General features: G+C 38.4%; 5 protein-coding genes across 5 annotated transcripts; 1 reads left to right on the top strand and 4 right to left on the bottom strand.

The window, feature by feature from the left end:
- The first annotated feature begins 14219 nt into the window (after positions 1–14219).
- Positions 14220–15008, top strand: LOC109169445. The gene has a single exon (XM_019318328.1). The coding sequence runs from the start codon at positions 14220–14222 to the stop codon at positions 15006–15008; it is 789 nt and encodes a 262-aa protein (XP_019173873.1).
- A 1889-nt stretch (positions 15009–16897) lies between these two features.
- LOC109169444 lies at positions 16898–18321 on the bottom strand. The gene is made up of 3 exons (XM_019318327.1): positions 17439–18321; positions 17178–17316; positions 16898–17066 (listed from the first exon to the last, which is right to left on the bottom strand). Exons 1-3 carry the CDS (start codon positions 18319–18321, stop codon positions 16898–16900), a joined length of 1191 nt encoding a protein of 396 aa, XP_019173872.1.
- A 29933-nt stretch (positions 18322–48254) lies between these two features.
- LOC109169443 lies at positions 48255–51519 on the bottom strand. The gene is made up of 4 exons (XM_019318326.1): positions 51102–51519; positions 50406–50653; positions 49744–49826; positions 48255–49377 (listed from the first exon to the last, which is right to left on the bottom strand). Exons 1-4 carry the CDS (start codon positions 51517–51519, stop codon positions 48255–48257), a joined length of 1872 nt encoding a protein of 623 aa, XP_019173871.1.
- Positions 51520–57267: 5748 nt separating this feature from the next.
- On the bottom strand, positions 57268–59163 carry LOC109169442. The gene has a single exon (XM_019318325.1). The coding sequence runs from the start codon at positions 59161–59163 to the stop codon at positions 57268–57270; it is 1896 nt and encodes a 631-aa protein (XP_019173870.1).
- Positions 59164–66883: 7720 nt separating this feature from the next.
- Positions 66884–68063, bottom strand: LOC109169441. The gene is made up of 4 exons (XM_019318324.1): positions 67852–68063; positions 67459–67752; positions 67104–67221; positions 66884–66991 (listed from the first exon to the last, which is right to left on the bottom strand). Exons 1-4 carry the CDS (start codon positions 68061–68063, stop codon positions 66884–66886), a joined length of 732 nt encoding a protein of 243 aa, XP_019173869.1.
- Between the last annotated feature and the right edge of the window lie 4026 nt (positions 68064–72089).

Here is a 72089-nt window from a genome sequence, read left to right as displayed (position 1 = left end):
TGGTAACCCATTCCAACGCGTTGAAACCCATTCCAGCTGTAGCCCAACACACCGCCTGATTGCTCATTCGGTGGACTACAGCCTTCCTCGGGCTTATTGGCCCTACACACCGCCTGGCGCGTCCAGGTCGGTGGGTCATAGCACACGAGGCCCATGTGGACCGCACCCAAGAAGTGAATCACTGACCGGAGCCAGGAGAATGAACCGCAGCTCATAAGTAGCCAAACAGTGGACCGCAGCCCTATATAATATTAATATACCTGACCGATCGCAACCGGTCTGGTTAACAGTTGGTATGGTCCTCAACCCATCCAACTGCCCGTATAGCCAATTTGATCGCAACCAAATTGGGGAATCATGTAACACATAACACATTATAACACATAACAGCACATTGGGAAGGGGGAGACATATAAATAAACTTACGTGTGATCATTCACATACTAAGAGTAGTCCAAAGGCGTTCATGCATTTTTCTCCTAGGCCAACGGGTTACAGATTCACTAGCATGCAATTCCTAAGACTCTTCTACGAATGGCACCCGAAACATCAAACTAGACTCAAGCACGACAAACGGGGTCCGTTGGGACACCACGGGGAATGGGGAACATCAAACCGGGAAGCCAAAGACCCGGGGTGGGTGATAAACCAGCGGGTAGCCAGTGGGTGGAGGGCCACCCGCCGACGACGAGTTTCCGGGCAGCGAGTGCCCAGCGGGCAGACGACTGCCCGCCGGCTGGCGGTCTCTCTTTGGGCAGCGGGTAGGTGGCGGGTAACCCTACCCCCACCTACCCCCCACTGACTCTTTTATCAAATACGCGTCCCGGGATTCTTTGAGGAACCCGAGACCATGCTTAGACACTTTTAAACGCAATTAACGACACCACGTAGGCATTTAATGGATCAAAAGCAAGAATCATATTGAACACACCCTAACATGACTTCTAAACATAAACAACACCCGAACATGCGAATCCCCACCCAAATATAAATCGAGAACATCTCAATACAAATTCCCAAACCAACCTAGGGCTCTAATCCCACCCAAATCATCAAAATCATATTTTAACTTCATTATCAAGATTTATCAAGAATTATCACATAAATATCAAGAACCTCTTTTTAACATCAAGATCATCAAGATCACTCATAAAATTATCACATCAATCAATCAAGATTATATCACAAATATCATAAAGAAATTCATCAAGACACAAGTATATAGAGGGAGCCAAAGAAGGAGATCATAGCAAAGAAAATAGGTTTTGTTCAGACATGGGTTACCTCTTAGCCTTAATTAATTCTCCCATGGCTATTAAGGTTCTTCCCTAAGATTTCCATCTGTTTGATCTCCCTAGGCTTGGTGGTGAGGAGTCCCTTGGGAATTCTTGTGTGGTGATATCTATTGTGGTGTGACTTCTAGGTTTCTCCTATGTCCTTATATATATATATATATATATATATATATATATATATATATATATATATATATATATATATATATATATATATATAGGATTCCTAATTAGGGTCTGAATGGTATGGGTTTACTAATTCTATTCCTTATAGGACTAAGGGCTTGGTTTCGGGATAAGGGTCCATGGTCCATGGTGGACCATATTAATTAATTAAAGGGAATCCTAACCAAATTAAATTCTTTTTAATTATTATTAACGGGATTAATTAAATAATTAATTCGAGATTCAAGGCCGTAACACGGGGTGTTACACTCCCCTCCCCCCCCCCCCCCCCCATTACAAGAAGCTTCGTCCCCGAAGCTTAGAAATCATTTTGGGGTAAAGAGTCTGAATTAGTATAGTAGTTCATAAGGAAAGTATTATATGGAATATATATACACGTACACATATAAATGCACTGGGTTTGAGCCTAACTATTGTGCTAGCAAAATGCACCAAATAACAAGGTCACGAATATGCAACACACAATATGTAAGTTTTACGGGTGAGTAATACATAACATAGAAGTCTTACACGTGGCATGTTCTTTATTTAATTATTTTATAATGATTTATCATATATGATCACAAGTTGTACCGATCATATAATTATTTATGTACCTACATGAGAGGCAAATACCACACGGGTGCAGATTCGGATAACCACATAATTATTATAAAGTATATATGCACATATATCAACACAGGCGAACCTCATTTACGAATGGATGCAGATGTTTAATTATGTAGTGTAGCATGTCGTGAGCCTAGATGCCATATATGTAGGATCTATGTCTAATCTTTGTGCTTAGCAGATTATACCAAATATTCATAGTTACAAAATAACAAGCCTAACATGTATGATAATTAACTATTATGTTATATGCGGAACCTGCAAGTCGTCATGCATATATGTATACAGTCGTAATCATGCTAAATATGCAATTTCTTAAGTTCATAGACATAGAGTATGAAGGCATGTGAACCTATTTTAAGTCTTAAATAATAACTAGTCTTATGGAATCGTATGTATTATTCAACATGTTAACTAGTGCATGATTAACAATTAAATTCACGTACTTAATATCGTGGTATAACCAAACTTTTGTCATATAAATTCAGGAAGGTCATAAATCATATAACAATTATTCAAATAGCGAAAATCAGATTTTGAGGAAAAGATTGTAAGTAATTAGGGGGAAGGTTCTTACTTCTTATGGGGTAAATAAATTCTGGGGAGACAATAGAATTAGGGTCTTTATTTTGCATACCATGGATAACGGTGGGTGATCACATAACAAGTATTGGCACTCATATGCAGGCTACTTGTAGTTAATAATATTGTATATATGCATAGTGGGATGCCTTATAACATACCGTTTTTGTCTAGCATGCTTTGTATATGTACATGAATGTGTGTAAGTGTGTGTTTTGACATGCAATACATATGAAGAATATAAATTTCCACCTATAAATGGGACCATGCAATTTGCATACAAATATTCTTTAATAATTATGAGAAAGATAACCTAGGTTCACAAGTACTAAAGGTTTTATCTTGAGAAATCTTGACAGAATTTAATCACACAAGCACTTAGGAAAATTAGCTTTATCTCGGCGGTAATTAGATTTTAGGTAGGCATAATTTTTACCTCTAGAAGCCCAGAATACCTAAACAACTTAGAGTTGAAGACCCTTGATTGCTAATTCCTAAATTAATTGATGACCTGATGATGAGGTTAAAGTTTTTAATTATTTAGGGAAGGTAGGAGTGGTAACAGGGAGGTCATGCGAGGGGGAGAAGTAGAATTAGGGCTATCTCAGGATGTATGTATACATATAAGAGTGATGTAATTTGTACAGAATGATATTTCAGGGTTAGGATATGCTAAGGGCAACAGATTAGAGAAACAAATGTTATTCAGTTGAAACAGAACTGAGATACAGGAGAGTATATCAGACTATGCCACTATTATCTCCTAACTAATAGCCTAGTCATATTAGACTTATTCTAATACATGATATGACTAGACTTAGGATTACAAATAATAATAACAAATAATAACATTACTAACACACCCCCTCAAGCACAAGGTAGGTGAGAAACCACATTGAGCTTGGACCGTAGAGCTGAAAAACGCGGTCCCGGAAGCGATTTGGTGAAGACATCGGCGAGTTGATCCTTGGTTGAAACATAGTTGACAACGAATTCCCCGGTTGCAACCTTGTCACGAACAAAATGGTAGTCGATTTCGACATGCTTCGTCCGTGCATGAAAAACTGGATTAGCACAAAGATACGTGGCACCCAAGTTATCACACCAAATGCTGGAAGGTCGGTTGTCATGCAGGCCTAGCTCACGGAGCAAAGAGACAACCTAGGTCACCTCAGCCGCAACATCGGCTAAGGCCTTGTACTCAGCTTCAGTAGACGAGCGGGCGACGGTGCGTTGCTTCCTGGACTGCCAAGAAACGAGATTATCCCCAAGAAACACTGCGTAACCACTTGTGCTCTTTCTGTCTGTAGGACAACCGGCCCAGTCAGAATCTGAGTAGGCATGGATAGTAGTAGTCGGTGAGGACGTGATCCGTAACCCATATGCAAGAGTCCCCTTGATATAGCGCAACACACGCTTAGCCAAGGCCCAGTGGTCCACAGTTGGTGCATGCATGAACTGACAAGTCGGTTGACGGAGAAGGAGAGATCCGGACGTGTAATGGTGAGATACTGAAGCGCCCCTACAATCCTACGATACTGTGTGGGATTGTCAAACGGTTCATCGGACGGGGTTACCAGTTTAGTAACGGCAGCTGGAGTAGTGAGTGGCTTGCAGTTAGTCATCCCAGCGCGACCTAGAAGATCTGTCATGTATCGCCGCTGAGATAGTATCAAACCCTGTTCAGCATCAATTGTCTCGATGCCCAAGAAGAAACTCGGCTTGCCTAGGTCCCGGATTTTAAACGTAGTTGCAAGGCGAGTAAGCAGAGTATCCACAGTGCTTGCATCACGCCCCATTACAATGATATCATCTACATAGACTAGTAGATAAACTTTTGAGTCGCCAGAAGTGGTGTAGAAGAGAGACACGTCTGTTTTGGACGATGAAAAACCTGCAGATATTAAGAAGTCGTGAAGCCGCTTGAACCACGCCCTGGGGGCCTGTTTAAGGCCATATAGGGAGCGTTGCAAGTGGCAAACATGGCCCGGGTGAGTCGGATCTTCATACCCAGGTGGCTGCTTCATGTATACAGTCTCAGCCAGGTGACCATTAAGAAAGGCGTTGTGGACATCTAATTGACGTAGAGTCCACTGACGGGAGACTGCAAGAGAAAAAAGGATTCGGACCGTAGTGGGTTTCACTACGGGACTAAAAGTGTCGAAGAAATCTTCCCCGGCCACTTGGTTAAAGCCTTTTGCTACAAGTCGGGCTTTGTAGCGCTCAACAGAGCCGTCAGCGGTGCGTTTGGTACGGAACACCCATTTGCACCCGATTATATTCATATTTGGCTCCGGTGGAACAAGTTTCCACGTATTATTATGGAGTAAGGCGTTGAATTCCTGGTCCATAGCATCCCGCCATTGCGGATGCCCAACTGCTTGGGAATAGCACGTCGGATCCGGCGATGCTGTAAGGGCCTGAAAGACCTCAGGAGTGCGCCGAGTCATGTGCCGGAGTCGCATGGTATGCCCTCGGTCCGGAGGTTGCACCCGAGTACGTTTCCGAGCCCGAGGCGGTGCTGTGTGAGTGATGGCCAAGCAAGGTGGTTCCTGAGCAAGTGGGACTGCCTCAGGTGCCAGAGGTGGCCCAGTTTCAAAAATAGGAGTTTGTAGCAGCGGAACAACAGGACTAGAAGCCCATGGTAATGGATTGGGCAACGAGTCCTGGTGCACCATACCTGTAAAAGGAAACACACATTCGTCAAACCGCACATGGCGGCAGATATAGGTTTTCCCACTAGATAGATCCATACATCTGTATCCCCTATAGGACGATGGGTAACCTAGGAAGACGCAAGGGGTGGAGCGGTACTCTATCTTGTGCCGATTATAAGGCCGAAGATGAGGGTAACACTGACACCCGAAGACACGAAGAAATTGATATGGAGGAGGCTTTTTGTAGAGACGTGAGTATGGACTTTCAAAATTCAGAACCTTGGTAGGTAGGTAATTAATTAGGCAAGTGGCAGTTTCAAAAGCAAAATCCCAATATTGTTGCGGGACGTTGCCTTGTGCAAGGAGAGCCAACCCGGTTTCCACAATATGGCGGTTACGGCGTTCGACTCTCCCGTTCTGCTCGTGCGTATACGCACACGACTGCCTGTGATTAATACCTAAAGACTGAAACGTGACACTTAATTTTCGGTATTCACCCCCTAAGTCGGACTGAATAGATTTGATAGAGCGCGAAAATTGTCGCTCTACCAACACACGGAAAACGTCAAAAACTTTATAAATGTCTGATTTTACCCGTAATGGATAAAACCAGCAGAAACGAGTGAAATCGTCTACGAATAGTACAAAGTACCTAAAACCACTAGACGATACTACAGGTGCAGGACCCCATATATCTGTATAAAGCAAGTCTAATACATTTTGGCTTGAACTCGGAATATTTTCTAGTTTAAAACGGGATGACTTGCCGAGATGGCAAGCCTTACATGCCTCAGTATTTTTGACATTATTTGACTCAATCGGGCAGCTTTGTAGAATTTTATTTTGAACCACGGCATGAGGATGTCCGAGCCTGCGATGCCAGACTGCGGGCGTTGCACGAGAGGAGACAAAAGCAAACTGACTTCTTGAAACTGGAAGCTTGTACAGACCGCCAGCTGTAGACCCCTTAAGAAGTATGGCCTTGGTTTTGGAATCCTTCACAAAGAAGCAATTGTTATGAAACTCAAAATAAACCGCATTATCACTAGAGAATTTTTGTACAGATAATAACGGGACAGTTAATGTAGGAACATGTAACACGTTTGACAGGAATAAGTGTTTAGATTTTGATGGAATAGATGTATGGCCTATTTGTGAGATCGCCAAACCTGCCCCGTTTCCAACTCTGAGAGTGTCTGCACCATCATAGTCCTCCGAGTTTGTCAACATCCCGGCATCCGGTGTGGCATGCGCGGTGGCACCCGTGTCGGGATACCATGCATCGGCCGGTGGTATAGGAATCGAAGACACATCTCCCGAGACCGCTACGTTTGCCTGCGCCGGGGGTTGGGTGGTATACCGCTTATAACAATAGATTGCGGTATGCCCCAGTGCCTGACAAATCTGACAACGTGGAGGTCCCCGGCCACCACGTCCGCGGCCTCCGTTGCTGTTCCGGAATCGGAGGTTCCGGCCGGTGTTGCGTCGATGGTGGGAGGCGGGCACGGTGAAGTGCCATCTACAAAACCAAGCAGGTCCTGTCCGCGAAGAAACGGGACTAACTGGGTACGCCAGAATAAAAAGTTTCGGGACGTCAACTTCATAGAGATGAAGTGATGAGCGCCCGTAAGAGGATTGTTACCGGATGGGGATGAGCCACTGCTGGCGGAGATTGTTCTCTCGGAGGAGTTAGACGACATTGCGATGGTGGGTGGAGGTTTACGGTGGCAGTGTGTCGAAACAAAGGAGAGAGAGAAAGGACCGTTGTTTGGCTGATACCAGATTAGAGAAACAAATGTTATTCTGTTGAAACAGAACTGAGATACAGGAGAGTATATCAGACTATGCCACTATTATCTCCTAACTAATAGCCTAGTCATATTAGACTTATTCTAATACATGATATGACTAGACTTAGGATTACAAATAATAATAACAAATAATAACATTACTAACAGCTAAGGGCAACCTCATGGATGTATATAAGATTATCGTAACTAGGGTACATGTGCATGGTTCGGGGCTGTGGATTTTATTGTATATGATATGACTGTAACAATTTATATGAATACGCATGAATAAGGGAGGATGTTCTATAGGCTCACAGGTTTATACATACATACATACATACATATATATATATATATATATATATATATATATATATATATATATATATATATATATATATATATATATAAAGCACAAAGGGACGTACCGTATATGACGCAACCATTTTTAGGATCAGGCGATTAGGGTTAGAGTGTAACAATAATGAAAATAATAATAATAATAATAATAATAATAATAATAATAATAATAATAATAATAATAATAATAATAATAATACTAATAATAATAATAATTTGGTGTAAGGGTAGCATATGAATGTAGTTGGGGTTTACTACATACTTTAGATATATATAGGATTTTTAGGGGGATATATTTAGAATAGTAGCGATATACTTATTTATGTATAAATGTTTGTTTTAGGGGGGGGGGGGGGGGTCCTTATCTTAGTGGTAAAGGGTTCTATACAAGGTATGGGAAGCTTGTGGTCTATCATGCAACATGGACCAAAGTCTAGAGGGATAGTTTTAAGATATTTTTAGGGACGCAATATATTTTTCCAAGGATAATTTCTAGATGAACACTTGGTTTAGGTTCCTCGGCTTTCTACCGGACTCACTCAGATTGACTTTCGGGTCAAAACTTAATATGCAATGTATTCGAGGTTTTAGATTTTCTAGAAATAGAATTAGTCCCTATAATTTCTACGTAACTTATAAACAAATCAATTAGGAAGATAATTCGACTTTCATGTTCAAGCATTAGATTGTTATTTACATGTTAAACACATGAGAGGTATCAAGGGATCACATTATTATGACACTAACAAGGAACACGGGAGACTTCAATTAGATATCATAAGGATCACACACCACATTCTTCCCCTTCCTAATTAAAGCTATGTTCCCATAAATTTCATGCAAACTCATGTAAGTACTTATCGGGCTATTAGTGAGTTAACTATATTGGTTAATTGTGATTAGGACAAGTGAGCTCTTATAAGCCGAATAACATTACTAATTGCAAGTTCCAAAATACTTTATCAAGCAACAGACATCCAAATAACGCATGTTTGATCAAATAGTTAAGCAATAATATGCAGTTCCTAACTTGCTCTAAAATCAATTAGGAACATATGCTTAAGCAAATAAACAAGTATGATAATCAAAGAGTGATAAGCAACAAAGCAGGTAAAAGCATGCAAGGACATCACAAATTTCTAGGGCAAGTATGTGGAATGAAGATTTAGTGTGTTGTACCCTTACCTTAATGTGATAAGCGAATGGGGAAATTCTTTAAATTAATGAGGGATAAAGTGAGGGGAGGTTATTTGATGATAGGTAGGCTCACAATCTCACCGCGCGTTCTAAGATTCCTGAATCCTATGTTCCTAAATACCTAGAGTTCAATCCTAATGTCCTAAAGTCTGGTCTTAAGAGTCTTATCTTAGGGTCAAACTTAGGCTCTGATACCAACTGTAACACCCCAAAATTTTAAAACTTTTAAAACTTATATAATAAAGGTGAATTCTCATTAAATCCCAAAGTCAAACATAAGAGGGCGGGGTGCTATGCCACATCTGAGCTGGAGAACTCAGATGCACAGGCTAAACTAACTAAATAACCTCAAAGCAATGTCAATGCATAATCATGGCACGCAAGCCGAAAGAGAAACTAACTACTCTACGCTCCAGATCTCTAGCGCGCCCGGTGCCTACTCATCTGTGCCTGAAAGCCAAATATATCTGTTCAGCGAGTGATGCTGGTAATCCACTCCAACGCGTTGAAATACATACATACATACACACACACACACATATATATATATATATATATATAATAATATATATAATATATATATATATATATATATATATATATATATATATATATATATATATATATATATATATATATATATATATATATATATATATATATATATATATATATATATATATATATATATATATATATATATATATGAAAACCATTTAAAGCTGGAAGATATATACTTAGGAGACTCTAGCTTTAAAACCAGGAATAGACTCGACAGGTAGGGGCAAGCACGATAATCAATGATAACAGTTAAGTGGAGACAATCATCATAAGGAATACGCATCTAAGGTCACAGATCACTTTCAAATCAATCATATCATCATCCAATCATCATTCATACAAGTACACTTTGGTGGCGCCACGGGACCAATCGCATGCCCCGAACATGAGGGTTAGTTCATATAGCACTAACACGGCCCCACAGCACTCTACCTCATACCGCAGCATGAAGGGAGTTGATCGCAACCAACCCTATAGACCGCTGACAAACTTAGCGGCGGACCACAGTCCTACACACCGCTAACGCGCTCAGTCGGTGGACTGTGATCCTCTTTACAAGGGGGGACTACGATCCTACACAACGTTGACGGGCATAGTCGGTGGATCGTAGCGAATCAAGCCCTGCACACCGCTGAGGGACTCAGTCGGTGGGCGATGATCCTCGGAGACTACGACCCTATACACCGCTGGCCCATCACTCGGTGGATCGCAGCCAGCCGTAGCCCTACACACCGCCTGATCGCTCATTCGGTGGACTACAGCCTTCCTCGGGCTTATTGGCCCTACACACTGCCTGGCGCGTCCAGGTCTGTGGGTCATAGCACACGAGGCCAATGTGGACCGCAGCCCAAGAAGTGAATCACTGACCGCAGCTAGGAGAATGAACTGCAGCTCATAAGTAGCCAAACAGTGGACCGCAGCCCTATATAATATTTGTATACCTGACCGATCGCAACTGGCCTAGTTAACAGTTGGTATGGTTTTCAACCCATCCAACTGCCCGTATAGCCAATTTGATCGCAACCAAATTGGGGAATCATGCAACACATAACACATTATAGCACATAACAACACATTGGGAAGGGGAGACGTATAAATAAACTTACGTGTGATCATTCACATACTAAGAGTAGTCCTAAGGGGTTCATGCATTTTCCTCCTAGGCCAACTGGTTACCGATTCACTAGCATGCAATTCCTAAGAATCTTCTATCCTATGAATGGCACCCAAAACATCAAACTAGACTCAAGCACGACAAACGGGGTCCATTGGGACACCACGGGGAAGGGGGAACATCAAACGGGGAGGCTAAAGACCCGGGGTGGGTGACAAACCAGCGGGTAGCCGGTGGGTGGAGGGCCACCCGCCGGCTGCCCGCCAGCGACGAGTGTCCGGGCAGCGGGTGCCCGGCGAGCAGACGACTGCCCGCCGGCTGCCCGCTGCCTGGCCGTCTCTCTTTGGGCAGCGGGTAGCCCTACCCCCACCTACCCCCCACTGACTCTTTTATCAAATACGCATCTCGGGATTCTTTGTGGAACCTCAAACCATGCTTAGACACTTTTAAACGCAATTAACGACACCACATAGGCATTTAATGGATCAAAAGCAAGAATCATATTGAACACACCCTAACATGACTTCTAAACATAAACAACACCCGAACATGAGAATTCCCACCCAAATATAAATCGAGAACATCTCAATACAAATTCCCAAACCAACCTAGGGCTCTAATCACACCCAAATCATCAAAATCATATTTGATCGTCATTATCAAGATTTATCAAGATTTATCAATAATTATCACATAAATATCAAGAACCTCTTTTTAACATCAAGATCACTCATAAAATTATCACATCAATCAATCAAGATTATATCACAAATATCATAAAGAAATTCAACAAGACACAAGTATATAGAGGGAGCCAAAGAAGGAGATCATAGCAAATAAAATAGGTTTTGTTGAGACATGGGTTACCTCTTAGCCTTAATTAATTCTCCCTTGGCTATTAAGGTTTTTCCCTAAGATTTCCATCCGTTTGATCTCCCTAGGCTTGGTGGTGGGGAGTTCCTTGGGAATTCTTGTGTGGTGATATCTATTGTGGTGTGACTTCTAGGTGCCTCCTATGTCCTTTTATATATATATATATATATATATATATATATATATATATATATATATATATATATATATATATATATATATCTAGGAGTCCTAATTAGGGTCTGAATGGTATGGGTTTACTAATTCTATTCCTTATAGGACTAAGGGCTTGGTTTAGGGATAAGGGTCCATGGTCCATGGTGGACCATATTAATTAATTAAAGGGAATCCTAACCAAATTAAATCCTTTTTATTATTATTAACGGGATTAATTAAATAATTAATTCGGGATTAAAGGCTGTACCACGGGGTGTTACACTCTTACATCCTAGGAATGGTACCTAATACATCAAACTAGACTCACATATAACATACGGGGGACAATGGGACACCACGGGACACGGGGAAACATCAAACGGGGAAAAACATCACGACTCGTACCGAATTTCCAGCGGGTGGAGGTCCACCCGCCGACTACCCGCCGGCGGCGAACCATAAGCCAGCAGGTGCTTGGGGAGCACTCGCCTGCCCGCTGGGAAGAGGGCACGGGCAGCGGGCAGGTGGCGGGTACCCCTGCCCCCACCTATCCCCCAATGACTCCTATGTAATATTCTGGTCCCGGGATCCCTTGTGGAACCCGAAACCATGTCCAGACGCATTCAAACACAAACGACGATACCACGTATTCAAGTAAAGGATTTAACCCAAGAATCACACCAAATACATCCTAACACGACTCCTAAACATGCCAAGACTCAACACCCAAACATGCAAAATCCCACCCAAACATACCAAAGTCACATAATACGAAATCCACGTTTTATTACCCTAGGGCTCTAGCCATAATTAAAACACTAGATCGTTCATATAATTTATCATAGAATCAAGAATCATCAAGATTATCACATAAGTATCAAGATCAACACATAAACCTCAAGATCATCTCATAAACACAATAGAAATCTGAAGCAAAGCTTTATCAAGACTCGAGCACAGAATCAGATATCAAGGAAGCCAATGAAGAAGATATAGCAAGGAAAATAGGTTTTGTTGAGACATGGGTTACCTCTTAGCCTTAATTAGAATCCTTGGCTACTAAGGTTCTTTCTCTAAGATCTCCTCCTCGTGATTTCTCCTACGTTTGGTGACAGGGAAATTCCTGGGAATTCTTGTGTGGGTGGAATCTATTGTGGTGGGATTTCTAGGTGCCTCCTAAGTCCTTATATATGTTTAGGAGTCCTAACTAAGATTTGAATGGTAAGGATTCACTTATTCTATTCCTTATAGGACTAAGGGTTTGGTTTAAGGATAAGGTTCCATGATCCATGGTGGACCCTTCTTAATTAATTAAGGGAATTTAAACCTCTTTTAATGGTAAGCAATTAAATAATTAGTCTGGGTTAGAGGCCGTAACACGGGGTGTTACAACAACGATTTGTACAAGATCACACCATAAGAATCAATCAAGAGATCTCAACAAAGACATGAGCAATACTCAACAACAAAGGACTACCATCTAACATCAAATGATTGACAACACGATTTGTCAACCCCAACAAGAAGGAACAAACCACACATACTAGCACAGCAACATCAAACTAGCATGCTCATCAAACGGGTAAACGAAAAATGGTTACAACGAACCTTCAAGACTCATATTAGTCCAACGAATCACAAAGTTGGACCCTTAGCACAACTCAAGACACCAAATCCTAACATGGATTCCTAACTCATCGTTCTAGACATACGAAACAACAAGAAGACTCATAAATAGCTTGATAATTCAACAACGTGAGGTCAAAACATCAATACCAAGATGAAAAGAATCACGGGGAACAAATCCCCGCATCAACAACAATTGTTCCCCGCGGGTGGGGCCACGGGTAGGCCCCCACCCGTGGGCCTTCCTGCGGGGTACATGCCCACAAACCACCTGTTCCCCGCGAGTGGGGCGGCGGGTAGGCCGCTGCCCGCCGTTCCGCCCGCGGGGTACACTACCTGTACACCAAATTCCCTTCGGGGATTTTCATCATCAAGGTCAAGTTCAAGTCCAAAACACCCAAAACCTCACACACAACAAAGATATGACTTGAACCCAAGAAATAGCCAGGCAATGGTATTCAAGAAACCTAAATACAAGCTCTAAACATGCATCATCACAAGATCATGCATCAAATATCACAAATCACATCAAGAACATCAAATAGAAGCCAATAATCATCATTTAGGTAAGAAAATAGGTTTGTATAGCATGGGTTACCTTTGTAGGTTAACAACTTCACCTTTTCACCCTCCTAAGCCACTTCTTAGAGTTTCTCTTCTCGACCAACTTCTTACACAAGCCAAAACGCAAGAAAGATTCTATCTTCGATAAAGACACCCAAAAGATGACTAAAAACACTAAAAAGCTAAGAACCTTACCCTTTCCTATGCTTGGAAAGAAGAAAGTAGGAATCTTGGAGTGGGATCTTGCAAAGCTAGAAGGTTCTCCTTTTTGCTTGAAGAATAAGCTAGGTTCTTTTTAAAGAGATGATGGAGTGTTTGGGATTTAGGCTAGTATGAGAGAATGAAAGGAATGACTTGCTAGGGATAGCTTGATCAACAATTCGGGGTGCAAGGTCACTTTTACCCTTACTAAGGTTGGAAAGACAAGAGGGTAAAGGTACAAACCATAGAGCATAAGGTACACTTGTTTGACTTAAGTGACTAGTCAAATTCTAGTTCCTCGACTATTAAATTTCAGGATTTTTAGGATGGAATTACCAAGGAAGGCTAGCGTTAATTTCTTAACTAATCCCAATTAGCATTTAGATATACGGGGTGTCACAGACCTCCCTGGCTACAAGATGAAGAGGACCCTATGATTCAGACAGAGATGCCACCTCAGTTGGCCAAAGCTAAAGAGATAAATTTAATTGATCAGGTAACGGGTAGATGGGACCATCATTTGCTCACTGATATTTTCCTACCAAATGATGTGTCTAGGATCATGAAGATACCAATTTCCCCAGATTATGATGACATGTGGTACTTGCATGGGGACCCCAAAGGGTGTTATTCTGTTAAGAATGGCTACAGGCTCATTGTTGGGAATTATGAGAATAATGTAAATAATGGTTTCACAAAATGGCTCACTCTATGGAAACTAAAAATTCCACCCAAATGGAAAACCTTTCTATGGAGAGGTATAAGTGATATCCTACCCACTACCTACAATTTTCTTATAAAGAGGGTAGAGGTTGATCCATTATGTGTCATGTGTGGGATCACCAATGAGGACACTATGCATTCATTGGTTTTGTGTGGATATGCTAAATCCATATGGACGCTATCCAACCTTCCACTCCCAAATATTGTGACAAATATTTTTCATGAATGGTTTAGTGCAATTTTAAATGTTCTAGACTCTGATGGGATTATCTACGCAGCTGCAATATTATATCATCTATGGAGAGCGCGAAATGGAGCAGTATGGGATGCATGTCTACCACTCCCAAAGAAGGTGTTAGCTATGGCCAAAGCCACCATGCGGACATGGCAACAAATCCATGCCAATGCACCAAGCCGAACACTAACCGGTCGAACCACCACCGATAATGTCCAGCAGCGCACGCCCGAGCCACAACCACCAATTGGAGATGCCGTCACTGTCCAGTCTACTTGAGCCGCTCCACCGCTGCCGGTAGCAGCACGCTACACTACCCAGCCGATTTCGGTGTCACCACCGTTGCCTTACGACCCTTTTCTCTTTTTCAATTCTTTTCATTCTCTTTTACCTTTTCGTTTTCTTTTCATTTTTATCATTCTTCTCTTTTCATTTTTTTTTGTTTTTTTTTTCATTGGCCGATTTACTTCATTTTCAAGTTTTATATTTTTACAATTTTTATTTCTTTAGTTCTTCATTTCCCAAAAAACAAATTTCTAACTTTCCATTACTCCAATCTTCCATACTCATTTTTGATAATTTTTGGATTATTTATAAATACATGAAAGTTCTAACAATAGATAGTAGAAGATGATGTGGTTACAGACGATGACTATAGAAACAGTGGGGTGTTGATAAAAGAAAAAGTTGGAGACGCTAGACAGACATAATGTTGGAAATTTTAGTAAAAATTGACATTGTGAGTAGTTGTTTTATGGTACAAATTAAATATGTTCATTTCTAATTTGGATCGGGTCAAATTATATTCATGTTATTCTAAGCGAGATGAAAAAAAAAATTTATATATTATACGCATAAAAATTCTCTTTCGTGCGCAAGGACAATTGCTATACGGTGGACCATGGTTAAAAAACGGCGTCGTTTCTTTTAGTAAAGAAACGACGACCGTTATTTTTAACAAATCCCGTATTTGTGTTGTGCTCAGAATAAAATGAAATTACAGCGTATCTAAAATAATGAAATCGAATAATATGTCTTACGTATTGAGTATATATTATCAAATGAAACTGTAGTTGAATTAAAATAATACTTTAGTTGTGATGAAATGAAACTACAATATGGTATAAATGAAACTAAATAATATGTCTCATATGTTGAGTGTATATTTTCAAATGAAACTGTAGTTAAATTGAAGTGATACTTTAGTTGTGCTGAAATGAAACTACAGTATATATAAAGTCAAACTAAATAACATGTGTTACATATTGAGTGCATATTGTGAAATGGAACTGTAGTTATATTAAAATGATATTTTAGTTGTTTTGTATTGAAACTACAATGTATATAAAATGAAATTGAATAACAGTTTCACATATTTGAGTGTATATTATCCAATGAAACTATAGTTGAATAAGAATTACACTTTAGTTTTGTTGTAATAAGACTACAGTGTATAAAATGAAATTTAATAACATGTCTAGCATATTGAGTTCGAGCTTGAATACAACCCAAGATAACTATTTCGAGTTTGAATATAGGTAGCCTCGAGTTCAAGGTCAAAATAATATAGTGGCTCCTGCTCGAGCTCGAACTTAAAATATTTAAGGTTAAGCTCTAGTTTTCATCAATTATACTTTATCTCGAGTTTTATTTGAATAAAAATCAACTTCCATCCTTAGAGTTTTTGAAATTCCCTCGTGCATTTGAATAGAAATTATAAAAAGAATTAATTCCACCAATGATCCTCCGACTATTATGATATTTTAAAATTAATTCTCGACTTTTAATTTGGACATCTTAGGTCCCTTGACTTTCAATCTCTTTCCAATAGTGGTCCTTTCATCAATATAAGGTTAATTGGAAGGGGTAAATTCGTCACTCCACTTGCATATGTATTATTGACCGTATTTTTTTTTTTTGAAATAATATTGGCCGTATTTATTTGCCTCTGTCTATACGCATAATCCCTAAAATTCAGTCTCCTAAATACTCTCCCAGTCGATCAAAGAACAATGATTTCATGATTGTGGAATGTGAAACATAGCTGCTCTTAACTCTTCAATTTTCTTGAAAATGCTATGTATATATGCATGATTGTAGGCCACTAGGAGAAGCAGATTCATTCACAATTTTAGGTTTTCAGACCATATAACATTCTTGTTTATTTGTTACAGACTATGAGAGAGAAATGCTTTGACAAGTGCATCACCAAGCCTGGGAGTAGCTTGAGCGGGGGCGAGAGCAGTTGCATCTCCAGGTGCGTTGATCGATATATTGAAGCCACCGGTATCATCAGCAAAGCTCTCTTCAGCCAGCCACGATGAAACTGTTGCCTGACTAGATTCCAACGATACGGATGATAACTTGGTTTAGATAACTTGCCGGAGGACACGTACATGAGGGTGGCCTAGACGCTGGTGCCAAATTTTAGATGATGCTCTAGCTGACATAAAAGCTTGCTGACACCGTGGTATTGTGAGTGTATATAAGCCACCCGAGGCTGGACTTTTAAGGAGCACCGCCTTGGTGATGCAATCCTTCACAACAAAAACTTTTGGGTGAAACTCAAAAAACACGTTATTATCAACTGCAAATCTATTAACAGATAATAACGGAACAAACAACTCAGGGACATGTAATATTTTAGAAAGATGAAAGTGTTTAGAAACTGAGGGTATTGAAGCGTAACAATTCGCGAGATACCCAAACCTGTCCCATTTCCAACGCGTAAGACGTCAGAGCCCGAGTAGTCATCGGATTGCGCCAACATGCCGGCGTCTGGCGTAGCGTGGGATGACACCCCGGTATCCGGGTACCACGCCGAGACCTCAGTCGCGGCAGCATCTCCATTCACGGCGACATGAGCCTGTGGTGGTGGCGGCTGATCGGAGTAGCGGCGGAAACAGTACACCGCCGTATGGCCGTGCGAACCGCAAATCTGGCAACGGGGTGTTCCACCGCCACGGCCTCTACCCGGAGCGCCTCTGCCACGTTGCCCGCCACGGTTTCCACCCCGATTGTGTCTACCACCATGATCAGTGTTGTTCCGGCGACCATGATTTGCCACCATCGCAGTCGCACCACCAGGAGCTAGCGATCCGCCGGTAAGATAGTCATTCGCATGGATGAACTCTTGCGTTTGGAGGTAATCCGAGAGCTGGGGAAGAGATACTGGCGTGCCGGTGATGGCAAGAGATCCAGCCATGGCACGGAACTCAGGCCGGAGTCCTCGGAACACGTATAGATTCTGTTCGTCTAAAGAGATGGGGCGGCCTGCCTGAGCCAAATCTTCGACAAGGAGCTGGGTCTTGCCAATGTATTCGGCCGGAGTGGAGTCGCCTTGCCGGAGTGCCTGGAGGCGGCCGAGCAGGTTCAAACAGCGAGCACGGGTGGAGGAAGCCAACGCCGTCTCGATTAACGTCCAGAAGTCGCGGGAGGTGGTCTTGCCGACGGCAAGGTACATGACCTCCTCCGACAAAGATGATATGAGGAGAGAGAGGATGCTTTGATCCTGCTGGATCCACTGCCCATGCGCCGGATTAGCGGTGGTGGAGGTAGCCTCGTCGGACGGCGTCCCGGTCGTGGAAGCCATGCGCACCGGCGGTGGGCACAGATGCGTACTGTCGATGTAGCCAAGCAGTCCCTGGCCACGAAGGAAAAGGATGAGCTGCGTCCGCCAAAATAAATAGTTTTGTGTCGTCAGTTTCATCAACACGAAATGGTGAGCGGAAGTGAGATGGTTGGGACCGGCGGCCGGAGGTTAGCCGGCGGGGGTGGCGGACACGGTGTGTTCCAAGGAGTGGTTTGTGTTTGTTGCCATCGGAGAGAGAAAAAAGAAGGACCTATCACTATGATACCAGATGAGAGAATGATTCAATTGATTGAACTAACTGAACAATCAAGTTACAATACAGATAATAAGAGATGACCTATAATCTAGGCTAAGGAACAGATAACTAACTTAGACTAATACAAAGTCTAATCATAATAATAATAACAATAATAATATATCTAACATTCACCACTTTGAATATTGTTCAATTTGAGGATAATATGCAGTTCTCTGAACTCTACCTTTGTCAGATAATTCGACAATATTATCACTACTGGAAATTATGGAATTTCCGACCACTTGAAAGAGATGTTAACTCAAGTCGAAAGTCTTGATCCGACCACTTTGATATCCGGAAAAATCTTTGTTGCTATTTCCGACCACTTTTTACTTTCAACTTGATTTAAGATCACTTTCAGGTGGTCGGAAATTCCATAATTTCCAGTAGTGTATTATTATTCAAATAATCAATTAAAATACAATTGAAAAATTACAGGTGTTTACTTTAATCCAAACTAAACTCTAAAACAACTAATATCTCTGTCAATTTTGTTCTCTCTAATGTACTTCAAAAGCAAAAATGCATTAATCCTGGGTGCTCACAGGAGATGACCCTCCACCCTTCCCTAAATCATATCCTTGTCTCTGTGACTCTCTTTCAACTTCAGCCATCATATTTACTGCTTCAAGGTCTGTAGTATGTACTCGGCATAAAGATCTCTGTAAAGACAACAAAACACAACAGTATATATATACATATGATGTGCAAGAATCTAAGGCATATGAGAAACAAGGAATCTTATCTGTGTCTTACATTGAGTACTGGATAGCATCCACAGCTTTACCAAAGGGAGAAAATCATAGACAAGGGCAAAGAAATACGGCCAATATTATTTCAAAAAAAAAATAAAATACGATCAATAATACATATGCAAGTGGAGTGACGAATTTACCCCTTCTAATTAACCTTATATTGATGAAATGACCACTATTGGAAAGAAATTGAAAGTCAAGGGACCTAAGATGTCCAAATTAAAAGTCGAGGATTAATTTTGGAAAATCATAATAGTCGGAGGGCCATTGATGGAATTAACTCTTATAAAATGTACAACATATAGAAATTCTGAAAGTATCATATATCCTCTCTAATATCTCTCCAATAATAATAATAATAATAATAATAATAATAATAATAATAATAATAATAATAATAATAATAACAAACATACAAAAAAGTGAAAGAAAAAAAACTTTAAAAGTGCACATAAGAGATTATAATTTTAAACAATACAAGATTAAATTGATTGATTGTGTAGTATATGAATTAAATTATTTGAACATCTTTACAATAAATATATAGACTAATGAGATATTTAAACATAATGTTGTTGAAAGCTTATTATATTCCAAAAAAGATTACAGATTACAAAAAATCTGAAGAGTCGTAGGAGGACTTGATTCTGTATGGTCAACTTTGTCAAAAACACATGTTATTTCCTCTGCCATTTTCCTTGAACAAGTATGCAGTGTTTATTGGAAAAAAAGTTGGCTTTAGACAATAGCATTTACAGATGTAGGATAAAGCTTATCAATACCCGTGTGGACAAGATTGCAAGAGATTAGTTCTCAAGGTTCATTGGTTACATGCCATTTCAACTGGGCATATATAGGACCCAAAGTCACTCACAGTTGTTAAAAGGTTGGAATTTTATACTCTCTTTGTCTCATTTCGACTCATTGCTAATTTTCTTTAGTAATTTTTAATTATTGTAAATTTAATTTTTATATTTAATAGTATTTTTAATTTAATTTTTAAATATATATATTTTATATAATAATATTAAATTAATATTATAAAAAATTGAATTAAAAATTATTTCATTTAAATCCCGTTAATTGAATCAGACAAATAAAATGAGACGGAAGGAGTATATATTATGAAATACATACAATGAATATATTGTGATAAGACAAATGGTGAGGATAGAAGTTGATGTCTGTAACACCATTTTGCCCGCATTGCACGCTACTACCATTCCCTAATTAATCCCTACCATGTCGACAGGTTTCATTGGAGTCAATGAACTGTCATTAGTCAAAGTGGTATGCTCATAAATCACAAACATACGGAATATTAGATACAATTTTTCGTGTAGGTGAAAACTACATAAAAGAATTGAGACAGGAAAAAAAAAATAGAATGGTTACAGTAAGATGGGATTGTTATTCCATTCTTCATTTTAAATAATAATAATTTCACATATCTAATTATATAATACTCTCTATGTCTCATTTTATTTATCGTATTTACTATTCATTGGTTAAATCAATTAAAAATAATTTCACATATTTTCTCCATATGTTTTCTCTATATTTTTTTTTTTCATATACTCATTAGTTTAACATTGTGTTGGCTAGTATGTGTTAGAAATAATTATTTCCTAACATTGATTTATATAATAAAGGTTGTAATTTCATAAGGTACTGACCGCGATGATTAGCTAGTGATGTGTAAAGACGGAATTACTAGGTGAAATTCCCTCCCTATCATTCTATTAAAATTTAAGTTTATAAGGGTCAAAAGATGTATGTCGGGAAAGGTTATGGGTTTCCTAAAGGAGGCTTCACAATCCTAAAGTGATTTCTATTCCTAAAAGGAGGTTTCACATCCTTAAAGAGATTTCTATTCCTAAAAGGAGGTTTTACATTCTTAAAGGGATTTCTATTCCCAAAAGGAGGTTTCTCATTCCTCTTGAAAGAGGGTTTATCAGCACATCTATAAATACGAGGAAAACTTTAGGGATGATGAAGTTTTCTAGTCTCTAAATTTTCTAGTCTAATATGATTAGGATGTGATTAAGGCATACAGATCAGATATGTGAAGCATTCTATATATTTATTCAATTTAGAGTTTGAATCTCCAACAGAATCAAGTAAGTTTTATCTCTTTTTTTATTTTTTTTATTTTTTTTTATTTTATTTCATTAAAAAATACATGATCATGAACAATGTTTAGTTAATTGATTTGATTTACATGCGATTCCTTGTTAATTATGCTTCTGCATTCAAGTTATAGCGCATAAAGGATGATTTAACATTTGATATTAGAGCCTGCTTATAAATTGAATAATCACTAAATTATGGTTCATGATTGTGACACCCCAAAAATCCACATTTCAATCCATGAATTAATTGAGTAATTAATTCTATATCTTTTGAGGACCTAATTCCTATAATCCTGATTTTTAATACTCAAGGACTAGAATTTGACTAGTCAACCTTTAAGTTGTTTTGTACCTTGTGCTTTGAGGGGAGTTCCCTTGTTCCTTACACTTTCTAAGGGTTAGTAAGGGTATTCTTGTCTTTTCACCAAGAGTTAGTATTGTAACCTAACCTAGAAGACTTCTTCATTTCATTCCTTACAATTCCTAGAAAAATATCTCCACCTTCTCTCTAGAAAAGAAGTGTAGCTTATTCTCCAAGCCAAGTAAAGACCCTTGTTAAGATTTCATGTTTTGCTTCCAAGATTCAACCTTTCACCTATTTGGGCATCTAGGAGGGTAAGATCTAAGTTCATCTTGTGTTTTTGGTTCCATCTTAGTTGTCTTTTTCTTAAAGGTAGGATCTTTATGATCTTTTGGTTTAATCTTGAAGTGGGTTTGGAAAGTGAGCCTTGTGGAGAGCTTGTTGTGGTGTAAAGTGAAGTCTTTTGGTCTTCAAGAGGTAACCCATGCTCTACAAAACCTATTTTGCTTACCTATATGTAATTTCTTGGATTCTACTTGTGTTTTGCTATGAAATGTGAGGGTTTATGCATTTATCTTGTGATATTGCATATCTAGAGCTTGTGTTTAGGGTTCCTTTGTGCCATTGCTTGGAATTTTCCATGGTTCAAGTCATTTTGTTGTGTTGGGTGAGATTTGGCATGTTTTGGACTTGAATTTGTGTTTGGAGAAGAAAATCCCCGAAGGGATTACTTGTGGAACAGGAGTGTTCCCGCGGGCGGAACGGCGGGCGGGGCACCACCCGCCGGCCTACTCGCGGGTACACAGCCTCGTGGGAAGTGTTCCCGCGGGCGGAACCACGGGTGGGGCACTACCCGTGGGTCCACCCGCGGGTACATGGTTGTGGTGATGATGGGATTTGTTCCCCGTGATTCGTTTGTCTCGGTATTTGATCTTTTGGCTTCCCGATGTTCTTTTGTGGAACTATTTGAGTGTCTTCTTGATGTTTCGTAGGTCTAGAACTATATGGTAGGTATCCATGTAGGACTTTGGTGTCTTGAATCGTGCTAAGTGTTCAACATTGTGTTTCGTTGGACCAAGAGGTGTTTGTGTGTTCCTCGGAACTATCTTGAGTTTTCCCGTTGATAAGCATGCTAGTTTGTTGTCTTAATGCTAGCGTGTGAGTTGTTTGTACCTTCCGATGGGTTGATGATAACTTGTGTTATTCATCGTTGATGTTGTTGGGCTGTGACCCATTCCTTGATTGAGTATGTTTCATACCTTCGTTGCAATCCGTTGATTGATTCCTGTTGAGGTGTGGCGTGTGTGGCTTTACTTGGATTGCACGATTAGTGGTATGGGACACTAGTCACCAAGGTATTGCAGCGGTCCTCGTGGTGGCCGTGACGTGATTATGGAGTTGTGACCTGTGTGTCAGGTTCACGTATTTTCTTGGGAAGGCGTGTGTCGCCGTGTGTGTGTACGGTACCCTCGTGTACTATGAAATTGGTGGCTTTGTTGGTGGGGGATGACGGTCCCGGAGGTAAAAGGTTGGACTAAGAAGTACAGGGGTCCTGGAGGTAATGGTTGGAAAGAAGATACAAGGTTGGGGGTAGCCATAAGGTTGGAACAAGGCATAAGGAAGGCATACCAACTCGTGATGGGTGATGTTGCGAGGGCTTGTAAAGCTCGCGTTGTGTGATCTTCTCTCGTGACGTGTGTAGTCACGGAGGCTTGTGTTGTATTGGCATGTGTTGCCGTTGGGTGAGCCTTTATCCTTTGTTTTGTGGTTAACCTTTGTGGTTTGAGATGTGTGTTGCTTTCTGTCTTGCTTGTTTGCTCTTTTGGTAATCTCGTTGTTGTTGTAGAAGTTTGCAATGCCTCCTCGTCCCCGCGTTCGCACCCCAGAGACCCCAACCTACGAGTAGCTCGCTCAGAATCTCCATCAGCTGACGCAGACGATGCAGTCGCTCGGTGAAGCCTTGCTGAACAACAATCAAGCTGTGTCGCCTCCTCCCCCTGCTGGACATCGCGATGTAGGTCGTTTGGTGTCAGGGCATCGGCCGCCAACCTTCGCTGGCGAGGAAGACCCTGTTGTCCGAGAAGAGTGGCTACGGGTGTTTGATAAGATCTTCACCGTGGTGGGCTGCCCCAAAGAGAGGAGAGTAGAACTGGCAACGTTCTACTTCTGTCAAGAAGCGGATTTGTGGTGGGTCCACGAAAGTCCGACCTTCCTTGAAGAGCTTGGCTTTGATTGGACCGCGCTCAAGGACAGAATGCGCGAAAGGTTCTACCCAGCGCATGTGCGAGCCGCCATGTTTGATGAGTTCCTTCATCTGCAGCAAGGATCCTTATCTGTGGTCAAATACCGCAAGAAGTTCTTAGAGCTGGCGCGCTTCGCGAGGATGCTTGTGCCTACAGAGCTTGCCAAGGTTGAGCGTTTCGTTGCTGGTCTAAATTATGAGGCACGAAAAGCGTTGACAGTGAGTAGGCCCAGTTCCCTTAAAGATGCGTATCAGTGTGCCGCGTATCTGTTTCGTGTTCAGCAGCTTCAGAGGGGTTCGTTTGAGTTGGCCAGGAAGAGAGTTGAGAGTGGAGGTTCTTCCACCTTCAAGAAGCCCCGACCGAGCTTTCAAGTTAAGGCCGTGTCATCTTCTTCTCAAGGACCTATCAGAATTGGGCTTCAGGATCAAGCTAAGTCGGTTGGTTGTCGAAGGTGCACGCGGGCCATGATTGTTATGGCCAGGCGTATAAGTGCTTTCGATGCGGGGATCGTGGTCACAGTGTCGCGGAGTGTCTCCAGCTTGCCGGTCAGAGAGCATTGCAGCCACCCCCGAGTGCCGGAGGAGCACCAGGAGGGAGTTCAGGTCGCGGAGCTGTCGGAGCTAGGCCGCCCGGAAGAGTTTTTGTGATGGCGCGTTCTCAGGCTGAGTCGGAGGGCTTGTTGGAGGATAAAGTGGCAGGTAACCCCTTTCTTCTAGCCCACCCTTGTTTGTTTCCCCAGAATCATCGTGTTCGTTGTATCTTGAGTGTTACCTTGTATTTCTTAGTTGTCTCTTGCTTGGCAATCCTTGGCACGCTTTCTTTGGTAGCAATTCTTTTGAGGCTTAGTGTAGACTCTTCTTGCTAAGTGGCTTCTTTAGTTGGCATCTAAATCTTGTTGTGGCTCCTTGAGTTATCTTGTGCTTAGATCAATTCCTCAATCCTTGTACTTAGTTGTTCTTACAACAATTCCTTGTGCACTTCCTAAATTTTTCCAAGTATTCTTTGATTTGGGAAATAGCAAAATCCATACCAAAAACCTTTCCTTGTGTTGCTTAAAAGCCAAGCCTAATGTTTAATTGTAACCTTGGAGTTTCAAACCGGAGCCTAATTTTTGTCAACCCAACCTCTAAACCACTTGAGCCAATTGTCTTTCTTGAAACCTAACCCATTTTAATTCCACCTAAACCATAAATTTCCACTTTGTTCAAAATCCCCAAATTTAATCATCTTTTTCCCCAATTTCACCCAAATCCCTAAATTCCCAAATTCTCTTTTTGTTTCTGCCCCCCCTACCCGTGAACCACCCAGCACCCTCCCCTCCCTGTAGCTCCATCTGCAACCCGCCACCACCAACCTGCCTGTAGCGTCGCCGTCGCCGAGCCACCGCCTCGCCGCCGTTCGCCGTCGCAGCAGCCGGAGCCCGTCGCGTTGCCGTCACCGAGAGAGAGAGCAGCGTGAGAGAATAGAGAAGGAGGAGAAGCATTGAGTCCTTTTTGTTGAGCTTTGGGTCATCTTCAGTCATGCCTAGAAGGTCAAGTTTGGCAAGGAAAGTGGAATGGTTGGATACCCATTACCTCGTTCTTGAAGGTAAAGCTTTTGATCCGGAATCTTTTCCTAGTTCTTTGTTGGATATGCTTAGGTATCAAGGTTTGTTGGATGGGTTTCTCGCCATAAGGGCCGAGACTTACCCGAGTTTTGTGAAAGAGTTTTATCGTCACATGGTTGTGACAAAGGAGGGCGATAAGTTGAAGATCACCTCTAAGGTGAGAGGTGTAAAGGTTGTGTTGTCTGAGAAGAGGTTGGCTCAGTTGTTGAGTTTGTCTGCTACCGGAGTGGCTCAATACAGTGGCCATTCTTGGGTTAGTACGGATACCATGGGGTACCGTGACTATTTGAGCTATCTGTTGGGCTGTACGAGTGGTTTCACTCAAGGCTCTAGGCCGGAAAAGAAGTGGTTGTCTGCGGAACAAAGGATCTTGGTGATGTTGGTGTCGGATTATTTGTTGCCTAATAACAACAAGAGCAGTTTGTTGGGTAAGTTGGAGTGCACCTTTGCTTTCTGTCTGAAGAATATGGTTAAGTTCAACCTGCCTGCTTTGATGATGCAACACATGGTGTTTTGCCGGAATCAAAACCGGAAGAGTTTGCCGTATGGAATGGTGCTGAGTTGGATCTTGGTTAAGAAAGGTGTTAGTGTGGACGGTTGCCTCTCGAAGCCCGTGGGGAAGATGGTGTTAGATACCACCAATCTCCGGAGTTGTAATCTGTTTCAGTTGGATGATGGTGAGTACATCACGCTTGAAGAGGTTGTAAGGAAAACACCTGATGAACGGGCGGAGTTAGCTGCTGGGCTTGGAATCCATGCCGTGAAGTTGAGCCTCGCAGTCCAGAGTTTGGGCAGTGATGAAGAAACTGAGGAGGAAGCAGACCAAGAAGAAGAAATAGGAGCACCGGAGACCGCCGAAGCTGAAGTAAGTGAATCAGACAGTGAGGAAAGCCGGAGAAGGAAGGAAGCTTGCACCAAGAGAGAGCATGACGTCGTCACCTTGCTTCGTCAGCAGAACATCTTGATCGCCGAGGGCTTTGCGTTTGTGAAGGCGCAGTTCGTCACAATGCATCAGAGGCTGGACCAGATTGAAGCCAGTTATAGCCACAGAGACGAAGACGAAGAGGAGTCCGATGAGGCCGAGGAGTCTGAGAGCGAGGAGTTTTAGTTTGTGTTGCGGTAACCCCGTTGCTTTTCCCTTGTTGTTTCTTTCTTAGCTGTTGCTAGCTTGGTGATAGGTTGTTGTTTGCCTTGCGTGCTTGTTTGTTTTGCTTGTTGTCTTGTTGTTTAGCTAGCTTAGTAAGTTGGTGTTTGGAGTTAGTTGTTTAGTTCTTGGTTGTTGCCTAGAAGTTGGTGGTTGTGCTAAGGGTAGAGTTCTTGATGCTCAATCTATCCGTTTGTTGACCTCTTGTCAATCCTTGAATTTGAAATGCCTTCTTCTTTGCTTTGGAAACCTTGTGAGTTCTTTTGGAGTTTTTGACCAAAAGAGTTATTCTTGAACTTCTTGTCACAATTTCGTTTCCTTGTTACCGTTCGCTTTTAATTCGTCGTACCCAAGCTTCGGGGACGAAGCTTCTTTGAAGGGGGAGAGGATGTGACACCCCAAAAATCCACATTTCAATCCATGAATTAATTGAGTAATTAATTCTATATCTTTTCAGGAACTAATTCCTAAAATCCTGATTTTTAATACTCAAGGACTAGAATTTGACTAGTCAACCTTTAAGTTGTGTTGTACCTTGTGCTTTGAGGGGAGTTCCCTTGTTCCTTACACTTTCTAAGGGTTAGTAAGGGTATTCTTGTCTTTTCACCAAGAGTTAGTATTGTAACCTAACCTAGAAGACTTCTTCATTTCATTCCTTACAATTCCTAGAAAAATATCTCTACCTTCTCTCTAGAAAAGAAGTGTAGCTTATTCTTCAAGCTAAGTAAAGACCCTTGTAAAGATTTCAAGTTTTGCTTCCAAGATTCAACCTTTCACCTATTTGGGCATCTAGGAGGGTAAGATCTAAGTTCATCTTGTGTTTTTGGTTCCATCTTAGTTGTCTTTTTCTTAAAGGTAGGATCTTTATGATCTTTTGGTTTAATCTTGAAGTGGGTTTGGAAAGTGAGCCTTGTGGAGAGCTTGTTGTGGTGTAAAGTGAAGTCTTTTGGTCGTCAAGAGGTAACCCGTGCTCTACAATACCTATTTTGCTTACCTATATGTAATTTCTTGGATTCTACTTGTGTTTTGCTATGAAATGTGAGGGTTTATGCATTAATCTTGTGATATTGCAAATCCAGAGCTTATGTTTAGGGTTCCTTTGTGCCATTACTTGGCATTTTCCATGGTTCAAGTCATTTTGTTGTGTTGGGTGAGATTTGGCATGTTTTGGACTTGAATTTGTGTTTGGAGAAGAAAATCCCCGAAGGGATTAGTTGTGGAACAGGAGTGTTCCCGCGGGCGGAACGGCGGGCGGGGCACCACCCGCCAGCCTACCCGCGGGTACACAGCCTCGTGGGAAGTGTTCCCGCGGGCAGAATCACGGGTGGGGCACTACCCGTGGGTCCACCCGCGGGTACAGGGTTGTGGTGATGATGGGATTTGTTACCCGTGATTCGTTTGTCTCGGTATTTGATCTTTTGTCTTCCCGATGTTCTTTTGTGGAACTATTTGAGTATCTTCTTGATGTTTCGTAGGTCTAGAACTATATGGTAGGTATCCATGTAGGACTTTGGTGTCTTGAATCGTGCTAAGTGTTCAACATTGTGTTTCGTTGGACCAAGAGGTGTCTTGTGTGTTCCTCGGAACTATCTTGAGTTTCCCCGTTGACAAGCATGCTAGTTTGTTGTCTTAATGCTAGCGTGTGAGTTGTTTGTACCTTCCGATGGGTTGATGATAACTTGTGTTATTCATCGTTGATGTTGTTGGGCTGTGACCCATTCCTTGATTGAGTATGTTTCATACCTTCGTTGCAATCCGTTGATTGATTCCTGTTGAGGTGTGGTGTGCCTGGCTTTACCTGGATTGCACGATTAATGGTATGGGACACTAGTCACCAAGGTATTGCAGCGGTTCTCGTGGTGGCCGTGACGTGATTATGGAGTTGTGACCTGTGTGTCAGGTTCACGTATTTTCTTGGGAAGGCGTGTGTCGCCGTGTGTGTGTACGGTACCCTCGTGTACTATGAAATTGCTGGCTTTGTTGGTGGGGGACGACGGTCCCGGAGGTTAAAGGTTGGACTAAGAAATACAGGGGTCCTGGAGGTAATGGTTGGAAAGAAGATACAAGGTTGGGGGTAGCCATAAGGTTGGAACAGGGCATAAGGAAGGCATACCAACTCGTGATGGGTGATGTTGCTAGGGCTTGTAAAGCCGGCGTTGTGTGATCGTCTCTCGTGACGTGTGTAGTCACGGAGGCTTGTGTTGTATTGGCATGTGTTGCCGTTGGGTGAGCCTTTATCCTTTGTGTTGTGGTTAACCTTTGTGGTTTGGGATGTGTTCCCGGTGTTATCCTTGTGAGTGGTGAGTCTTGTGTTGACTGTTGATCTTGATTTCGACTTATATACTTATGTATTCCGTTTCGAAAATAGTTTTATGGCTTATATCTATCTATTTGTGATACTTAACGGTATTGGTGGGTTACCACCATTATTCGCTGATCGGGCGTCGTCCCAATGTTTATCTTTGTATCTTTCAGGTGAAGTTTAGACGAGAGCGATGTCTAGAGCCTGTAGCTTAGCACCTTTATCCTTGCTTTTGTGGCCTGTGCGCCAATGTAGTTAGTTTGATGTCTTTTTGTGATAGATGTATGCACTTGCAGATTGTTTGCCGTAGCATTTACCGTGTTTGGTAGACGTGGCGTGACACCCCATTGGATTTCTTTTATCCAGTTTCGTTTTATCTTCCGCTGTGCTAGTTTTGTTGTTTAATCTGCATGTGTTAGGGCTTTTATTGGGCCTTGTTTGGGGGGTGTTACAATGATATTTGGGGATTTTTAATTATAATGTTTGGAGTCAATTGCATATATACATACTGTGTACGTACCATATCTTAACTATAATATAGCTATATGGTTTGGTGAGCAATTATTGTAACAATAATTGCTCACCAAACCATATGGTTATATTATAGTTAAGAAACCATATGGTTATATATAATAGTTAAGAGCATTCAAAATATATAATAGTTAAGATTTATTTATTTACTTATTACATGGTGCATAAAAATTCAAATTAACCTTAATTCATTTTCATCTCTCTTGCCTCATCCAATCCATCCAAAAACTCACAAATAAACTTCAATTGAGATTTTTCTAATGAGGTCAATCTTATAAATTTAGTACACAGTATTTAATATTACGAATTTTTAAGAACTTAGTAAACTACAATAGTAATTGAATTACAATTTTTAGAGTCACCCGCGGATCAAAATTTTTAGACCTTTGAGATTTCTAGAGTATTATTGTAGTTTACTAAGTCCTTAAAAATTTGTAATATTAAATACTATGTACTAAATTTTTAATATAGTTTAAGATTTGTAGTAATCACCCACTTTAAATTTCAATTCTTATTTTAGTTGTAAATATATTTATATATGTTCATAATTTTATCATAGCAATTCACACATAATTATTAAATAATAAAATTTTTATATATAAATAAACCTCATATAGGGTATATTTTTATAACATATTTCTCGTGCATCGCACGGAACAAATACTAGTATGTGTATATATATATATATATATATATATATATATATATATATATATATATATATATATATATATATATATATATATATATATATAGAGAGAGAGAGAGAGAGAGAGAGAGAGAGAGGGAGAGAGAGAGAGAGAGAGAGAGAGAGAGTCGAGTTCAGGTGCGGCGATCCCTTCCCACGCGGGTCGTGCGACAATTTTCAGAATACACCAATAGTTAAACAAGATATACACCATCAAAGCTATGAAATGCAGTACAAAAGCACACACAAATTAGGTACGCATCGCCAATATTACACGATTAGTTATGACTAAAAGCACCACACAATGTTCGAAAATACACCATTAGTGGTAGGTATTAGGACTCTATGTATCTGAGTCTATTTAGAACTTCTTATCCTTGTCACAATGTGACTCTCTACTTCTTATCCTTATCACATTGTGACTCTCTATTGTATATATTCACATCATCTGATCTCATTGTAATCAAGTTCTGTTAATACAATTCCATTAGTTCTCATCTGGTATCAGATAGCTAGGATTTTTGTCTCTGAAAAAAAAACCCTGGTCAGTGTTGTTCGTTGATTGTCGTAGCGGTGTGAGGTAGTGTTGTTCGTCGTGAAGTTGTACCGTCGTGGGGCATTGGAGTCAGAGTCTGGAGCAACTACATCATCAGCAAAGAAGCGACGCTTTCTTGGAAATTTTATAATTGGTGAACATATTTGTTGTAGTGTTCACGTGCTGTGCAAATCAAAAGCAAAAAAGCTTAGTCAAATATTGAATTGCACAGTCGTCCCTTATGTTGCAACACCTCAACCAGCGTCGTGGTAGTCGTGGCCTTCATATTCAGTGTCAAATCTGTAAAGATTTTGGTCACACTGGAGCTAATTGTTTTTGGCGCTATGATGATCCGTGTCAAATTTGTAAACGTTTTGGTCACACGGGAGTCAATTGTTTTTAGCGCTATGATGATCCATGTCAAATTTGTAAACATTTTGGTCACACGTGAGCCAATTGTTTTTGGCGCTATAATGATCCGTGTCAAATTTGTAAAAGTTTCGGTCACACGGGAGTCAACTGTTTTCGGCGTTATTCAGGGGCTCTGGGTTCTCAGGCTAATTTGGTGTTTCAGAATGGTTTAGGTGCTAAAACCTCGTCAAATTCTCATACTTGGGTTCCGGACACTGGAGTCACAAATCATGCAACTCCAAACATTGCTGCCCTTTCTACATCGGAGAAGTACACTGGTAATGACACTTTACGTGTCGGTGATGGTATGGGTTTATGTATTAGACATGTTGGTCATGCCTCTTTTAATACCCCTTCTAGATCATTACATTGTCTGATATACTTCACGTTCCACGTTTGTCTAAGTCTTTATTATATGTTCAAAAGTTTGTATCCGATAATAAAGATTTTTTTTTTTCAGTTTCACCCCTCCCCTTTTGTTGTGAAGGATATCAATACCAAGGAAATACTTCTTCGGGGAAATAGTTCGGGGGGACTATACACACTTTTATTACCTAGTTCGTCTCCGTCAGCGTTTCTTTCCGCTCGTGCCTCGGCTTCCACTTGGCACAATCGTCTGGGTCATCCTCATAACCGTGTTCTTAGCCATATACTTCGTTCTTGTTTGGTTAGTGGGTCTCGTGATAATATTCGTTGTCATAATTCTTTATGCAATGCGTGTCAATTAGGCAAATCTGCCCGTTTTCCCCTCCCTCGTGTTGCTTCCTCTAGTTCTCAAGTACTAGGTCTTATTTACACAGACATTTGGGGTCCTGCGCCCACTTTATCTACTTCTGGCTTCCGTTATTTTGTGATATTTGTGGATAACTATTCCCGTTATACATGGTTCTTCCCTATTAAATTAAAGTCTGATCTTTATGTCATCTTTGATAAATTTCGTACCCTTGTTGAACGGTCCTTTAATTGCAAAATAAAGGCCATTCATTCTGATTTAGGTGCTGAGTACAAAAAGTTGCATTCTTCGTTTGTTCAATTAGGAATTCAACATAGACAATCCTGTGCCTATACACATGAACAGAATGGTCGTGTTGAACGAAAACATCGTCACATTGTTGAAATTGGTCTGGCTCTTCTAGCTAATGCCTCTGTTCCTTTGAAATTTTGGGATTTTGCTTTTGAGACTGCTGTTTATTTAATTAACAGAATGCCGTCTTCTGTATTAAATAACTCCAGTCCTCATCCCCTGTTACATAAATCTCCTCCTTCCTATCTTTTTCTTCGTGTCTTTGGGTGTTTATGCTTGACGGGCATATTTTACACTCATATTTTAAGTACATCTTTATAATAATTTTGCATTAATTATTTAATATTATTTAATAATTTGTTCTTTTTGGAGTTTAACAATTAATGAACTAAATATTGTACTAAATATATATATATATATATATATATATATATATATATATATATATATAATATATAATAATTATTATATAAATATATATATATATATATGTTACGTACTGTATACTAAATATATATAATATATAATATATAATATATATATATATATATATATATATACATATATATATATATATATATATATATATATATATATATATATATATATAAATATATTATATAATATATAAGAATACATACTAATATATATATTATGTACTAGCAAATATATATATATATATATATATATATATATATATATATATATATATATATATATATATTATAAATGTAAGTTATGTTGTGGTCCAATCCATTGCAATTGAATTTATTAATCCTAACATTTTATCTCTTTCTTTCCTTTTGAATAGGTAAGCAGCACAACTAACAGAAGAAATCAGACATGCCACAAAAATAGGAGAATAAGTGGTAGAGGTTCATTAGGTTTAATTTAGAAAGTGTATAAAGAGTATAAGTGTTTTATTGTAAAATGTTCATTCTTCCCCTCTCGAATATTCTTTAAGGTTGTTATCAATGTCCATTCGCGGCTAATTTCTAGTTTGGTTTAGTAACGCTGTAAGGTTATTTATTTAACTTTATTATATATATATATATATATATATATATATATATATATATATATATATATATATATATATATGTTTTTATGCATTTTGAGTATTAAATATTCTTCTAAATTATTTGAATAGTTGTATCATTTAATTGCTAGGGAGGCCTACTAGTTATTTATTTGATATAATTATTTGCTATATTAGATAATGTTGTGCTACAAATTATTCTAATATTCAGTAGCAACTGAGGTTAATTATTGACGGCTTAGTGATAATTGGTCTCGGGTAGAATATTTTCCTAAATTAAATGCAACCGCTTGTGCTTGTGTTATTTAGTTTGTCGGTTTTCCTAGTTCCTATTGCTGCTATTAAATTAAATCTATAGCGCTTGTCTTAGGTTATTTAGTAGTTAGGGGTAATTAAACCGCTTGTGCTTTATTTACCTACAACTAAGGGAAAGCAGAAACGAAATAATTTCACGACAAATATTCAATTGCATATTAATTACTTTATTAATCAATGATCAGTGTTAAATTCCGGTGGTGGATCTTTACTAACCAAGGTCTCCTATTATAAGTGTTTTCGATATATTATTTTCACTGTTTATTCGTTCGATTAAATTTCTCGTTTATTTAAATTCTCTTGTATTTTATCTTTATTCTCGATATATTCCAAACCCCCCTACCTTTAATTTGAGCACAAAAGTTAAACTAGTTACTCCTCGTGGGATCGATCCTTACTCCCGCTACTACGTTTGTAAGGTTTTAATTTGGAAGCCTACGACAGCTCACCAAATTTTGGCGCCATTGCCGGGGAGATTTTCTAGCTTATTTTGTGTTTGTTTATTTATTTATTTTGTTATTTGTTTATTTGTTTTTCAATTTGTCCCAAACGAAAATAAAAAGAATAATTTTCTTTTCTTTCATTACTTTTACATAATTGCAAATCAAAATATATTTTCTTTTTGTTTATGCCTATAACTCGATCTGCTAATCAAGAACTCTTGCCGTACTATCCGGAAATTGAAAGAACTATACGCATGTGGAAGAAACAAGCTTTGAGAAAATTGGAGTTTAGTGATCTGGCTACCTATTCTACCGATTCTACCAATTTTGATTTAGAAGAGGAACCCATGACTCAAAATCGGACTTTAAAAGAGCTTGGAGCCTCGAATTTAGATCAACAACCGTTATGCATCACTTTCCCTGCTCTGGATGCTAATGTCCAATTTGAATTAAAATCTGGGTTAATTCATCTTTTGCCTTCTTTTCATGGACTTGCAGGTGAAGATCCGCACAAACACTTAAAGGAATTCCATGTGGTGTGTTCAAGTATGAAACCCACTGGGGTTACTGAGGAACAAATCAAGTTGAGAGCCTTCCCCTTTTCTTTGAAAGATTCAGCGAAGGATTGGCTATATTATTTACCCTCCGGAAGCATCACCACATGGAATAACTTAAAGACATCATTCCTTGAAAAATATTTCCCAGCTTCAAGGGCGGCCAACATTAGAAAGGAAATATGTGGTATAAGGCAAAACAATGGAGAGTCATTGTATGAATATTGGGAGCGTTTCAAGAAACTATGTGCAAGCTGCCCACACCATCAAATCAGTGATCAATTACTCATCCAGTACTTTTATGAAGGACTCTTTCCAATGGATAGAAGCATGATTGATGCCGCAAGCGGTGGTGCTTTAGTTGACAAGACACCAGACGCCGCAAGAACTCTAATTGCAAACATGGCTGCGAATTCTCAACAGTTTGGCAATAGACTTGTCCAACCGTCTAAGCAAGTGAATGAGGTAAATATTTCTGCTCTTGAACAACAAATTACTGGTTTAACTACTCTTGTTCGTCAATTAGCAGTAGGCAATATGCAAACTGTAAAAGCATGTGGAATTTGCTCGGTAGTTGGGCACCAAACTGATGCCTGCCCAACTCTTCAAGAAGTCGAACAAGTCAACATGGCTGGAGGTTTTCCTGAACAACCTCAAGGTAAGTATGATCCATTTTCTAATAAATATAATCCTGGATGGAGGGATCACCCGAACCTTAGCTATGGGAACTCACAAGGGAACCAATTTGTTCAGAATTATCCCAATTCTCAGCAGTATAGACAACCATTTCCTTCAAGACAACAGCCAGCCCAAAGCTCTAGCTCAGGTATGAATCTAGAAGATATTGTTAAATCTCTTGCTACTAACACTTTGCAGTTTCAACAAGAAACACAACTATTCCAACAAGAGACAAGGGCTAGTATTCAAGAAACAAAGGCTAATATTCAAAACTTAGAAAGGCAAGTGGGCCAACTAGCAACTACGGTAAGTCGGTTGGAAGCACAGAGCTCTGGCAAATTACCATCTCAAACGATCGTTAATCCTAAAGAGAATGTAAGTGCAATTACTGTGGGAAGTATGTCGCTGGAAAAGAATGTTGATTTAGACAAGGAAATAAGTGCAGGTAACATTGCCAATAAAGAGAAGTCCCAAGGTAACCTTTCTTCTTTTTCTGATTATGAACCAGTACCCCCTTTTCCTCAAGCTCTTTTGGAACCAATAAGAGGAAACTCAAATAATGATTTATATGAGACCTTTCGTGAATGTGGGAGCAATAAACCATTTTTAGATTCTATGAAAAAGGTACCTCGCTATGCAAATTTTCTAAAAGAGGTATGCACATTGAAAAAGAAACAAAATAAAGGAGTTGATGAAGTGAAAGTGCACGAGAATGTCTCTATGGCTAGTCAAGGCAATCTTCCTGAAAAGTGCAAAGACCCAGGTATGTTTACTATTCCGTGCATGATAAGTGGGGTGAAATTTGAAAATGCTATGTTAGATTTAGGAGCTTCTATTAATGTCATGCCATATTCTGTTTATGCTTCTTTAAATCTTGGACCCCTGAATAAATCTAGTATAGTAATTCAATTGGCTGATGGATCTACTACATATCCTAGGGGTGTGGTTGAGGATTTGCTTGTTAAAGTTAATAACTTGGTTTTTCCTGCTGATTTTTATGTATTGGATATGGAAAATGCTAACAAAATTTCTCATATTTTGCTAGGAAGACCATTCTTAAAAACTGCAAAAACTAAAATCGATATTCATAGTGGTATGCTTACTATGGAGTCTAATGGTAAACTTGTGACTTTTAATATTTATGATACCATGAAATCTCCTAGTGATGATAATTTTGCAATTTTTGTTGATTCTTCGATGTTTGCTAAATTTGATGAAATTGCGTCTAATGAAAGCAAAGAAGAAAATAATAATAAATCATCTTTGAGTACTAATCTGCATGAAGGGATCGTTTCTTTGAATACTCATAATCATCGAAGGTACTCAAAAAGACGATGGAAATTTAAAGAAATATCATAAGTCGAGCCAACGACGATAAACAAAGGCGCTGCTTGGGAGGCAACCTAAGGTGTGTTTGTTCCATTTTTTTTCTTTTATTCCATATTCTCATTCAATAACCCTTTTTCTATGCTTTTTTATTCAACATTGAGGACACTGTTGATAATAAGTGTGGGGGGAGGGAATTTAGTTTTATTATTTGTTTGCATATGTCAAAATTTTCAAAAATTTTCACAAATATTTTACTAGTGTTTTATGCAAAATAAGTATTATTTTGAAAAAAAAAAATATTTTATTTTTCCTTTCTTGGAATTCATAACATGATTGAATAAATAGTTTGGCAAGTTGTGATTAGTTTGTTAGCATTTCCTATTTGATATGTAGTGGCTATATTAAGTAAGCAATAAACCTGTGAGTATTTTGAGCCATTGACTGACACTTCGGTCTACTTTTATTCCTATTGTGTGATTTCTTCCATAATTTTGTTTCTCTAGAACTTGCCTTGATTTTCTTTTAAAGCTAATTAGACCATGCATGATTCAAATGTGATTAAGGCCATTATTTGATTTTGAGCCTCACTAGCCAAATAACCAGTTTGTCCTATGATTTATTTCCCTTTGTTAACCATTTTGAGCTTTATGGCCATTCCTTTCTTTACTTTGAACCACATTACAAGCCTTTTATATCTAAAAATAATGCATTCACCCAGCTGAATAACTAGTGGAGCAAATTTTGGATTATTCTTGTAATCTACGTGAGTTTGTCAAGAATAAGTGTGGAAGAGACCATTTGTTTTGAAAGTGAAGCGGGTTGTATCTTCATTGTCAATTTGTCGTTAGTCTTCGAAAAAAAATGAAGGCAGTTCATCATTTAAAAAAAAAGTATGGAAAATTGAAAAAAATGAAATGAAAAAATGGAGAATATATGTTTGAAAAAGAAAAATATTGCTGAAAATTTATGAGAAAATGAGAAAGAATCAGCAATTGATTTTGAGTTGAAGTTACTTCTAAATAAATGAAGTAAGGGGAAATTCTGGTAATACTGAGGAAGCATTCTATACTTTTGAGAATGATAGTCATATTGGAGCCTCAATAGGAAATGCCTTGAGTGAAAAATTGAGGGTGTTGAGCAAGTATCTTGGATTATTTGCTTATATTTTGCTCCTCTAGTTCGAAAGTTATATTTGAGCTACTTTCCTAAATATTTCCTACCTTAACCCTAGCCCCATTACAACCTGTGAAAAGTCCTTATGATTTGTGTCATGCATGACTCTTGTAGTGGTGATTGAGAAGATATGCAAGCCTATGGTAGAGCAATTTTATAGGAATGAACTTGAGTGAAATTTATACCCGTCAAACACTTGAGTGATGAGTGACATTCCTGTGAGGGCTTACTTATTTAGTTTTCTCAATTTTCAAACAGGGTGCTAACTTATTAATTGCAGGGTGCTTCAGATTGTTGTTCATGATATGTTATGAGTTTTGGGAATTTCATTTTAATTTACTTCGCAAATAATATTTTTGCTTGGGGACAAGCAAACATTTTAGTGTGGGAAAATTTGACGGGCATATTTTACACTCATATTTTAGGTACATCTTTATAACAATTTTGCATTAATTATTTAATATTATTTAATAATTTGTTCTTTTTGGAGTTTAACTATTAATGAACTAAATATTGTACTAAATATATATATATATATATATATATATATATATATATATTATATATATAATATAATATATATATATATATATATATATATATATATATAAATATATATTATATAATATATAAGAATACATACTAATATATATAATATGTACTAGCAAATATATATATATATATATATATATATATATATATATATATATATATATATATATATATATATATTCTAAATGTAAGTTATGTTGTGGTCCAATCCATTGAAATTGAATTTATTAATCCTAACATTTTATCTCTTTCTTTCCTTTTGAATAGGTAAGCAGCACAACTAACAGAAGAAATCAGACATGCCACAAAAATAGGAGAATAAGTGGTAGAGGTTCATTAGGTTTAATTTAGAAAGTGTATAAATAGTATAAGTGTTTTATTGTAAAATGTTCATTCTTCCCCTCTCGAATATTCTTTAAGGTTGTTATCAATGTCCATTCGCGGCTAATTTCTAGTTTGGTTTAGTGAATTGATGCCCCGGAATTGATTATGCTGTAAGATTATTTATTTATTTTTATTATATATGTTTCTATGCATTTGAGTATTAAATATTCTGCTAAAATTATTTGAATAGTTGTATCATTTAATTGCTAGGGAGGCCTACTAGTTATTTATTTGATATAATTATTTGCTATATTAGATAATGTTGTGCTACAAATTATTCTAATATTCAGTAGCAACTGAGGTTAATTATTGACGGCTTAGTGATAATTGGTCTCGGGTAGAATATTTTCCTAAATTAAATGCAACCGCTTGTGCTTGTGTTATTTAGTTTGTCGGTTTTCCTAGTTCCTATTGCTGCTATTAAATTAAATCTATAGCGCTTGTCTTAGATTATTTAGTAGTTAGGGGTAATTAAACCGCTTGTGCTTTATTTACCTACAACTAAGGGAAAACAGAAACGAAATAATTTCACGACAAATATTCAATATTAATTACTTTATTAATCAATGATCAGTGTTAAATTCCGGTGGTGGATCTTTACTAACCAAGGTCTCCTATTATAAGTGTTTTCGATATATTATTTTCACTGTTTATTCGTTCGATTAAATTTCTCGTTTATTTAAATTCTCTTGTATTTTATCTTTATTCTCGATATAATCCAAACTCCCCCTACCTTTAGTTTTAGCACAAAAGTTAAACTAGTTACTCCTCGTGGGATCGATCCTTACTCCCGCTACTACGTTTGTAAGGTTTTAATTTGGAAGCCTACGACAGCTCACCAATGCTACCCTCATCTTCGACCATATAATCATCATAAGATGTCATATAGGCCTTCTCCTTGTGTCTTCCTAGGTTATCCTGAGTCCTTTAGGGGGTACAGATGCATGGACTTACATACTAATAAGATTTACACATGCAGGCATGTCAGATTTGATGAAGAAGTTTTCCCCTTTGCTACTAAAACTTCTTTGCAGGATTTATCTACTCCGTTTTCTGGACCTTGGGCGGAATTTGTTCTCAGTCATAACACACCTATTCCTGCCGTGTCCAATGATGAGCCGCCAGAACCGCCGCTACCAGCTTCATTCGAACCAGCCGTGGATCCTGGACAGGCCGCCTCGTCGGGTGATCCGGTGGAGCCCGTTGCTCGCCAGCGAGGCCGTCCACGTGGGCGGTCCACCAGGCCCAATGTCCATACTCACTCTATGGCCACTCGCAGCAACGCAGATGCTCCTCTTTTTGCTCTAGTAGCTCAAGTGCAGCCCACGGAACCCACATGTCACTCTCAAGCTGTCAAATATCCTGAGTGTCGTGAAGCCATGGACCAAGAATTCAATGCTCTCCTGCATAACCACACATGGTCTCTAGTTCCACCCACTGCAGGTGTGAATATTATTGGCTGTAAATGGGTGTTTCGTACGAAGAGAAAGGCTGATGGTGCTATTAAAAGGCATAAAGCCAGGCTGGTTTTGAAAGGTTTTAATCAGGTTCCAGGCCAGGACTTCTTTGACACATTTAGTCCAGTGGTAAAGCCTACGACTGTAAGACTCCTTCTATCTCTAGCTTTATCATCTGGGTGGTCTATCAAACAGCTAGATGTTCATAATGTTTTTCTGAATCGTAATCTAGCTGAAACAGTTTATATGAAGCAACCCCCTGGTTATATTGATGCTAACTTCCCGAATCATGTTTGTTTTTTAAAAAGATCTATGTATGGGTTAAAACAAGCTCCCAGAGCCTGGTTTAATCGACTACATACGTTATTACTTTCAGTTGGCTTTCAAGCATCCAAGACAGATGTCTCTCTGTTCTATTACTCTAAAGACTCTGCTTTGGTTTATCTATTGGTGTACGTGGATGACATTCTTGTAATGGGAAGTGATCAGGGTATTATGTCTCAGCTCTTGTCCAAACTTTCTGCTACATTCAAAATCAGAGATCTTGGTGAACCAAATTTCTTTCTGGGTATTGAAACAGTTAAGAGTGACAATGGGATTATTTTATCTCAACAACGGTATATGAATGATATTTTAAAACGGGATGGAATGTCTGAATGCAAACCCCTTTCTACACCTATCTCTATCTCGAAAACTGTCCCCTACAATTTAGATCTATATGATGATCCCACACAGTACAAGAGTCTAGCTGGAGCACTGCAATATCTCACTGTCACACGACCTGACCTATCCTTTATAGTTAATCAGTTATACCAACATATGCATGCTCCCACCATGTCACACTGGGAGCAGCTCAAACGGGTACTCAGGTATGTTAATGGAACAGTTGATCATGGTTTACGCATATGACGATGCTCATCTAGAGACATTCATGCCTTTTCTGATTCTGATTGGGCTGGTTGTCCTGAGGATCGAAAATCCACGAGTGGTTTTGCTGTTTTCTTGGGGAGTAATCTTATATCCTGGGTTTGCAAGAAATAGAGAACTGTTGCTAGGTCATCCACTGAGGCTGAATACAAAGCTCTTGCTGATGTTTGTGCTAAAGTTCTATGGATTATGTCATTACTGCGTGAGATACAGATTCCGGGTATTTCCATTCCAAAATTATGGTGTGATAATCTAGGAGCTACATATATGAGCACCAAGCATGTGGAGACTGATTATCATTTTGTTCGTGATCGAGTAGCTTCGGACGATATTCAAGTCAACTTCATCTCCACAAAGGATCAACTTGCTGATATGTTCACCAAATCTCTACATAGACCTAGATTTTCTTCCCTAAGGGACAAGCTACAGGTTACTAGTATACACTGTGCTTGAGGGGGAGTATTAGGACTCTATGTATCTGAGTCTGTTTAGAACTTCTTATCCTTGTAACACTGTGACTCTCTACTTCTTATCCTTATCACACTGTGACTCTCTATTGTATATATTCACTTCATCTGATCTCATTGTAATAAAGTTCCGTTAATAATATTCCACCAGTTCTCATCGTAGGGAGGTATATGTTGTTTTTTTTTTGGGTGTGTTTTGTATTTTTTGGTGTATTTTTGCATTTCATTGTACACACACACACACAAACACACACACACACACACACACACACACACACACACACACACACACACACACACACACACACACACACACACATATATATATATATATATATATATATATATATATATATATATATATATATATATATATATATATAAAAGATCATATGAGAACACCTGCTTAGGTGAGAACGTGAGAACAAATCGTTTGTATCTATTTCATATTTTTTAATGGTCTAGATTAGATTAAGTTTGTGCGAACGCGCATTAAATATGTGCAAACGCGATTAAGTGTGTTTGCACACAATTAATGCGCGTCCGCACACACTAAATCTAATCTATACCATTAAAAATATTAGATGGATGCACATGATGTGTTCTAATGTTCTCACCGATTTTCAGCCTATTTTTAAAACATTTTAAGCTTAGGAAATATGAATAAGTCTATCATAAATTTCTAAACCAATGGAAGCTAAAACATAAGAGTTGGGGGTGCTATGCCACATCTAAGCTAGGGACTTAGATGCACAGGCTAATAACTAACTAATCTCAAATCCACAAGCAATATCTGAATAACAACGCTGCTCACATGCCGATTAAACTAAAGTTGCGCTAATTCTAACTAAGTCTAGGAATATCGGCTCTATCTAGCGTGCTCTCGAGTCTACAAGTCTGCACCTGAAAAACATGCGGTGTAGCAACCGTTAGCGAATAATGCTAAGTAACCCACTCCCACGCGTTAAGTACAATAAATATAAATATAATAAAACCATTTCGAGACTTCGGAATACATAGATATATCCTAAATAACGCTAGCTTTAAAATCAGGATGAGGACACATGACATACCAATAGACTCAACACAATAAGACACATTAAAATAAAAACATGTAGACCATGACTACAACACACGACAACGACAACAAATCCTGACCACAAGACACGGCAACAACAACAAACAACAACAACACAATACGTCTATGTTCCAACCTTATACCAAGTTTCAACATTTACTCCTCTCCATCCTTATATCAGTTCTAACCTGTACCTCCAGGCCACGTTGTACACCATCAACCGTAACCCTCCAGAGCAATGCTACCCGCCTATCCAACCGCCAATCTATTCCACCGATCAAAGCACACTCAGTGCCAAAGGTACCGCAGCACCATTCAAAAGACAAATGCACCGCATCGCAATAAAAAAAAGCACACTCAGTACATCAAACTACCAATCTATTTTTATACCGCCAATCTCATATCTTTCATCATCATGGACAACAACACAACAATCAATACTCAACAATAACTTCAATCAATGGGTATTCAAGGGAAGGGCACAACATACGTACCGACTCTTATCAACAAGTGACACCAACACAACCATATGACTCTTGGGGAACAACCTAGACATTACTTACAATGACAACGGGACAACCACAAGACTCATATGGGACATTACACTCTTACTTTAAACCAAAGGGATACGAGTTTAGACCACATGCATTAACATGACTCACAAACCCTATTACGGTACTCAAGACATCAAACTAGACTTACAAACATCAAACGAGACACAACAGGGTACGGGAAAATGACCAACGGTGATCAACAACACACCACACCGCCCGAACCAGCGGACGGTACGGCGGGTGGAAAACCACCCGCCGGCGGGCTGTCCGTTCCAGCGGGTGGTCCAGCGGATAGCCGTCCACCCGCTGGAATGGCGGTACCGTTCCTGCGGGCTGGTCGTGTAACACTCCGTGTTACGGCCTTCAAACCCGAATTAATTATTAAATTAATTCCGTTAATTAAAATAATTAAGAGGTATTTAATCCAATTATAATTCTCTTAATTAATCTTAGCGGTCCTCAATGAATCGTGGACCTTTGCCTGAACTAGAAACCTTAAACCCGTAGGGAATAAGAAAAGTGGGCCTTATTATTCAGACTCTGAATAGGTTTCCCCTTAAACATATAAATAGAAGATTAGGAAGCAGATAGAACCCTTCCTCACCACCTACTTACTCGAAAATACTCTTAGGAAATCCAGCCAAGGAAATCCCCTACCAGCAAGCTTAGGAAGATCAACTGGGAGAAGAATCTTATGGAAGAACCTTAGTAGCCAAGGGAAATCGGTTAGGGCTAAGAGGTAACTCATGTCTTACAAAACCTATTTTCCTTGCTATATCTTACTTATTGGCTCCCTTGATAATTGTACGGGTGATTCTGTGATTGAGTCTTGATAGAGCCTTGCTTAGGATTTATATTGTGTTTATTTGATAATCTTGGTGATCTTGATGTTGTGATTGATTATGTGTGTAATCTTGTATTTAATTAATGTCTAGAGCTTGTCCTTAGGGTTTGTATCGTGAATCTCGTTGTTGTGATGTTCTTGGTATTCTTGGGTGGGTTTATGCATGATCGGGTGTTGAGTCTAGCCTAGGACTTGTCTATAGAGCTTTGCATATAGATTTCTTGATGTTCTTGAGGTTCCGGATGCTCCTGAACCATTATGTGACCAATGTGGAGTCGTGGCATGTTTAGGAATCGTGTTAGAATATAATTGGAATGATTCATGATTTAATCTTTGTTAATTGAAATCGTGATGTTGTTGTTACGTGTTGGAATGTGTTTGGAAATGATTTTGAGTTCCACGAACGGACCCCAAACTGGAAATTCTACCTTCGTACCAGTGGGGGTAGGTGGGGGGACGAATCCCCACCACTAACCCGCTGCCCATGCTGCCCGGTTCCAGCATGCAGCCGGCGGGCAAGCGACTGCCCGCCGGGCACCCGCTGGAATAGTGACGCCGTCGGCGGGTGGTCCACCACCCACCGCCCACCCGCTGGAAAGGCGAGATGTGGCGGGGTCTTTTCCCCCGTTTGTTGTTTCCCCGTGTCCCGTTGTACCCCGTGTGATGTTTGTGAGTCTCGCACGATGTTTTGAGTACCGTTCTAGGAATTTGTGTGTAGTGTGTGTCGTTTGTTAATATGCCTTGATTGTTATTTTTGATTACATGATTGATTGATTGAATGATGATGGGTACCGTGGTCATTGCGCAATGATTGATGTGACTGATGATGATGATATTGTGATTGGTGCAGATGAATTGTTGGCGGAAAGCACAACGTGTGCTCAGTTATCGTGCTAAAGGCACAGACCACCCCTTAGGCTTGCTGGCTAAAGGCTTGGGTCAGGGTATAAGCGCCGCGGTGTCATGTTAGAGCTATATGCGCTAACCCCTTGATATTGGTGCTAGAAACACGGACTATGCAAATGACACTTATGTAACACCCCCGATTTTTACCACATTTTAAAAACTTAAATGCACAGGAAAACATCTAATCATCAAGACATAAAGCAAGCAGAAGCTATATAAAATCGGTACGTGTTATGCCACACTTATCTCAAACATAGGTGCACAGGCGGGAAAACTATCATTTAAACAAAACATAAAGTGTCTAGGCACACAGGCCGCTAAACTAGGCTCACAGGCCAACAAAAGATAACGTCTACACAGGACAGCTAATCTATCTATCGATCCACGATTAGCGCTCTCAGTCATCTACTCAAAACCTGTAGAACAAGGGAATAAACATGGGGATAACACCTGGTCAATGAATATTGCTGGTAACCCATCAATACGCGTTAAATAACATATATAGATAAATATAATCAAAACCATTTTGAAAGGGAATATGTTGGACAATTTTAAATATATAATGTCCTCACAAGTGCACGAGTCAGTGTAGTGGTAGTGTGCAAAGGCAAGGGTCGAACCCAAGAGGAAGTTGATATGATGCAATTTAATAAATTGAAAATGATTAAAATGATTACTTAACAATTTAATGTGCTTAGAACCAATTGACATTCAGAATGGACTTAACTAGCGAAATTGTAGTAGAAAAGAAAGCAGGAAATAAAATAGCAACGAAATGAAATAGCAGGGGAAATCGATCCGATTAAAATAACGTGCTTGACAAATTAAAGTGCTTAAATCAAATGCCAAAGATTAATAAAACAGGAAGCTAAGGAATAAAACTCAATTGATTGACAACATTGAATTTATATTAACGCAGATTTAAGATGAATTGAAATAGAAAATGTAGCAAATACTAAAGAAATTGATAGCTAATGTAATAGAGTTGAGCAAATTGATACTACAAACTAGGTTCCACAGTAGCAATACATAAATTGGGTTTAGAGGAATTAAACAAAATAATGCACTGTGGCTTGAAGAAAGAGGAATTAAACAAAACTTTACTGTGAATTGACGAAAGACGAATTAAACAAAGTGTACTGTGATGTAATTAAATAAGCAAATAGGTTCTACCGTAACAATTCGACATAATGCAATGTAAATTGAGGAACAAACAGAAATTGAGGAAGTGGCCATTAACAATTCACCAAAGTGCAATGTAAATTAAAGGGGACAAAAACCAGGAATATTAAGCTGCTGCCGACTGTCAAGGTTGCCGATCAGATTCTGCTATCGCCGCACTGAACAAATTGAAGAACAGAGAAATAGAAGAATTGGGAAGAAGCTGCCGAATCAGCACTACCAGCGCCAAACTGGAAACCTCCAAGCTCGCCTCCGGAATTGATCCGGAGTAAAATTGATGGTGGGTGGTAATTCGTGGTGAAATTCCGTTGTCGGTGATGAAGGTGATAAATGGCGGTGAGGAGCTTCGCTGAAGATCTTAGACCGAACTTTATTTATAGCCTTTGACTGCTTCTCCTTACACTATTCAATTCTTGGCATAGATGTCGCAGGAGAATGAGGATCGGCTCTCCTTTCGGGTCTTTAGCTGACCGGACCGAATCTTCGTTAGCCGATGGGATGAAGCTGCGCCTCTCTCATATTTTATTAATTAAAGTCCTGATCCTAACAAAATGGACAGATCTAATCTAATCTAATTTGATAATCTAATAATAATAATAATAATAATAATAATAATAATAATAATAATAATAATAATAATAATAATAATAATAATCTTATTAAATTGGGGTTAGGGAATTATTGTTCTAATACAATTCAAATAATAGACAAATTTAATAAAAATAATCTTAAAATAGATTAATATTAACAAAAGTACTTATGTCAATAATAAATAAAATTAGATAAAAATTAATCAATTATTTGCAGCTTAACTATAAAAAATTATTTAAAATAACAACAAAAATAATGTTTATCAAATCTCCCCACAATTATTTATTTGCTTGTCCTCAAGCAAAAACATTATTAACAAGAAAAGAAATTAAAATAAAAGCAAGTATTAGATCGAGTTGTACCCAAATAGCCTTTCAAATTTATTTGCCTCATCAATGCAAAATTAAAGTCAACTCAAAGAGTGCATAAAATAATTGACTAGAAATTAAAATCTTTAGCAACTAAAATAAATATAAAACTTGTGCTCGTATGCTAATACCCCTTATATGAGCTATACAAAAACTCAATAAAGTAAATACGAAAATTTCACAAAATATAACCTAAACCAAATTCGAAAACATTCTATCACAGTGCAGGTACAAAACATGAAGGAAACAAGGATCGAGACATTTATTAAAATTAAAATGCAATTTGCTCGTCTCTTTCAAAGTTCACTCATTATTTTTTCTATTTTGACTTTTTTCCAAAGAGAACTTCCCCAAAAACCTCGCCATTTTATACCAGACTTGTTTGGGTTTTCAATTTTGTGTGTACTCATAAACCAGACCACAACACTTATTGATTTATTTATTATACATGTTTATAGATGGCTGATTCAGCGGAGTAGAATCTCTTAGATTTGCAAAATAAATAACTTAATAACCGAACACTCTCATTTATTTTTATTTTATTATTATTTTTTTAATATCTTTTTTATAATCTTTTCTTTTCACCTCACTTATGTCATAAAGATGATCCTTGAACCAACACACTACACCACAATTTATAGCACTCAAGAATTTGAAAAAGGAAAAACAAAGTGAAAGATGCATATAAACTACTAAAGAAATTGTATAGAACACATAAAGGTATTTCCTATTCTAATTATTTTATTTTATTTTATTTTTTTTGTTTTTTGATTTTTTTGGTTTTTTTTTTTTTTGAAACAAAGATATTCAAAAATATAAGAATAGAGATTAACAACTAGTCACATGCACTATACATACTAAGAGTTGACAAAAACATGCATAATTTTCATCATAGGCTAGTCAAAAGGCTCAAGTTCTTATTATTTTTAAAAGTAAAATTTTTTTTTAAAATTTTTTTTTTAAAGAGATTGACAAATATTTCAAAATAGAAATCTCCTCCCCACACTTATTTCAAACATTGTCCGCAATGTTGAGAACAAACAAAAAGTATAAGAGAAACACAAACAACATGAAAATAAAGGAGAAAAGGGGAAGAGATTTGGGTTGCCTCACAATAGCGCTTCAGTTATTGTCTGTAGCTGGACAACATGGGCATTTAGAGTCCTGTAACTCTATCTGTTCAATACTCAAGACTGAGGGATCACCCTCGAGGTACTGTTTTAGTCGTTGCCCATTTACCTTAAATTTTTCACATGTGTCTGGATTTTCAATCTCGCAGGCACCATGAGAAAATACTTCACGTACCACAAAAGGCCCTGTCCACCTAGATTTTAACTTACCTGGAAACAATCTCAAACGAGAGTTAAATAACAAAACTTTCATCCCAGGTTCAAAATTTTTCCTCAAAAGAAATTTATCATGGTAAGCTTTAGTCCTTTCTTTATAGATTTTTGAGTTTTCATAGGCCTCATTCCTTATTTCATCTAATTCATTTAAATTCAATTTTCTTATTCCACCAGCCCGCTGCAAATCAAAATTTAAGAATTTAATAGCCCAATAGGCTTTGTGTTCTAACTCTACTGGCAAATGACAAGCCTTCCCAAATACCAACCTGTATGGGCTCATGCCAATTGGAGTCATGTAGGCTGTCCTGTAAGCCCACAGTGCATCATTCAATTTGATGGCCCAATCCTTTCGGGAAGGATTCACCGTTTTTTCTAGTATTCCTTTGATTTGTCTGTTACTCACCTCTACTTGACCAGAGGTTTGTGGATGGTATGGAGTAGCTACTTTATGAGTAATGCCATATTTTTTCAAAAGACCTGCAAAAAGTTTATTACAGAAGTGGGTACCATCATCGCTAATAATAGCTCTGGGTGTCCCAAACCTTGCAAAAATATCTTTCAGAAATTTCAAAACAACTTTACTATCATTTGTCCTAGTAGCTACAGCTTCAACCCATTTTGATACATAATCAACAGCCACAAGAATATAATTATAACCAAAGGAAGTAGGAAACGGCCCCATGAAATCAATTCCCCAAACATCAAACAGGTCAACAACTAGAATATTTGAGAGAGGCATTTCATGACGCTTACTTATATTACCAGTCCTCTGGCATTTATCACACTTAGCACAAAATTCATACGCATCCTTGAACAAAGTGGGCCAATAAAAACCGGACTGCAAAACTTTCGATGCAGTTTTCTTCCCACTAAAATGTCCTCCGCAATTTAAAGTGTGACTGTGATTCAAAATATTTTGCTGTTCAAACTCAGGAATACACCTTCTAATTATTTGATCAGGACAAATTTTAAACAAATAAGGCTCATCCCAAAAAAAATATTTTGCTTTGGAAAGAAAATGTTTTTTTCCTTGTGAATTTAAGCTTGGGTGAAATTGACCCGAGACTAAATAATTCACGATGTCAGCATACCAAGGTTCTGTATTCTGTAAAGAAAGCAATTGTTCACCTGGGAACATGTCATTGATAGGAATACCAGAATTAGAACAATTATTAGCTACTTCGGGTAAACGAGACAGATGGTCAGCTACCACATTCTCGCACCCTTTCTTGTCCTTGATAGTTAAATCAAACTCTTGCAACAACAAAATCCATCTTATTAGTCTAGGTTTAGCATCTTTTTTAGCCAACAAAAATTTTAGCGCAGAATGATCAGAATAAACAATCACCTTAGAACCAATCAAGTAAGAACGAAATTTTTCTAATGCAAAGACTATAGCCAACAACTCCTTTTCAGTAGTTGTATAGTTAGCCTGGGCATTATCCAAAGTTCTACTTTCATAATGAATCACATAAGGCATCTTATTAATTCTTTGTCCTAAAACAGCGCCTATGGCATAATCAGATGCATCACACATTATTTCAAAAGGAAACTCCCAATTAGGTGCAGTAAGAATGGGAGCGGAAGTTAATTTTTCTTTCAAAAAATTAAGAGCAGATAAGCATTCATCATCAAATTTGAAAACAACATCTTTTGCAAGCAGCTACATAAAGGCCTACAAATTTTTGAAAAGTCTTTTTGAAAAGTCTTTTATGAAACGCCTGTAAAAACCTGCATGACCAAGAAAACTTCGCACTTCTTTAACAGATGTAGGGGTAGGTAATTTAGAAATAACATCAATTTTAGCCTTATCAACCTCTATGCCCCTGTCAGAAATTATGTGCCCTAGAACAATGCCCTCTTTAACCATGAAATTACTTTTTTCCCAACTCAAAGTTAAGTTCATTTTAACACATCTTTCAAGCACAGAAGATAAATGAGCAAGGCAATCATCAAAAGAATCTCCAAATAGAGAAAAATCATCCATAAATACTTCAACATATCTTTCAATCATATCAGAAAATATTGACATCATACACCTTTGGAAGGTTGCAGGTGCATTACATAACCCAAATGACATTCTGCGATAAGCAAAAGTGCCAAAGGGACATGTAAACGTCGTTTTTTCTTGATCTTCAGGTGCAATAGGAATCTGAAAATAACCTTGAAAGCCATCAAGAAAACAATAATAAGCATGCCCAGCTAATCTTTCTAACATTTGATCAATAAAGGGCAAAGGAAAATGATCTTTTTTAGTGGCGGCATTTAATTTTCTGTAATCTATACACATGCGCCACCCAGTTACTGTTCTCGTTGGGATCAATTCATTTTTTTCATTAGTGACCACCGTAATTCCAGATTTTTTTGGCACTACATGAATTGGACTTACCCATTTACTGTCTGAAATTGGGTAAATAATACCCGAGTCCAACAACTTTAGAACTTCTGCGCGTACAACCTCCTTCATGTTTGGATTTAACCTGTGCTGAGGTTGACGGACCGGAGTTGCTCCTTCTTCAAGTAGGATCCGGTGCATACACACCGTTGGACTTATTCTCTTAATATCACCTACTGTCCAACCAATTGCACTTTTATATTTTTTGTAAAACTTCTAGTAGACTTGTTTCTTGCTCAAGTGAAAGATTAGAAGCAATTATTACAGGATAAGTATTATTTGGACCTAAAAAAGCATATTTCAAAGAATTAGGAAGAGGTTTTAGTTCAAGCTTGGGTGGAACTTCAGCTTCAATTGAAGAATGGTATACTTCTTTGGTTTTCTCCAAACAGCTTGTAACTGAACCTCCTTCATCATTCCCCTCCTTTATTGGGCTTTGGCCAGGTTGGACTTCATCAGCCTCAATCTCTTCGACCTTCAATGGATATGCATCTAAAAACTCAGCAGAAATTATTGAATCTAAAACATCTACAGCAAAACAATGACTAGTATCGTTTTCAGGCAACTTCATTGATTTCAGAATGGAAAATTCAACAGTCTCATCAAGGACAGACATAGTTAATTTTCCATTTTGGACATCAATCATTGTTTTTGCTGTGGCCATGAAAGGTCGGCCAAGCTGATGCGGCCCAACATATGAAGATCCATTAAGAATACTAATTGGGCCAATCACAAGGCCCAAGTCCAAACAATTAAGGCAACTCTTCATTGGTGATGTTCAAAGATGGTGGAAATCCAAGTCAAGCCCATTTGCAAAATATGAAGAATAACTCAAGGCTTTTTTATAATTGTTTAAGTGCTGATTTTGGTGATTAAATTAGGCCCAAATCAGCCCTATTATTTTTGGTCATCATTAATTTAAATTGTTTGGCATAAAAGACAAAACACTAGTTGTATTTAGAAAGGATTCCTTAAATCCTATTCTAAATAAAACTCTATTTACTTGTTTTCTAGATTAGGTTTAGGACTCTTTTTCCCATTGTATTTAGATTACAATGCTGCCCTATACCTATAAATAGGGCACATCCATATCAGTTTGAAACAGGCTTTAATTCAATAAAATTCTTAAGTTTTTCTTTACACTTGTGTAAGAAACCTTATGGCTAATTGTGGACTCAATTAGTGGCTAGTCGTGGACTCGACTAGCAAATTGATTCGTGGACTCGAATCAATCTTACTTTCTTCAACCTTAGATTTAGGTTCGTGGACTCGTTCTTGAATCGAAGGAAACTAGATCCGACTCTAGTTGATTGAAGATTGCAACATCGAGGTACTTGAAGCTACATGGGATTCTTCCAAGTCTTTGAGGATTCGAGACAAAGGGTTTCTCGTGAGGTTTAAGGTATTTTGATCCATCTCTATCTTTACATTGAGAGCAATTCTTGGGACAATACTCATCTTATTTGAATCTTGGACTAGATTCATATCAATTTGGTATCAGAGCCTAGGTTTGTCTCGTTATCATTGGAAATTTGGTTTCTTTGGTTCCCTAGGTTTATCTCGTTCTTATCTTACATACTACATTTATTCGTGTCTTATTCATTAAAAAAATCCCCAAAAAAATTTTCTTTTGCATTCTTGATTGTGTTCTTGAATCTTGATACATGTTCTCCAGTTTCTTGAAAAACAATCCCGAAAGTGTTTTCCCTTTTTCCCGTACAATATCAACGAGACCTCACACCTCCTTAGCACCATATTACCACATATTCTGTCAAGAAAACAACCCCATCTTACCCTTACCTATATCCAAAGCGCATTTATGCGCAATCACGTCTCAATCACACCCTGTCCAGATTTCCGTGAGCTGTGACCAGTTTCAAAGAATTACCTATATCTCGAGATCCACTGGTTAGTTTTATCCGAAATTTGGATATGTTGTATATCTCTTCTGGGGCGTTCTATTGATATATTATACACTTGCTAATTCCTTACGGTCATTGAGATATTGATCTTCGAAGTAAGGGCAGCGTTTCTGTTTTTCTGGGTGATTCTTGAAATTCTTGATTCTGTTTTGAAGTGCTTGTGTGGAACCACTTGGTCTGAAATTTTTGGTGATATTTACAGTAATTATTTGGAGGTTATTTATCAAAAAATCAAAAAAAAATCAAGAAAGTTGAAAAAAAAAAAAAGCAAAAAAGAGAAAGCAATAAAGAAGAAGAATAAGGTTGGGGAAAGAATTTGGCTGGTAGGAGAATTTTGGAGGGACAAGGAAGGGGAAAAGTATAAGGTTGGAAGGAGTTTTTTAATGATTCCTAATTGGTTGTGGTACACATGAACCCATTTTATATTCTATTTGTCTCTATATTTTGATATTGGTCTTGCATATCTTTCTGCCATACTTCCTTCTTTAGTTTCCTTTTTCTTTCAAATCTTATTTAGTTTCTTTGCTCGTATTGTCCTTTTTCTTTGCTTCTTGCTCTCAATTTTATTATCTATCTCACGATACACCCTTACTCTCAAAGGCTTGTGAAGTCTTCCAAGGTACGTTTTCTTGAACTTTGAGGTTGAATCCATATCAACTTGAGTACCGGACTAGAATTTTCCTTTTTGGAAAAAGGTTTGTGAGAGTATCTGCCACCTTGAGCGATACACGAGTGGAGTGTGTGTTTGTAAGAGTGTGTAGTACACCACCAGAGCCATATAATCCACCTCTTACCCGCGAGCTGAGAATAGTGAGGGAGCGAGCCAACTTTTTGGTTTCACTAACGTGATTACTCACACATCTTTTTTTTTTTTTTTTTTTTTTTTTTTTAGATATTTTTTTTCCTATACAGATGGCTGATCAAGTTCCAAACTTTCCCCAGACATTAGAACAAAAGATAGACAGGTTACTCAAACGAATGAATAATTTGGAGCAACGCTCACAGCAAGTGCAACCACCACACAATGATGAGCGATACCTGCCACCAGTAGGAAGAGTGGATCCTATATGTCAAAGGATCCAGCAGCGTAATGCGGAGTTAGGAAACATTAAACATGAAATTCCTAACTTCACCGGTGAGAAAGGACCTACCGAATACATAGAATGGGAGAATGCTGTTGAAACTCTTTTTTATTTAAAGCAATATTCTGATCTTACAAAAATTAGGATAGTTGCTACATCTTTTAAGGGGTATGCATTATCTTGGTGGCGAAAAAGAAATATAGAAAGAGTTGCTAATTTTATTCCCTATGAATCTTGGGTTCAAGTGAGGGAAGATATGCACCTAACCTTTTGTCCTAAATCTTTTTTCAATGATCTTGAAAGAAAATTGCAGGGAACGGTGCAAGGAAATAAGTCAGTTGATGAGTACTACCAAACTATAAGTATTTTGCTTAAACAAGGAGACATACATGAAGAAGAGACAAAAACTGTTGCTCGTTTCGTACATGGATTGAACTTAGAAATTCGGTGTGGAATGAGTATTCAGAGATATGACACCCTTTATGATGCCCTGTATGCTGCACGTGAATCTGAGGCAAAAATCAAAGAGATGAAAATGTACAAGTCCAAAAATGGTGCATCAAGATGGAACAACACTTGTTCCACCCCTCAAAGGCGTGATGAACATCCTCCTCCAAGAGATGATTCACGAGACAAAGGTAAGGAAAAGGTAAGTGAGGCAGTAAGGCCTCAACATGATAGAGAATTAATTTGTTATAGATGTAATGGGAGAGGCCACATAGCTCGTGATTGCCCTAACAAGAGGGTAGTTAAGATAACAACACAATCTGAAAATTTTACTTCTTTTCTTGAATATAAATCTGAGGATGAGGTTTGTGACCATTTTGAAACCCCCAATGAACATGTTGAGAGAGAACCATCCATACCTTTAGATTCTGATTCTAAATATGTTGATAGTGAGTCTAGTCATATTGTTGTTGTTAAGGAGGTTTTGAATGTTCACCCTTTAAAAGAAGATCAGTCTCAAAGAGAAAATATATTTTGTGCTAAAGGGTCAATTAGAGAGAATGTGTGTGCTATGGTAATAGATTCTAGAAGTTGCACAAATGTGGCTAGTGCAACTATGGTTAAATTTCTTCAGTTACCTTTGCTTAATCATCTAAATCCTTATTGTTTGCAATGGTTAACTGATGTAGGAGAAGCTAGAGTAACCAAACAGGTTCTTATTCCTTTATCTATTAACAGTTACTCTGATGAAATCTTGTGTGATAATATCCCAATGCAGGATGCTCATATCTTGTTAGGTAGACCATGGCAATTTGACAAAAAAAATAAGTTATGATGGAATGAGGAACACTTATGTGTTTCACATGAATGGAGTTACATATGTCTTGCCTCGTTTGTATCTTAAACAAGTAGAAGAAATTCAATTGACATTGATGCAAGCTCTCAAACCAGCATCAAAGGAAGAAATAAAAGAGAGAAAAGTGGAACCTCCATGTTTGGAATTGCAATCACCACTCCAATCTTCTATTTCGGTTTGTAGCCAAACAAAGGGACCACAATCAGTGATACAGTGGAAAGGACCAGCCCAAGGTGTCAAAGTGCAACCTCTCTTGGTAACTACAAAGGATATTAAGCAAGAGAAAAGAAGGGGAGTAACTATTTACTCATTTTTATTTCAAAAGCATGCATTAAAATTCTCTAGATTTGTTTGTCATGTTTCTATTAATGAGCTCCTTGCTAGATGTGTTAGAAATTTGTTTGCGTCCATACATCCGAGATTCCTTAATTTTGATTTTACTAAAACTTTATTTGATAGAGATAAGGAATCACTGGGAAGTTATAAGGCACATTTGAAAACTTCTTATGTGAAATACTACTTGCTCAAGGGGTTTTCTTTCAAAGTCAATGGGATTGGCACTTTTTGCTTGGATTTGAGCAATGATTTAATTATTGATTCACATAAGGGACAATTTGATTTTCCAAAGAGTGATGATGTTTTGCATGGATATTTTCATTGGCCAAAGAAGAAAAAAGATGTAGAATCTTATGTTCATAATTGTGCTACTTACCACCACAATGCATCTAAATCATTACTTGATATTTTCATGGATTTTGTGTTTGGTTTAGCCTTAAGCTCTAGGCGGAAAGATTTTGTGCTTATTGACAATTCAAACAAGATGCATAAATTTAATATGTCTCATTTTGTTGAATTATTACCATCCAGAATGTTTAAATTCCCTGATGTGTCATTAGACTTAATTGCCTTACTTGTTGATTGTAGGATGATGATTGGAGCGACTCATGTCAAGCATCCCAAGAAAAAGTTCCATGAGCGTGATAAAACAGAAAGTGAGCTTGCTACTTTGTCTTTCACTGAAGATTTGGATTCGAGGACGAATCCTTTTCAAGAATGGGAGAATAATAGGAACCAGTACACATGGAATCCAGAAAGGGTAAATAGTGGGCTCATCACAAGGCCCATAACGACGACCTTAAAACATCATTGGTGGAAGAAACAACAAAGACCAATAATAATTCCATTCGATAGAGGAAAATATTATAGTGGCCAATTTCAAGTGATATCATGGATCGAAGACAATGCTTACAAGATTCGAGGTCGAATCATTTTCAAGAAGGGGAGGATGATGCGGCCCAACATATGAAGATCCATTAAGAATACTAATTGGGCCAATCACAAGGCCCAAGTCCAAACAATTAAGGCAACTCTTCATTGGTGATGTTCAAAGATGGTGGAAATCCAAGTCAAGCCCATTTGCAAAATATGAAGAATAACTCAAGGCTTTTTTATAATTGTTTAAGTGCTGATTTTGGTGATTAAATTAGGCCCAAATCAGCCCTATTATTTTTGGTCATCATTAATTTAAATTGTTTGGCATAAAAGAGAAAACACTAGTTGTATTTAGAAAGGATTCTTTAAATCCTATTCTAAATAAAACTCTATTTACTTGTTTTCTAGATTAGGTTTAGGACTCTTTTTCCCATTGTATTTAGATTACAATGCTGCCCTATACCTATAAATAGGGCACATCCATATCAGTTTGAAACAGGCTTTAATTCAATAAAATTCTTAAGTTTTTCTTTACACTTGTGTAAGAAACCTTATGGCTAATTGTGGACTCAATTAGTGGCTAGTCGTGGACTCGACTAGCAAATTGATTCGTGGACTCGAATCAATCTTACTTTCTTCAACCTTAGATTTAGGTTCGTGGACTCGTTCTTGAATCGAAGGAAACTAGATCCGACTCTAGTTGATTGAAGATTGCAACATCGAGGTACTTGAAGCTACATGGGATTCTTCCAAGTCTTTGAGGATTCGAGACAAAGGGTTTCTCGTGAGGTTTAAGGTATTTTGATCCATCTCTATCTTTACATTGAGAGCAATTCTTGGGACAATACTCATCTTATTTGAATCTTGGACTAGATTCATATCACAAGCAGAATGGGCATGTCCTGCTTATGATTACAGTCCTTATTTATGTCTAACACAGCAAAATCAGCAGGAATTATTAATTTATCAACTTGGACCAGAACGTCTTCTACAATGCTCCTAGGATATCTAACAGAGTGATCAGCAAGCTCGAGGGACATTGTAGTAGATTTCAATTTATCCAAACCCAATTGCAAATAGACATAATATGGCATCAAGTTAATGCTCGCCCCTAAATCAGGCATTGCCTTTTCTTTCTTAGAATTCCCCACCGTAATAGTTATTATGATACTACCAGGGTCTTCTAATTTTGGGGGCAAGTCAGTTTGTAAAACAGCGCTGACAGTTCTAGACATGAAAACTTTTTCATTATGTTCATACCTACGCTTTCTAGTGTTCAGTTCTTTCAAAAACTTAGCATAGGCAGGCATATTTTTAATCATGTCTAACAAAGGCAAATTCACATGCACTTTTGACAACAAATCATAAATTTCAGAAAATGATTTATCAAATTTTGAATTTTTCAATCTACTAGGAAATGGAACTGAGGGAACATAAGGCTTAGGGGGCACATAAGGGTCAACGGATTTATGCAACTTGGGTTCATCCTTATTAACATCATCAACATGTAAGTTTTCAACTATTTTGGCTGGTCGAGAAGTGGTATTTGCATTATTTTTAATAACTTTACCACTTCTTAAAACAGTCATAACCTTAGCTTTCTCAGGTTGACTAGGTAACTTACCTGGTACATGGCTTTGCATAGATTCGGCGATTTGCCCCACTTGTACTTCCAATTTTCTCATGGAAGCTTCAACTTGTTGGAACCGCTGCTCACTAGCTTCCTGCCGTTTATTGCAAACCTGTATAAAATTGTGCAAAGCATCCTCCACAGATGGTTTTTTTGGTTGAGGCGGAGCAGTTGGTTGAAAATTATTTTGGTTATTACCCCAAGATAAATTAGGGTGATTTTTCCAACCCGGATTATAAGAATTGGAGTATGGGTCATTTCTCGGCCTCTGATTAAAACTGTTCATTGCATTAGCCTGCTCAACATTGTCATTTCCTTCAATCATACCTGCATTCTTTTGGTTCATACTCATCATGGAACACATGCTTGTCATTTGTTTTGTTAACTCAGACATATAAGTCGTCAATTCAGGATTTGAGCTAACTTCATACAAACCTGGTGTCCGTCCCCTTATGCTCTTTTGTTGGGAGTTTGCTCCTAGCATTTTATACAAAGCTAAGGTTTCCTCCTCAGTTTTTTCTCCCATGGCACCCCCAGCCGCATTATCAACTATCGATTGACAGGCTTGGGTCAAACCATCATAGAAGGTTTGGTTTTGCAGCTCCAATGGGTAACCATGATGGGGGCATTGAATGAGCAACATCTTGAACCTTTCCCATGCCTCATGGAACGGTTCGCCCTCAGCTTGCGAGAAAGTTGCAATTTTCCTTCTTAATTCCGTAGTTTTAGCATGAGAATAGAATTTACTTATGAATTTATTGTACACTTCTGGCCATGTTCGAAGGGAACCTGGTGTGAGAGACATGAACCATGTCCTTGCTGCATCTTTCAAGGTGTATGGGAAACACCTCATTCTCAATTCATCCTCCGTCAAGTCATTCAACGGAAAGTTTTGGACTATCCCGTATAAATCCCGGATGAAGGTAAGGGCATCCTCGGTCGCCGAGCCGTGAAAAGAAGGCAATTGACTATAGTGGACCGTCTTAAGCTCATAATTTCTTCCTGCATTGGTAAGCACTATACAAGAAGGTGAATTGCCTACTTGGGGCCTACCAAAGTCTTTCATCAGCCTAGGGTTGGGCCTGGGGTTGGGGTTAGGATTGGGGTTAGGGTTAGGGTTAGCTGGAGGAAGTGCATCCATAGTAGTGGTTGTTTCTTGTGGTTCAAAAACTGGATTTTCAAAAACTAATATTTCTTTCTTTGTCCTATTAATATGGTCGTCTAAAGGTAACAATTTAGGGTTTAAAGAACGACGACCCTGCATAAAATAAATAAATAAAATAACAAAGATAAATAAACTCAAACAAATAAATAAATAAGATAATGAATAAAGAGTAAAACGGAAATAGAGAAAACTAAACACTTATTAAGTACTTTTTTTACTTTTTTTTTAGGTAATGGTAAGTAAAGGGAGAAAAACAATTACTAAGAAAAAGGAAAACAAAATAAAAATAAATCAAGGGATAGGGAAAACAAAAACAGATATAAAACAATATTTTATTGAATTGAATACTAAACAATTATTGAAAAAGTGAAAAGAAAAATGGAAAGAGGAATCAAATTGCACAGTAAACAAACTAGAATCAATATGAATCAGAAAGTCAAATAACAATCAAATCAAAAAAGTCGGAACATGAATTAGAAACAATTTCTAACTCTGTATTTTAAGTCTAATATTACCAACCGATTAAAGAAATTAATACAAAATATTAACGATAAACAAATCGCGCCCTAAAATTAAACAATTTAGTAAAAATCAGTAATTAAAATTAATAAATAAAATAAACAGCAACTAAGCTTAGAATTTGGGAATTGATTAAATAAAAAGTGTTCACAATTCGGGAATTGAAAATTAAAGCAAAAGAGTACTGCAATTAAACGGAAGGAAACAAACAAAGACCAGAAAAATCAATTTGCAAAGTTTTAGAAATTAACCCTTCAGCAATTTGATATATATAAACTAATAAAAACCACTGCCAACATGCAATTGAATTCTAAAACCTGGGAAGTGAAAAAAAAAATGCCAAAGCTAAATTGTTGTTGCTGCCGTCCAGAAAAAGATTTGTGCTGAAATTAGACTAATGAGCAAACAAGATTAAACTGTAAGAAGGAAACAAAAAATTGCAAAAAAAACAAACAACTACTAAAAAAATAAAAATAAATTGCAACGTAAACAAATTCCCCAGCAACGGCGCCAAAAATTGTTGGACAATTTTAAATATATAATGTCCTCGCAAGTGCACGAGTCAGTGTAGTGGTAGTGTGCAAAGGCAAGGGTCGCACCCAAGAGGAAGTTGATATGATGCAATTTAATAAATTGAAAATGATTAAAACGATTACTTAACAATTTAATGTGCTTAGAACCAATTGACATTCAGAATGGACTTAACTAGCGAAATTGCAGTAGAAAACAAAGCAGGAAATAAAATAGCAACGAAATGAAATAGCAGGGGAAATTGATCAGATTAAAATAACGTGCTTGACAAATTAAAGTGCTTAAATCAAATGCCAAAGATTAATAAAACTGGAAGCTAAGGAATAAAACTCAATTGATTGACAACATTGAATTTATATTAACGCAGATTTAAGATGAATTGAAATAGAAAATGTAGCAAATACTAAAGAAATTGATAGCTAATGTAATAGAGTTGAGCAAATTGATACTACAAACTAGGTTCCACAGTAGCAATACATAAATTGGGTTTAGAGGAATTAAACAAAATAATGCACTGTGGCTTGAAGAAAGAGGAATTAAACAAAACTTTACTGTGAATTGACGAAAGACGAATTAAACAAAGTGTACTGTGATGTAATTAAATAAGCAAATAGGTTCTACCGTAACAATTCGACATAATGCAATGTAAATTGAGGAACAAACAGAAATTGAGGAAGTGACCATTAACAATTCACCAAAGTGCAATGTAAATTAAAGGGGACAAGAACCAGGAATATTAAGCTGCTGCCGACTGTCAAGGTTGCCGATCAGATTCTGCTATCGCCGCACTGAACAAATTGAAGAACAGAGAAATAGAAGAATTGGGAAGAAGCTGCCGAATCAGCACTACCAGCGCCAAACTGGAAACCTCCAAGCTCGCCTCCGGAATTGATCCGGAGTAAAATTGATGGTGGGTGGTAATTCGTGGTGAAATTCCGTTGTCGGTGATGAAGGTGATAAATGCCGCTGAAGATCTTAGACCGAACTTTATTTATAGCCTTCGACTGCTTCTCCTTACACTATTCAATTCTTGGCATAGATGTCGCAGGAGAATGAGGATCGGCTCTCCTTTCGGGTCTTTAGCTGACCGGACCGAATCTTCGTTAGCCGATGGGATGAAGCTGCGCTTCTCTCATATTTTATTAATTAAAGTCCTGATCCTAACAAAATGGACAGATCTAATCTAATCTAATCTGATAATCTAATAATAATAATAATAATAATAATAATAATAATAATAATAATAATAATAATAATAATAATAATCTTATTAAATTGAGGTTAGGGAATTATTGTTCTAATATAATTCAAATAATAGACAAATTTAATAAAAATAATCTTAAAATAGATTAATATTAACAAAAGTACTTATGTCAATAATAAATAAAATTAGATAAAAATTAATCAATTATTTGCAGCTTAACTATAAAAAATTATTTAAAATAACAACAAAAATAATGTTTATCAGAATACAGTATATATAATTTCAAAATCCAGGGAGAGAAGTCAACTTCAAAGACAAATCAAATCACTATAAAAAAAAAAGGAATCACCATTGTAATTTTGCATTTCCTCATTTTTAATCAGTTTAACTGGATTAACTAACTGATGGAATGAACTGACTGATTCACCGATGAAGTCAGTCAGTAATAACAGACTATAGAGATATTTAAAGAAAGAGATAACAACACAAAGCAAAACAGAAGATGTTTACCCAGTTCGATACAGTGTGTATCTACGTCTGGGGGACGATCACATAGGCGTCCAATCCACTAAATCATACTCCAATGTACAAAGGTAGAGAAACAATAATCTCACCCAAGTGCCCCACACAAGGTACATATCCAATCTACACAAGTTTAGTGGATTGCTGAAGGTGGAGAGCCATGCATACAAAAGTCCAATGAAGTCCCTTCACTTGGAGAGCCAACTCTGATGCAGTCCACTTCAATGACGCTCTTTACGGTTGTTCCCACAACAGTGTGATCACAATGTCCTTTCGTTTAAGCAGCAGTGATTCTTCTCAAGTTCTTAATCTTAATCACCATGAATATGTTGCATTGAGAAGAGGCATAGAATAAAAGATCTGATCTCATAAAACTGATAAGGAGTGTTTCTTCTCTCTTGAAAGCATAACCCTAATTCTCGTCGAATGCGGATACTTATAGTTCCGTTATTAGAACACTCTCTCCATAGATATCTTTGATTGTAGATGGTAGGACAATATTTGAAGAATGTAATCTTAAAGATTCGGTCCATACCTTTCCAAAGCAGATACGCAGATCTTCTTTCCAAATCTGTCTTCTGTAAAACCGCGTACAACTTTTAAGTAAACATCTTCTTAAAGCAGATCTTCAGTATCAGTCCCTCTATTGTTGTTTCTGATTGATCAGTCTTCTGTAGAACTGAATAGACACTAAGCTAAACCTATCTTAGTATGCCATAATAATATTGCCAATTATAAGTTGGGGTTTTTTGAACAATTAAAACACTAACAAACTCCCCCTTTGGCTATTATTTGGCAAAACAACTCGACTTTGTAGAAAGACATAAACTGAAAAAACTAAGATACGCTATCATAAAAAAAAACAACCAAGAGTCTGATTACATAGCAGAGAGAAAAACACAGCATACAAGTCATGCTGGATCAAAATAACCGTCAAAGAACATTCTTGAAATAAAAGGTGGTGCCAACAAAAACAACGCCCAGCCAGGGCCAGAAGGTACACAAAAACAACTCCCCCTGAGTTCATACTCCCCCTTTTTGCCAATGAGAGCCAAAGCATGATCAAGCATTGGAGGGAGTCTCACTTTCGGACTTCGCAGGTTTAGCAGCAGCAGCAGAGTTAGATAGGCTTAAACGAAGAAGAACGGTTGCCAACTCAGTACGAGCCCCTGTCAGATGTCTCGCAATAATGGCGTGAACTGTCTCAAGTTCAGAAACCCTTGCCTTTAACTGAATGGAGAGTTGAAGATCCCTTCCATGTGGCGAGTCATCAGCCACTGTATCAGGTTCAGAATTGGAGGGGGCAGTCACCGGTGTAACATCATGAATGTGATCTCCAGTCAAAAGACGCCGATCAACAGTATAGAGGAGAGTTGGACTGATTACTTCACTCGGCATAGGCTCAAGACCATGAGTTGTAAGAATGCCATAAATCAGATTCGGGAAGGGCAACCTTACCTTCTGCTCTCGTGGATGGATCATGGTGAGGATATGATAGTAAATTCAGTTCTCCAGATCAATCGGCATCTTTGTTCCAATTCGGAACAAGAAACCTGCCAGGTGCTTACCAACCGTATGGAAGTGAGCTGATGGGAGCCAGTTGTGTAGAGCAAGTCGGTGCAGAATGACATATCTGGAGGTGAGCTGAAAGCTAGGCAGATAATCCTTGTTAGCAGTAGGCCATGTATCAAGTTGTCCACCCGTTAGAGTCTTGGCCACCAAGTTCCAATCTGTAATAGCCTCTTCTTGCGCAGCTGTCAGTCCATAATATTCATTGATCATGTCAGGCCCAAAGATGTACCACTTCCCTCGAATGAAAATTTGCATAGGTCATGGCCCAGTCAATATGTCTATCTCTTCATTGAGATTATAGTAGAATTCATAAGTGAGGAGATTCGAGTATGGGCAGATGGAGGTGACAGTCTACAGCAGCCCCACTTCATTCAGCAATGGTAGTATATCACACACGGAATTCAGCTGGTTTTCATCAACAGACCTTTGAACAATAAGGTCTTTTCTGACCATAGTGGACCATTTGCCCTGAGCAGTGGGGGATACAAACTGAGGCTTGTAAATAGATGTGTCAGATCCTTCAACAGGTTGAACGTCAGGAGTTATGCTTCGTCCTCTGGAATGTGTGGATGGTTTCCCCTTTTTGGCAGAGGTTGTGGGAACAGTAGCAGAGTGAACAGCAGTAGGGCCCTTATGTTTAACAGAAGACCGTAGTGTCTTGAACACTTGTTGAATAGGAGGATTGGCTTCAGGTTCGATGGTCTCACTGGACTTCCTTCTTTTCTCAGGCTGATCTACATCAGCATTGTCATCATCAGTCTTAACAACAGCTTTCACAAGAATATTCTTCCTTTTTGATCTTCTTGTTTCTTTGGATGGGGATTGTACTGGAGTCACAGAATGACTGGAATCAGAAACATTTGCAGACGAGCTTCCAAGAAGATTCGTAATCTCTCTAATTTTGAAGGTGGTGGAATCAGGATGTGCAGTCGCCTCAACTGTCGGAGCCGTAGATGCATGAGCTTGGGTACCATAGACTTCAGCAAGGATCTTTTCATCTTCACTCGAGGATTCAGAAGGATGAATCACTCGATAGGGTTCTGGAATGGAGGCAGAAGGTAAACTAGCAAAGTGCCGGACATGTTCAAGACTCTCAGCCAAAGAAGTGGAGGTGTAGACTGGAATGCCATCCATTTTCTTGGACGCACGGGGGCTTGAGGGTTTCACACTTTCAACCTCAGCAGGCATATCAGAGGGATTAACAGAGGTGCCAATTTCTTATAGAACATCAGCAACAACAGCAGGAGGCAGAGCAATATTATCAGACGAAAAAACTACCAAACTTAGATTGTTGGGCTTATCAAACGAGTTTTCTTCTTCCTTAAACACTTTAAGAGCCCCACTTTTCACAGAATCAGACTTAACAGAAGGTAAACAAGGAGGATCAACAGATACTGAAGATTTCTCAGAAATTAAATTAGGCACATTCTCAGAAACAACAAGCACAGTAGATGGGGCAGCATTAGACACTAAATCCTCATGTTTATCAGGCAAAATTTCAATAGGGGAGTCAGAAGTGTTTGACCTGTTTCGAAGGATTTCCAGCCTGTGTCTGGTTTCATCTCTGGCAGCTTGCAGGTACAGGGGTTGCGATTCAGCTCCTCGTCGTGAGACCTCAAGAGATTCAAGAGCCCTCTGTGCAAAGTATTGGAGAAATTCCCCGGCCCGATTTCCATCTGAAGGCTCTGGGATAGATGCTGGTGAAACCTCATCACTGGCTTTAGAGACCAACAATAAAAGCTCACTGGTATCGTCTTCAGACCAGTCGGCATAGAACTCTGGATAATCTATCATAACCGTGACCATGATCTCATCACGAAGAAGAGGGCCAAGTTTCAGTTTCTTCTTCATTGCCAACTGCAATAGTGTTTGAATGTGGTTGGCAGCAACTTCTGGAGAATGGGTCTTGCTTCCAAGCTTGATGATGATATTCCTTACTGCGTCTGCCATTAGAGTGTATAGGAAGTATGTGAGAGAATTCAACCTAGGCAAACAAGGAGTAGAGAGAGAGAGAGAGAGAGTACATTAAGGGCAGAGATATTCTTTGAGTGCTTCTTCTTCTGTTCAAGAAAGGCCCGGTAACAAATAGTCCCCAGGGTGAAGAACCCTAATTAATGCGGCTAGTCAAAAATCATGCAGAGGTGATGTGATTGACACAACGGTATGCCTTCTTTTTAGGCAAGAAACGGATGTAAGGAAATTTGAAATTTGAAAAAGGTCACAACCTTTATGGTAATTTAGGTTAAGATAAGAACTTAACAAATTAGAAGGGAGATTTAAACGAAAGTCAAAGCTTAAATCTGACCCGTATAATTAAACCATTTACTCCCCTCTGAACGACGAACTGCCTTATTAGTCATTCCTGCATATTCCCAGAGCAGATCTGAGAATTTCAAACGATTTGCATCTAGGGGCTTGGTCAGAATATCAGCCAGTTGCTTATCTGTTTGAATGTACTCCAGTTCAATATCCTTGGATTCAAGCAAATCCAGATATTTCTATCAGATTATTTCTTGTTCTGCCTCTAGTCTTCATCCCATCTATTGGATCACCAATGATTCAAGCAAGCAAATCCAGATATTTCTATCAGATTATTTATTGTTCTGCCTCTAGTCTTCATCCCATCTATTGGATCACCAATGATGTTATCTGATGGATGATTTTTCTGAGTTCTGGTGGGTTTGTCTTTGTCTGTATCATTTATAAGAGTTGTCTCTTGTTCAGAACATTCTTGATCTTCATCTGAGGATTCTTATTATTTTGGCTGACTGTTGCTATCTGCAATATTCAGTTCACTTAGAGGAAGCTCTGGCACTGGGTCAGTTACTGTTGTTTCCACTGATTCGTCTGGACTGTCGTCTATAACAACATTTACTGATTCCATTACAGATTGAGTTCTCTTGTTGTAGATTCTGTAGGCACGACTATTCGAGGAGTATCCAAGAAAGATACTCTCATCACTCTTAGCTTCAAACTTCCCTCTTTGTTCTCTATCAATCAGCACATAACACTTCGTTCCAAACACATGAAAGTACTTCAGGTTTGGCTTCTTTCCCTTCTAGATCTCATATGGTGTTTTGGTTGTCCATGGTCTAAGATAGACTCTATTCACTGTATGACACGCTGTGTGAACTGCTTCAGCCCAGAAGCGCTGCGGCAGATGAGAAGCATGTAACATAACTCTAGCCATTTCTTGCAAGGTTCGATTCTTTCTTTCCACCACACCATTCTGTTGTGCTGTTCTAGGAGCTGAGAACTCATGTGATATACCGTGCTCGGAGCAGAAATCTGAGTATAGTGAATTCTAAAATTCTTTCCCATGATCACTTCTTAATCTCTGAATTTTTATTAACGCTCTTTCTTTTCCTTTTGAACCCTATACATGGTTTTAAATGCCTTGAAGGCCTCAGATTTTTTCTCTAAGAAAGTACACCCAGCTGTATCGAGAGAAATCATCTACACATACAAATATGTAGTTCTTTCCCCCAATGCTTTCAGTCTGTGTTGGTCCCATGAGGTCTATGTGAACAAGCTCTAGACACTTCTCAGTAGTGATAACTCTTACTACCTTGTGTGGAGTTCTAATTTGTTTCCCAATGGCACATGCACCACAAACTTTCTCCAGTTCTATTAAGATCTTAGGTACTCCTCTCACAGCTTCTAGTTTGATCAGCTTATCCATATCTCTGAAGTTTATGTGACCCAGTCGTCTATGCCAGAGTTTTGATTCATCAGATTTAGATAGGTGACAAGCATTTTCGTTTGCCAAGACATAACAGTTGTCTGAGGATCGAGTTCCTTCCATGACAAGTTGATCTGCTTTGTCACTAACTCTGCAGCAGTTACAATCGAAGCACACATTCCAATTTTGATCACACAACTGACTGATACTGACGAGATTAGCTTTCAACCCACTGACTAACAGAACCTCTTCTAAGTGAGGTAAACTTGGTACATTCAGAGTACCTTTTCCAACTATTTTCCCTTTTTGCCCGTCGCCATAAGTAACAGATCCACTGCTTGGTTGAACAGCCATGAGACACTTAACGTTCCCAGTCATATGTCTGGAACAGCCATTGTCGAAATACCATCTAGCTTCAGTCGTAGATGCAATCAGAACTATAGTGGGGTAGCATATAACTTCTGACTTTCTGACCCAAACCTGTCTAGTGAACGGAGTAATAGTCTTATTATGATATTTTTCCTTCCTTTGATCTCTGTAGAAAAAAAAACATTCAGGTCGAGTGTGACATTTTGTTTGACAGTAGTGGCAGATAGGAGTGTATTGTCTAACTCTGACAATCTTATGTTTGAACCTTGAATAATGAGATTGACGAGTTAGTTTGCCGAAGTCAGTATCTGCAGTTTGAACATATATCTTTCTCTTATCATTTTTCTGAACTGACTGAGATGACTGTCCTTGTTCAAAACTGTGAACTGCTGTGGCCTTAAACATACCCTCTTTGACAAAAATAGGAGCATTATTCGAAGATTCACCTCGTTCAAATCCTAGACCCTTTTTTATCATTAGGATTTCTACCAGAGTCCTGAATTTTTTCTAATGTTGATGTGGTGTCCATCATCTGGATATTTTTCTTCAGACCTTCCAATTCCTTTTTCAGCTTTCCTTCTCTAGATCTTATCTGGGTGATAAGATCTTCTTTTATGACAAGATCTATATTTAGTTTCTTTAGAAGATCATCCCTTTGCTTTAGCTCATCATTCAGATTTTTATTGACCTTTACTAGTTGTTCCCAGCTTGCAACAAGTTTAGCAAATTCCATTTCAAGTTGAGTATGCCTCTCTTCAAAGTCATCTGTTGATATATAAGATTATTCATATGATTCATTTCCGTCTGACTGAATCTCTGTAGCTGTAAAGAAGGCTACAAAGTTTCCCACATTATCATCAGAATGATCATTAGATGCTTCCTCCTCATCATCACTTAGTGTAGCTACTGTCATAGCCTTTTTCCTCTTTAGATACGTTTCACATTCTGCCTGTATGTGTCCATAACCTTCACACTCTCTACACTGCACTGACCGATTGAGGGACCTCCCTGTATCTGTGGAACTGTTTCTGTTCTGTCTTGTTCGGCCAGTCTGAGTTTGATTGTTCTGTAAAAAAGGTGTTGTGTCGGCTTTCTGATATGAGGAGTTATTGCCTTTGTGTTGTTTCCTGGTGGATTGACCTTGACTCTTTTTGTTGAATCCTTTCAATATTTTCTTAAAATTCTTGGTTAGAAGTGCCAAGGTTTCATCATCTATGTCGTCTGCGTCAGATTCTCGATCAGCTTCAGCCACAAAAGCCACTGACTTTCCTTTTCTGTTGCTAGCAAGATCATCATCAGCAAGCACTTCAAGTTCATATGTGTGTAAACTTCCCATGAGTTCTCCTACGGTCTTCTTTTCCCAGCCTGTGTGTTCCTGAATAACAGTCACTTTCATCCGGAAGCGTTTAGGTAAAGATCGAAGGATCTTTTTGACTACTCTCTCATCAGTGAATGGTTCACCAAGAATTGAAGCTCGGTTCATCAGATTCTGAACCCGACTGTGAAAGATCGAAATAGTTTCCTCTTCATTAATTCTGAGGGCTTCAAATTCTGATAGCACCATTTATAGCTTTGACTGCTTGACATCACTAGTTCCCTCAAATCTGGTTTCAAGAATTTCCCATACATGTTATGCTTCTTTTACCCTTGTGACTAGGGTAAAGACAGATTTATGCAGAGATACTACAATAGAGTTCAATGCTTTGTTGTTTAGATCAGAGGCATTCATTTCATCGTCTGTCCAAGTCTCCATAGGCTTATCCTCAGTAGTTCCATCACAATTCTGAATAGTTGGACGACTCCACCCAGATAGGACAGTACGATAAACCCTGTTACCTTATGCTTGGAGATATATTTCCATACGAGCTTTCCAGAAAGAGTAGTTGTGACCATCAAGTTCTGGTGGTTTCATACTTGCATCCATCCTGATCAAAGACAACTAGCCAACAAACACAAAGAGGCACTTCCAAAAGACAGAGAACAATGCAAAACTAAAAAAACCCGTACGGATCAAGTCACTATGTAGACTTAAAAGCTCTGATACCACATGTAATTTTGCATTTCCTCATTTTTAATTAGTTTAACTGGATTAACTAACTGATGGAATGAACTGACTGATTCACCGATGAAGTCAGTCAGTAATAACAGACTATAGAGATATTTTAAGAAAGAGATAACAACACAAAGCAAAACACAAGATGTTTACCCAGTTCGATACAGTGTGTATCTACGTCTGGGGGACGATCACATAGGCGTCCAATCCACTAAATCATACTCCAATGTACAAAGGTAGAGAAACAATAATCTCACCCAAGTGCCTCACACAAGGTACATACCCAGTATACCCAGGTTTTGTGACACCCCGAAATCCAAATTCAATTAATAGATTAATTGAGTAATTAATCCTATTTCAATTGAGGAATTAATTCCTAAAATCCTGAAATTCAATACTTGAGGACTAGTATTTGACTAGTTAATCCCAAAGTCAAAGTTGTACCTTAAGCTTTGAAGGGAGTTCCCTTGTTCCTTACATTTCCTAATGTTAGTAAGGGCATTCTTGACGTTACACATAATGTTAGTATTGTAACCTAACCTAGTAGACATCTTCATTCTATCCCTTACACTTTCTAAAAGTTTAGCTCTACCTTCTCTCTAAAAAGTTGAGTAGTTTTTCCTCCAAGACAAGTTGAGACCTTGCCAAGACTTCAAGAGTTGCTTCCAAGATTCAATCTTTCACCTATTTGGGCATCTAGGAGGGTAAGATATAAGTCCATCTTGTGTTTTTGGTTCCATCTTAGGTATCTTTTCTTAAAGGTAGGATCTTTATGATCTTTTGGTTTGTTCATGAAGTGGGTTTGGAAAGTGAGCCTTGTGAGGAGCTTGTTGAGGTGTAAAGTGAAGTCTTTTAGTCTACAAGAGGTAACCCATGCTCTACAAAATCTATTTTGCTTACCTATATGTGATTTCTTGGATTCTACTTGTGTTTTGCTATGAAATGTGAGTGTTTATGCATTTGTCTTGTGAAAATGCATATCTAGAGCTTGTGTTTAGGGTTCTTTTGTGCCATTTCTTGGCATTTCCTATGATTCAAGTCATTTTGTTGTATTGGGTGATATTTGGCATGTTTTGGACTTGAATTTGAGTTTGGAGATAAAAATCCCTGAAGGGATTTGTTGTGGTACAGGTGTGTACCCGCGGGCGAAACGGAGGGTAGGAGGCCCACTCGTCGCCCACCCGCGGGGTACAATGGTTGAGGTAGCCTGTACCCGCGGGCGGAACCGCGGGTAGAGACCTACCCGTGGGCCTACCCGCGGGTACATGTGTGGTGATGTTTGGGGATTTGTTCCCCGTGATTCTTTTGACTCGGTATTTGATCTTTGGACTTCCCGATGTTCTTTTGTGGAACTATTTGAGTGTCTTCTTGATGTTTCGTATGTCTAGAACTATGTGGTAGGTATCCATGTAGGTCTTTGGTTTCTTGAACCGTGCTAAGAGTTCAACATTGTGTTTCGTTGAACCGTGATGAGTCTTCTGTGTTCCTCAGAACTACCTTTGGTTTACCCATTTGATAAGCATGATAGTTTGGTGTCTAAATGCTAGCGTGTGTGTTGTTTGTACCTTCCGATTGGCAGATGATAACTTGTGTTATTCATCGTTGTTGTTGTTGGGCTGTGACCCATTCCTTGATTGGGTATGTTTCATACCTTCGTTGTGATCCGTTGATTGATTCCTGTTGAGGTGTGATGCGTGTGTGGCTTTACCTGGATTGCACGATTACTGGTACGGGACACTAGTCACCAAGGTATTGCAGCGGTCCTCGTGGTGGCCGTGACGTGATTATGGAGCTGTGGCCTTTGTGTAAGGTTCACGTGATTATTACTGGGATAACATGTGTTATCCAGGGCATGTGTTGCCATGTGTGTGTACGTGTAACACCCCAGATTTTCAGGATATTTAAAACTTATAAAATAAAGGTGAAATCTCATTAAATCCCAAAACATGATACAAGAGTATGGGGTGCTATGCCACACCTGAGCTAGATAACTCAGGTGCACAGGATAACTAACTAATATCCTCAAATAGTATCAATACTAAATCATGGCACGCAGGCCGGAAGGGAAAAACTATCTAAGCTACGTCCAAGCTTCTAGCGCGCTCCAGTGATCTACTCGTCTGTGCCTGAAAGCCAAATATATCTGTTCAGCGAGAGATGCTGGTAACCCACTCCAACACGTTGAAATACAATACATATATATATATATATATATATATATATATATATATATATATATATATATATATATATATATATATATATATATATATATATATAGAGATATATGAAAAGTCATTTTGCAGCATGAAGATATATCCTACGAGACTCTAGTTTTCAAATCAGGGCACCGACTCGACAGATAGGGGTATACGCAATCAGTAGTCATAATCAAGCATAAACAATTCTCACATAGGGAACAGTTATAGATAAGCACCACCAATGATCAC

The sequence above is a fragment of the Ipomoea nil genome, unplaced genomic scaffold (assembly GCF_001879475.1).
Source record: "Ipomoea nil cultivar Tokyo-kokei standard unplaced genomic scaffold, Asagao_1.1 scaffold3314, whole genome shotgun sequence".
NCBI classification, from domain to species: domain Eukaryota; kingdom Viridiplantae; phylum Streptophyta; class Magnoliopsida; order Solanales; family Convolvulaceae; genus Ipomoea; species Ipomoea nil.
This window is presented reverse-complemented; position numbering and strand designations above follow the sequence as displayed.

Bases quoted from the DNA above. Each gene is read 5' to 3' on its own strand.
- LOC109169445 (XM_019318328.1), top strand. From the start codon at position 14,220: ATGCCACCTCAGTTGGCCAAAGCTAAAGAGATAAATTTAATTGATCAG.
- LOC109169444 (XM_019318327.1), bottom strand. From the start codon at position 18,321: ATGGCTTCCACGACCGGGACGCCGTCCGACGAGGCTACCTCCACCACC. The intron at 17,317-17,438 runs GTTTGGGTATCT...ATAGATTTGCAG, and splicing joins ACGCGTTGGAAATGGGACAG to TTGATAATAACGTGTTTTTT. The intron at 17,067-17,177 runs GTCAGCTAGAGC...GTTGGAATCTAG, and splicing joins CGGTGTCAGCAAGCTTTTAT to TCAGGCAACAGTTTCATCGT.
- LOC109169443 (XM_019318326.1), bottom strand. From the start codon at position 51,519: ATGATTGATGTCCAAAATGGAAAATTAACTATGTCTGTCCTTGATGAG. The intron at 49,827-50,405 runs GTGCTTGAAAGA...ATTGGTTCTAAG, and splicing joins GCCTTGCTCATTTATCTTCT to GTGATTGTTTATTCTGATCA. The intron at 49,378-49,743 runs GTTGTTGCAAGA...TTTGAATCACAG, and splicing joins AGACTAATAAGATGGATTTT to TCACACTTTAAATTGCGGAG.
- LOC109169442 (XM_019318325.1), bottom strand. From the start codon at position 59,163: ATGGATGCACTTCCTCCAGCTAACCCTAACCCTAACCCCAATCCTAAC.
- LOC109169441 (XM_019318324.1), bottom strand. From the start codon at position 68,063: ATGATAAAAAAGGGTCTAGGATTTGAACGAGGTGAATCTTCGAATAAT. The intron at 67,753-67,851 runs GTTCAAACATAA...TTTTTTCTACAG, and splicing joins CGTCAATCTCATTATTCAAG to AGATCAAAGGAAGGAAAAAT. The intron at 66,992-67,103 runs GTAGTAAGAGTT...TTGTATGTGTAG, and splicing joins AAATTAGAACTCCACACAAG to ATGATTTCTCTCGATACAGC.